The following is a 72,089-nucleotide window of genomic DNA, read 5'->3' on the forward strand; positions in this document are numbered from 1 at the left end:
AAGCTTCAGCCAACTCTCAATCCTCTCACCAGCTACCACAATGTCGGCAAAATTTGTCACTAGACAACCCACCATTCTCTCAGCAAAGGCCCCCTGCAGGGTACCCATGAACAAATTTGACATCTCTCTGTCCACTAGTGGAGGTTGCACTCTAGCAGCCAACTCCCTCCACCTTTGAGCGTATTCTTTAAACCCCTCACTTGTCTTCTGAGACATACCCTGCAGCTGGGTACGGCTAGGAGCCATGTCAGCGTTGAATTGGTATTGTTTAAAGAATGCGTCACCAAGATCCTGCCAGCTCTTGATGTCAGAAGATTTCAGTTTGGTGTACCATTCCAAAGAACCTCCAGACAAACTGTCTTGGAAGAAGTACATCCACAGCTTTTGGTCCATAGTGTATGCAGAGATCTTACGGACGAAAGCCTGAAGGTGAGTTTCCGGGCAGGAACTCCCATTGTATTTATCAAAAGCGGGCGCTTTGAACTTCTGTGGGATCACAATCCCCTCAACCAGCCCCATGTTTGACATATTCACGACCCCAGGAGTGGCATAACTCTCGAGAGCTCTGATCTTTTCTGCCAGCAATTGGATCTCCTTATTGGGTGGCTGGACACCGTATTGACCAAATGGCTCATTGTGCATAGAGAAATGATCAGCTTCCCTGTCTTCCTCTCTGTCATCATCAACCCCAAAGAATGGCGGGAATAGACTGTCTTTCATATTATTGCCCATCAGACCAGGTTGACCACCAGTGGCAGCACCAAACCCACCAGCATTGTTCACTACACCCACAGTTGTTCTTTTTCCACCCTCTCGAGAACCACCCAACCCCTGGTTGGAGACACCATCCAGGTTAACACCACTATTAGCAGCAGAAGCCCGCTCGAGCTTCTCAACTTTGTCAGCCAAAACTTTCTGACCAACTGCAAAACCCTGCATGATGTTGATCAGTTCGTTCATTTTTTCCTTCAGCTCGAGAATATCCGTGTTTGGGAGATCCATCAGTCTGGGAGTGTTGCGTCTGGTAAAATATCGGTGAGGGCGTGTTGAGTGCAAAGGTACAACTCTATGAGCACGAGCAATTATTCCTGAAACAATCAAGCACGTTAGAACTGATACCTGCAAAATAAAACACAAGTTATTATGATCATGCATGAATGCAGTGTTTATCCACATGAGGAACACTTTGTCTCTCGATCCTGGCTTCATCGAGACATATAATAATCCGGCAGCAATATTCTGACATTCATCATTCGATTTCGTCATACAGATCAGAGATATATGATTTAGCAAAATACCACCCAACCATGTGTGTGCTGTGTGAGTGCCTACAGTATAGCAAATAAAGCTTGAAAATTGATCACGGAATGAAAAATAACCATCGCATAGCAAAATGCACAATGAGTGCCATAGTCATACATCAAGGCTGATACAAATCAAATACAATTCCCCAGAATCAGAAAGGAAATACAAGCAAATGAATTCCGTCAACAAGTCTGACGGTAATCCACACAAATGAGACAAGTCTAGCCTGATGGGGGTCCCACAGAAGGCCCTATATCATCAACCATCTTCGCAAACTCTGCGGCGAACCTGAGCTCGGTGTTCTCTTGCTGTAATCTCCCCACCTCCTTCTGGTGAATCTTCATCTGCCTGAAGTAATGATCTCTCTCAGCAATGTAATGATCTCTCTCGGCGGTGATCTTTGCTTTCTCTGCTTCCCATTCTGCAGCAAGGACTCTGGCTCTGGCATCTCTCTGATCTCTCACGAGGATTTGCCTCCTCTTCTCATCTTCAATGACCTTTGACGCTCTAGATAGCTTCTCCTTAGTGAGGTCGTGCTCCTTTGTCGACGACGCTCGGGCTTAGCTGATCTTCCCATAGTAGGCAATGTCCATCTCAAAGCGCTTTGCTTCCATGGCATGTCGCTTATCCTGATCTTCCATCTTTACTCTGATCTCCTGATTAGACATCTGAATCCGAGCAACACTCATCTCCAATTCAGCTTTTTCCGCAAGCAATTGATCTCTGGCCCTCTTCATCTCGAGGAATCCTTCCATACTGACAGAAGAACGCGGACCCTCCATCAAAGGACACCAAGGATCACCTCCCGGAAATGGTAGATGTGTGATCTCTATCCTCTTCCGAAGCCAATCATCAAATAGAGGAAAATACCGGCTATTGACCTTGCCATAAGGAACTTTGCCCTTTCTCTGAATGTCTGATAACATGAAATTATATCATATTTTTGGACTCAATTTAATTAAATTATATTATTATTTATTTCAATTTATTTCATTTTATTAGATATTACGCGGTATTTTCTTTCTATTTATCTCAGGTGGTTTATTTGAAGCACAAGTAAAAAAGGAAGAAAAAGAGGTGCAAAAAGGAATGAAAAGAAGCAAATATCAAAAGCCAAAGCCCAGCCCAAAAAGCACAGGCGCTGCACCTGTGACGAGCGTCACAAAGGCTGTGACGAGCGTCACGCTTTACACACTTGTGTGACGAGCGTCACACATGGTGTGACGGACGTCACACCCCACTCCTATATTTTTGGCTTTGGCGCATCCACGAAGTACGCTTTGAAGCAGTAAGCCAAACGTGCCAAATTTTGCTCCAACAAACTTTTCTCCACGAATTCCTCAACCAAGACCAAGTCTCCCTTGATTTTCTCAACCACCAAAACCAAGTCTCCCTTGATTTTCTCAACCACCAAGACCAAATGGACACTATATAAAGGACCCAAATGAGAAAAATTGGGGACGGGCCTACTTTTACATTTTTTACGCTCTGCAATTTAGTTTTCAGCTTTCTAGCTTTTAGCATTTTTTTTCTTTTTCAGCAACCTTGTTTCTGTTGCCATTATTTTTACAACATTATATTTTTTTCGCATTCCATATTTTTCTTCAGCAATTTATTTCCTTTGTTAGTTTAATTTTTTAGGCATTCAATTAATTTTCTCACAATAGTTTCTACACCGGAAACTATTGTGTAACTTTAACTAGATTTAACCTTACGTTAGATCATAGTATTTTATTCCTTCGCCTTTATTTTACTGTCTGATCGAAGATTGTGAAGAACAAATCCAACCGGTCTGTGATGGAGTGTTCAAGCATCGAAGTTAGAGAACAATCAAGATTTCTATTAATTTTACAGGTTCTTTAATTTATTGTTTTAATTTATATATGCTTTGCACTGTTGTTTATCTATATTGTTTGCCTGATATGGCTTTAATTAAGCGTAATAATTGTTTAGATTTGTTTAGCATGTCTGGCTAATTTATTTAGGTATCGGTATGTAAAGTAAGCGGAATGAAGGAATCGAAACTAAGTTGGTTAAATTACGTTTAAAAATAAAGTCACTCTTTTTATGGTCTCAATTCACAGGTTTAATAACAAAGTTTTTGTACGAGAGTAAAAGACATAAAGAAGTTAAATTCAATAGAACGAGAGTTTGAGTTTTTAACTGGACATAGTAAATTGAGCATTAATTCTAAATCAGGGCGAAAGCAATTTTTAGAGTTAATTAAATTCTAATCTTTTTCAAAAAGTATTTTTAAAAGTTAAATGTGAGGACGAGAGTTAAGCATTTGAATTTAATTATATAATCTAAGTCAACAGAGCGAGAGTTTGAGACGAGGGTGTTTAAACGATTAGTGTTTTCTTAAAAAGAGTTTCTATAGATTCTGTTGTTTTCAAAAGGTGATTTTGGACTTAACCAATAAGTGACAGCTGCGTTAATATAAAGTCATAGTCTATTCAACAGAGCGAGAGTTTGAGAAAAGACTTTTAATCAATAGTATTTACTGAAAAGATTTATTTTAAAAAACCAAGAAACCAACGAAGATTTGATTCCCTAATTACGACGAACTACATACCGATATCCGCTTTATTAATATTTAATCTAGATCTAAGTTCAGTTTTTAGCTTTTCCCCCAAATAATCAACCATTATCCACCTTAGCTTTACGAAGTAACCTTAGATAACGGTATATCGATTCATAAGTCCCTGTGGGATCGATATCTTTTAAAACTATGCGATAGAACTGTGCACTTGCAGTTTGTACCCCAAATTCGACTCATAAAGTCGAGCGATCAAGTTTTTGGCGCCGTTGCCGGGGACTTTATTTAGTCGATATCGTAACTCTTCTGTTACGTTGTAGAGACTAAGGCAATTTTTTTTCTATTACTATGTATCACCCAAACTTTCTCTACGATTATCACTCCCAGTATTTTGAGGAATCGCAAGATTCCTATAAATCCAACCTGGAAATATTAATGGAGGATTTCATTGAGACGCAAACTCACTCAAGGATAGAATCTATGATGGAACGCTTTGTGGCTACACAAACTCTTCAGAATGAAGAATTTAGAAAACAAAGTCTCTATACCAATGAAACCCTTACGCAACTGAACATTGTGGTCGAGTCCCTCGTCACTCACAACGAGGCATTGGAGACTCAAATCTCCCTACTTGCGCAGACACCTCTAGGACCTTTCCCTGAGAAACATGCGGATATGGTAACAACCACCAGTGAAAGATTTACCGAAAATCCTAAGGATAGTGATAATGAGGAGAGTTCAGGTGAGAAAAAAATAGAGATTGAGAAAGTTCCACAAACACCACCCGAGAGGGAGGTTGTCAAAAAGGTAGAGAAGGAAGAGCTATGTGTTGTCCCTCCTCCTTATAAATCACCAATTCCTTTCCCGCAAAGGTCTGTGGAAGTTAAGGTAGACCCCAAATCCGAAAGAAATGAGGAGCTATCAGAAAATATCCACACCAATGCACCTTTATTTGCCACCCTGAACAAGAAGAGAGAATTTGAAGCCCATGAAATTAGGGAACTAATTAGTATAAAAAGGGGCAAACCAGACTTTGAGGTGGTGTTTTCAAAAATTGAACCTAAACCTGAAAAGCTAGCTCCCATAATAGAGCCAGAACCACCACCACAAGTTCAAGAGGATAAACTACCTCGCAGAAGAAAAAGAAGAAAAAGTGACGGATATGAGAGATGGATTGATAAGTGGCCATGGAAATCAAGGATAATTAAAAGTTTGACCGAGGATTCATCCTCGAAAGAACCACCATGAGTACTTACACTCCTGAGTCACCGCGCTATCGACGTAAAACATAGCGAATATTTCCAGTTCTATTAATGTCAATTTTTCTCTCTATCCATTTTTTTCTTCTTCCCTTTCATAAAGTCAATCCGTATTTTTCTTTAATAACCATTACTGACTTAATGCCAGTATCTACTTGAATTCATCGAGCTACTGACTTTCATCATGCAACCAGTAGATACCATTTTCAGAGGCAGTGTTCAGAGAAGGCGGTATAATTATCTAGCCTAGAAGGATATGGCACTGACCATATATTATGATGGACCGACCATGGATAAATTAGGCATCTGAGATATCACCCTATTTATGTTTAACCAGCTTGGGTGGGAAAACGCAGCCATTAAGAGACTGTTTGTCACGTACCGTGAGCTAACCTTAGAATTCCTGATTTCCCTTGTATACATCCCTGAACATGGTTACGGACTTAACAAAGGGTTAATATCCTTTAGGTTATTTAGCATGGACTTCACCTACACCCGTCGATACCTTGCTGACCCTCTTAGGATTCCCTAGCGGCCCTTTCGTCTTTAATACCCGCCAGGAGGACCTTATTGATGACATTGATCTCGATGACTTCTGGGGTTGCATATCCGGAGAACCCAACCCAAACCCGAATGAGATGCACTCACAAAAGATCCATAACCCTGCTATCCGATATTTTCATAAAATACTAGCCCACACCTTATTTGGTAAGGAAGAGAATAACACCTTAGTGGCCCGACTATTTACCTTGCCTAACCATGAGAGAACGAGTGTTCACAACCACAATAGCTGACTTTATGACTTAGATGAACACCCTATTGATCCACCTCCTCCCGACGTCGTCGCAGAAGGAGGCCAACAACTAATGAGGATATCATGGACGCCATTGATACCATGCAGGCGCAGAATGTCAAAGTGATGCAACTGATGCGCCAGATGCAACAACAACAGGAAGCAAGGAATGCAATAACCGACCAGCGGTTCACTGAGTTGCTTAGCAGGTTTGACGACTTAGGAGTACGTCAACGATCACCAGGTCCCAGAACACGAGGCGGAAGGCAACATTGACTTTTTCTTTCATTTTTCTATTCATTTTCTTTTGTTTTCTTTGAAACATTGGGGACAATGTTTCATTTAAGTGTGGGGGGGAAAACCTTGTTCTTTCAACCTTCCTTTTTCAAGTATGTTATTTTCCCTTTCATTGTTATTTCCCTTTCTTATTATGAAAAAAAAAATTATTATAATATATATTTATTTTAAGTCAAGTCCCTAGTGTGAAAAATTCTTATTATCTATTCCCCTCAATTTTCTTGAGCCATAACAAAAATTCAACACACTCAGTAAGTATAAAGGTCGCTTATTTTATAAAACTTGAGTGAAATCAAGACAAAAATTATTACCATAACAACGCTCTAAGAACCTCAACATGTTAGATCAGGATAAGTACCTATTATACCAATCCCTTGAACTTTTAGTTTTATAGTAACCCCGAGTAGTTTATACGAGAAGTCAGCACCATCTTAATAGCAAACTACGTGGAGAGCCGATGAATATAAGTGAATGACTCCCAAAGTAACATAAAAAAAATATATATATCAGGAAATGCACTAATTAAGTTAGGTGATCCTTACCAGATCATTTAATCTAAAGGTTGCAGATCATACAAAAGCATAATATGAAAGATCCATTATGAGTTGGTTCAGCAGGTATCTGGTGCTGAACTTGGTAGGGCGGACTACGGTCCGATCCCCCGCAATTTGCAATGGACTGAATAACGAAGTTATCCGACTTATGTACCAGAACTTGTAGCTAAAAGGGGATCAGAATCACTAACCGGTTACTCCACTATGTGCGCGAAAAGATAAAGGGCTTAATGTGATTTCGCTAGAATGAAAACGGGTGAAATAAGAGTAAAGGAACTAGGATAGCTATAATGGCATTACTCGAACTGATTTGCATAAGGTGGGGTTATCTGAGGTTGTGACGGTGGTTGTTGATGTCAAGATTAAACTCAAGTTGCTTCTAAACAAAATCCACTTGCAACCTATTACGAATTGATGTGTGTTTTGAAATTTCATCTGGCTAAATTTTTAAAACGATTTCTATACTGTATTTTGCTTGAGGACAAGCAAAGATCTATGTATGGGGGAGTTTGATAACATGAAATTATATCATATTTTTGGACTCAATTTAATTAAATTATATTATTATTTATTTCAATTTATTTCATTTTATTAGATATTACGCGGTATTTTCTTTCTATTTATCTCAGGTGGTTTATTTGAAGCACAAGTAAAAAAGGAAGAAAAAGAGGTGCAAAAAGGAATGAAAAGAAGCAAATATCAAAAGCCAAAGCCCAGCCCAAAAAGCACAGGCGCTGCACCTGTGACGAGCGTCACAAAGGCTGTGACGAGCGTCACGCTTTACACACTTGTGTGACGAGCGTCACACATGGTGTGACGGACGTCACACCCCACTCCTATATTTTTGGCTTTGGCGCATCCACGAAGTACGCTTTGAAGCAGTAAGCCAAACGTGCCAAATTTTGCTCCAACAAACTTTTCTCCACGAATTCCTCAACCAAGACCAAGTCTCCCTTGATTTTCTCAACCACCAAAACCAAGTCTCCCTTGATTTTCTCAACCACCAAGACCAAATGGACACTATATAAAGGACCCAAATGGGAAAAATTGGGGACGGGCCTACTTTTACATTTTTTACGCTCTGCAATTTAGTTTTCAGCTTTCTAGCTTTTAGCATTTTTTTTTTCTTTTTCAGCAACCTTGTTTCTGTTGCCATTATTTTTACAACATTATATTTTTTTCGCATTCCATATTTTTCTTCAGCAATTTATTTCCTTTGTTAGTTTAATTTTTTAGGCATTCAATTAATTTTCTCACAATAGTTTCTACACCGGAAACTATTGTGTAACTTTAACTAGATTTAACCTTACGTTAGATCATAGTATTTTATTCCTTCGCCTTTATTTTACTGTCTGATTGAAGATTGTGAAGAACAAATCAAACCGGTCTGTGATGGAGTGTTCAAGCATCGAAGTTAGAGAACAATCAAGATTTCTATTAATTTTACAGGTTCTTTAATTTATTGTTTTAATTTATATATGCTTTGCACTGTTGTTTATCTATATTGTTTGCCTGATATGGCTTTAATTAAGCGTAATAATTATTTAGATTTGTTTAGCATGTCTGGCTAATTTATTTAGGTATCGGTATGTAAAGTAAGCGGAATGAAGGAATCGAAACTAAGTTGGTTAAATTACGTTTAAAAATAAAGTCACTCTTTTTATGGTCTCAATTCACAGGTTTAATAACAAAGTTTTTGTACGAGAGTAAAAGACATAAAGAAGTTAAATTCAATAAAACGAGAGTTTGAGCTTTTAACTGGACATAGTAAATTGAGCATTAATTCTAAATCAGGGCGAAAGCAATTTTTAGAGTTAATTAAATTCTAATCTTTTTCAAAAAGTATTTTTAAAAGTTAAATGTGAGGACGAGAGTTAAGCATTTGAATTTAATTATATAATCTAAGTCAACAGAGCGAGAGTTTGAGACGAGGGTGTTTAAACGATTAGTGTTTTCTTAAAAAGAGTTTCTATAGATTCTGTTGTTTTCAAAAGGTGATTTTGGACTTAACCAATAAGTGACAGCTGCGTTAATATAAAGTCATAGTCTATTCAACAGAGCGAGAGTTTGAGAAAAGACTTTTAATCAATAGTATTTACTGAAAAGATTTATTTTAAAAAACCAAGAAACCAACGAAGATTTGATTCCCTAATTACGACGAACTACATACCGATATCCGCTTTATTAATATTTAATCTAGATCTAAGTTCAGTTTTTAGCTTTTCCCCCAAATAATCAACCATTATCCACCTTAGCTTTACGAAGTAACCTTAGATAACGGTATATCGATTCATAAGTCCCTGTGGGATCGATATCTTTTAAAACTACGCGATAGAACTGTGCACTTGCAGTTTGTACCCCAAATTCGACTCATAAAGTCGAGCGATCAATGTCACGCCACTCGTCCAACACTTGCCTCAGCTTGGCCTGATTGCCCTCAATCGGGAAGTAGAAGGACTCCTGAATCTCTCGCCCAAGAGGAGGACCCTCCACAGCAAACCCCATCTGTCTCCTAAGAAGCACCGGGTTGTAATTAATCCAACCTTGAACTCCTATAAGAGGCACATTGGGAAGACTCCCACAACTATATATGAAATCCCGTCCTTCCATACCATTATGAGTCCAAGCTATATCAGTGGCCCGCAAACCCATCAACCTGACTGACCACTTGACAGTAGGATCAAGAGAAGCAAAAGCACCTCGGGAAGGCAAATACCCCATAAACCACTTGTACAGCAGCTGAGCACAACATCTGATTAGTCCCCCACGCCGCTTCTCGTTCCGATTATGGACCGAGTAATAGACATCTCCAACAAGAGTAGGAATAGGGTTCCTCTGTATGAACAATCTGATGGCACTAATGTCCACGAAGTTCTTCTGATTAGGAAACAAAATGGTCCCATAAATGCTCATAGCAATCAAGGCACAAACGGTCCTCCAATTACCCACAGCAGCATGTTCCTTCGCTTTAGCCTCCAAGAAACTCAAATGAAAACCGGGTAATTTACCTTTCTCCTTCAAACCCCCCTTGATCACCTCTGGGCTCAAATAAAGAGCACGAGAAATCTCAAGGACGTCAGGCTCTCCTCTAATGGCACAGAAAGGAATCTGGTCTCGTATCTGAATACCCAAGATGCTAGCATAGTCCTCCATCAGAGGCCCCAACAAATAGTCTGGGAACACGAAACATCTCAAACCCGGGTCATAGAACTGGAGAAGAGTATAATTGGCTCTTCTGTCGCTGTCTGTGAGCCTGAAAACCATCTTCAGAATACCCCCGTATGACTCTCTGAACATCCCCACATGGTCGGGCGTAATCAATGCTATCATATCCTTTAGCATACTGATCTTTGGGTCAAAGAAGCTATAGACAACATCGTCCTTCAAACCGGTCCTCATATCTGAGCAAAGAAGTCTCTCAACCAGGATCTCAATCAAAAATGTCCCTGCATATGGATAAACATGTGTTAGATGCAGGTAAATGCAAAATGTGATGATGCTGATGAATGAATGCAATGAACTGTGCCATCCTCCAAGTCATCCGAACATCTGTTGCTCTGAAGCCTGATCTCTGAACTGATCACAACCATCTGAAGGAATATGTAACCACAAATCCAACTCAGGGAGTTCCGAAATAAACGGAACTGAAAGGTACATCACCATCATCATCCAACAATCTCTGAGCAGATAGCCACAAGAACCTCTGAATCGGCCCGGGGAATCCTGAAATAAACGGATCCCCACTGATAAATATCAAGGACAGCACTCCGGCGTCTCAGAAATAAATGCCCATAAATCCGACTTATAAATAGGGCTCTGATCAACGGAACCAATAGTCACCATCAAAGTCACCATCTGAACATGCATCTGTAAGAATCACCCTCCCCTCACAGGTAAATTCTAATCAGGTCATCCTAAGGCGGATAATAGTCTCGACAATCGGGCAGAGATACTCAATGGGTTTGCCCTTTCGGGTATGCCATTGTAGCTCTCCTGAAATCGTCTAAACCAAAGATCCGGGAAAGAACGGTCACCGAAGTCAATAGTTCAGATGAAATCACTCAACCAAAGTGGATACTCCACAAAGGAAAAGCTCCCCCAAAAGAACCTCGTCCGGCTTGTGGTACATCACGTTGCCAAACACATGTTGACCTAACATGAAGGAGGCAACATGAGACCACACTAATCCTAGGTGTATACTCGGGCCTGGGTTTTAGCCCCACTCAGAACACCCACCCCAAAACAGAGGAACCACCTGTACAGAGGACAGCAGCATGATAGTATGATGCATGCAAATATTTATGCAAATATATACACAACAGAATAATAATAAATGCAATAAATGGCAGCACAAGCAACCTAAACTATCCTAGAACGCTAGGAGAGACTCTCTTAGGGAAGATGGACCAGCAGGAGGTCAACTTCTGTCCCCAGCAGAGTCGCCAGCTGTCGCATCCGCGAAAAACAACCGGCGGGCTAAAACAAAACAACACAGAGCCGCCACCGTGCGTTATTTATCCCACAAGAGGGAAAGGAAACGCTCGAAGTAAACCTGGAAAAAGCATGGTCTCGCGACCAAAGAGAATGGGATCGGGAGTCGGTTATGTGAAGGGAAGGTATTAGCACCCCTACGCATCCGTCGTACTCGACGGGATCCACGCTCAAAAGATAGAACAAGGTTGCTAAAACAAACATCACACACACACACTGAAGACAACACAGGTGGGAGAAAAGGGGAGAGGGCTCGCTAGGACATCGCATCTTATGCCTACGTATCTCATCTGGAATGAGAATCAGAGCTACCGTAGTTCGGCTCACGCACGCCGAAACAAAACAAAACACAAAAAGGCAAACATGGAACCCGAACGCCAATCGCTGGACTTACATCAGCTTCCGAACCAAACAAACCCACACTGGAAACCAGACGCCACTTGATGGACTTATACCGGACTCCAAGCACACAACAAGAGGATACGGAATGCCAATCGTTGGGCTTACATCCATCTCCTACACACACAAGAAAGATAACAGACAACAAGTTACTAAGGAGTCGGGAACTCGAGCCCAACAACTGTCAAGCAAACACACACAAAAAGAAAAAAGGGTGCCCGGAGAGATCTCGTACGACCTCCTGCCTACGTACCTCATCTGGTATGAGGATCAGGGCAACGTAGTTCCCCTTAATAGGGGAGAAACTTTCTCCTAACCAGAGACTGGGAAATGACCAACTAGAAGGGAGACTGACTCGAGCCTAATAGTTATCATGTATTCCACAATGGTCCTAGGTTGAGTTTTCTTATCTACTTGCACAGGCTGCAAGCTAATCCTAAACAGGCAAAGCAAAGCATGCAAGCATAATCAAAACAAAGCAAACATTCACAATTAGCACACACTATATACAGACAAAGTGGGCTCAAACAAGGGTTAGGCTGCAAAAGCAAGCCAACTGTATCAGGGTGATGTTAGCTCTTAACCCTAACATTGAGAGTTAGGGTGAAGCAGATGAAATAGGAAGTGAGGGGTGTGCCTCGCAGCTCTTATCCCTGGCCAGGGAGAGCTTCAGACAAATGAAGTGTGGGTTCAGAAAGTGGGAACCCTTCTACACTTATGACACTGACTCAACTGTACAACTGTACAAGGATCTTGGGTTAATATCCACAATGCATCAACACCAGTTGTGCGAGCAAAGGGATGACTCAACTGAATAGCAGGAGATGGATTGCACATCTCTTGTATCTGCCAATTGCCTTATCAAAGGTCTTTTCCTGCTTGGGGACAAAGATAAACAAGCACAAGCATTGCCTCTTAAGGAGGACTTCAGACAGGTGCCTGGCCAAGTAACAGGCCAGGTCTTCCAGACTACATGGAGTTAGTGAGTTCTACCTCAATTGGTTAAGTAACCAAGCAACAGCAAAAGCAAGTTCACAATGAACTATAGCAACTAATGTACCTGAAAACAATCTAACATAATCAGTACACAGCTCAAACAGTCAAACAGACAAGCTAATGGTCAACAGTTAACTGTATAAAGTTAAACAACAATCAAGCAACAATGCACAAAGGTGCAATCCACAAGGCCTAAGTACAAGTCTCAAAGCCTACAAAACAAACTCAAGGTTATTCATAAACAAGCAATGGACCAACTCCAATTGAGTGCACATCATCAAGTATAAGCAATTGTGCTCTTTTAACCTGAAACAAAGCTCAAACATTAAGCACTAACCACTAGGACATGGCCTAGGGTCAAAATGGGAGCAATAAACCAAAACAGAACATGAAACTTTTCAAAAATCAAGATCAAGCAAATGAGAAACAAATCCAAGTGGTCTCACATTCATATCATCAACCAATATCATTTCATGAGGCAAAGAGTACAAAGCATGCAATTTCAAAGCTCATAGAACCAAATAGAAAGATCCAATTCAAATAACCTCACAAATATTTCAATAAATCACAAGAAAATTCATGGTCAAACAGCATTCATAACATGATCTACACACCAAATTTCAAGTCATTTGGACAAAGGGAAGCAATTCAATTAAATTCCATAAGTCAAAGCATGTTCAAACAAGCTCATACAAGGCACCAAATCATACATCAACTTCAAGCAAGCATAAAACAGAATCCAAACATGATATGGACATCAAACCAAAGCCATGGCACACTTCAACGTGTCTAGAATACATGTGCAAAATTTCAGGTCCATCCAATAAACAACAACAATTTCACAAATCAAATAAGATCATGACTCACAAATGGTCCACAAATGGCCAAACAGAAAAGAAATTCTCAAACAAATTGGAAATGCACTCAAAAAAATCCACAAAAATTCACACTCAAACTTAACATCCAGGAGAATCAACATGCAAAAATTCAGGTCATTTTGAGTTCATATGGCATGGTAAAGAAAATCCACAAGTTGGACAAGAAATGTTGTGACACACATTGTCACACCCATATTGATCAGATCATATCTCACAAACCAAAAATGCAAAAATCACAAACTCAATTCAAAAATGCTCCTAAAGGTGTCTAGTTTGTGCATGCAAAATTTCAATTCCATTGGATCAAGCATCATGATTTCATAAAAGAAATGGTAAGCAAGGTGCAACAAATGACATGTATGAACATCCCCTAGGCAAAATGAAAATCCAGGCGTGCACAATTTTTGCAAAAATCACCATAAAATAGTAGACATCTTGAGGAAAACAATGGAAAAAACCTCATGTGATTTGGACAAGTAATCAAGAAGTTATGAATTATTGAATGAGGAAAAAAAATAAAAAATGGCATGGGAACATAGCATGAGCATGGTGAGAATAATGAAGAAAAATGCTAAATGCCAAAATGAAATGTCCTGGAGCAGGATCGAAGCCAGTTGCTATTCAAATCCTGGAGCCCTACAGTGAAGCGCAACGTTTCACTAAATGAGGTGTCACAGTGTGGTTGGTTACATGGGACAAAAACAAGGAAAGCGCATGCAAACCACAGGGAACAAGATCAAAACACGATCTGAAATCAAAAATCCAGACATTCATCCATGTTCATCCACATCCATACGTCCAAGAACACTTCATCACCAAAATTCACAAACCATACACCATTGGAAAGATCTTCTAATGTACATCAACAATCTCACATCAATTAAGCCTAATCCTTCCTAGATTAAAAGTTTTGAAGGTAAACATTTATATGCATCAAACTTAAGATCCACATAACTTGCTCAATTCTTGATGGAAATTAATGAAACAAATTGCAAAATGACCTACTCTCAAAGATCTACCAGAAGCATTCATCAATTTTAAGAATTAGGCAAGTCAAAAACTGACCTTCTTGGAATTGCAGAAATGAATTAGGTGGTTTCAAGGCCTGACAATGCAAAACAGAAGTTCTTTAGAGCTTGTATGAGTGAATGGAGCAAGGCTTTGATGTTAATTGTGCATGATCTTGTTCAATTCCACATTTGCCATTGATGAAGCTCACTTTGACAGTTCCAAATTCAGCTTGAAAACCTTGTGATCTTGCTTCCAACAGCCTCAATAATGCACATGGATGAAGGATTGATGAAGATCTTGGCACGATTTGTGAAGAAAAATGAAGAAAAGTTGAGAGAAGAAGTTGAATAATTTTTGGATTTCTAGAACTAGATTTCAATTCTGTTATGATTAGCAATGAAACAGTTATGATTTAGCTTTTATATGTGTTATTAAGCATGTTGCTAATCATGTTTAGTGTTAATGCAAGTGTTTAAGTGAAATGCAAGTTTAGTGCACATTAGCAAATTGGCCAATTCACCCTCACATGAAAATCAATGTAACAGTGCCAATTTCTGCCTTGGATCACTTGGAAATGTTGTTTCTAAGCAAATGCAATTGGAATTGAATGAATACCATGCCTAATTTTCAAATTCACCTTTTTCCCTCCAATTTTCAAATTAGGTTCAAGTGAAAAATGCACCTTTTTTGTGATGAGTTTCAATGAAATGTGATGCATGATTATGATAGAAGAGATCAAAAGAAACTTGCTCCAAAAAGTCCCACTTCATTTGGCCTTTTGGTGTGAAAGTTATGCACTTTTGAAATTCAACTTTTCTTGACAATGATTTGATCATAACTTGCCAACCACACATGAGAAATTCATGTTCTTGGACTTTTTGGAAAGGTGAGAGAAAGATCTTCAACTTTCATGTTGGACAAAATTTCATTTGAAGCATTTTTAGACATGTAATTTTGAGGAGGAAACCTTTCCATTTTTGGCAATTTTGAATTACAAGTCACTTTCTATTTTTGGAAAGTTTTCATCTGACTTTATTTTCTTCAATGTTGATGTTTGAAATGTCAAATGAAACTTGTTTGGACATGAATGAAGTGTATCTAACCCTCTCCCACCTCCAAATCCGACAGTTGACCTTTGGTTGACTTTTGTTGACTGATAGATGAATTGGCTATGCACATATGAACTAGAGCCCCAATCTCCTGATGAAATGGCTCAAACATAAAACCCTAGCTTCCATAAGCTCAATGAAACCATATGATGATCTCTCATCTCCATGAAAGACCTCATCTCCTTAACAAGCCCTGATTGGCACAATGCAGATGATTAGGGTTGACCAGAGGTCAAAACCCTAATCTCAAGGAATCTGATCAAGCATAGGGAATCCTTTGGTGATGATAATACCATGATGATGATGATGTACCATTTCAATCAAGATAATGATCAACCTCCTTGAGGAACCAAGAAACCCTAATTTGAAGCACAAACCCTCAGATGGCTAGTGATCAATTCAATAGGACCCTCAGCTTGAATCTTCTAACCTCTTTATCTTCTGATCAAGACCTAGGAGGATGACTTGCTCAATGTAGCCATATGATATGCAATATGCAATGACTAATGACCTAAAAAATGATATGCAATATGCTCAAGCTAGTCCCAAGAGAGGAGGGCAAATTTTGAGGTGTTACACTTATGATTGCCTTCAGGTATTCAGCTAGATTACTCTATTTTAATACTTCTAATTCTTCTGGAGAAAATAGCAGCAGTATTACCAGTCGAAGGTGCCTTCAATTCTTTGGCAGCGTATGAATTTTGGACAACCTTAGGTACTTCACTTGAGTTTTCCTCATCATTTGCATCGTTCTATTCGTCATCTTCTTCCTGTTCATTTTGATCATCAACTGGAGGGATGTCAAACATAGAGAGATCTTCATCTTGTTCTTCCTCGTCATTTGAGACATCTTCAACTTGGTCAAGAATGTCTGGCGAAGCATCATTTGATTTCTCCTTGACATCTTCCTTCACCTCTTGCATATTCACATCTTCCTGGACTTCAATTATGGGATGTTCTTCTTCTTCATCTCGATCAGAGTCACTTGTTCGAGAATGTTGGGTGGTAGTTTTTGGTGGTGAAACTTCTCATTATTCTTCAACAGGTTTACTAACTTCCCCCGTAGATCTTTTTGTTGAATCTTTAGTGGATGTTGGATGATATGAAAGAGTGCTGGTGGGATGGTATGAGGGGTCACTGTTGCTTATAGGAATAGTTTGTTTGACACTTGATTGCCCAATACCTTCTGTTTCACCATACAAAGGAAATTAAGCCACAATGAGTAGTCGGAAGGAAAAGGAATAAAATAACTTAGAAAAATGAGGTGAGATTCTTTTACCTTAGGACCTTCAGCTCTGAGACTGGAGTTATCACTCTCGAGCCATTCATGAGTAGTCTTAGCAGCAGGCTCAGAATCAACCTCGAGCACCTCTGGAATAGCAGGTTTTTTGGGTTGAACCTTGGTGACAACAACTTTTGGTTGAGAAGTGGAATCAGAGGCCTTTGCCTGCCTCTTTTTCTTGTTGGCTTGTTTGGAGGTATCTGGCGAGATATTACCATAATCTAATTCGACTACTTGAACCTGGGGTTCCTTGAGTTTTCGTTTCTTTGGTGTTGGTGGTGGATTTCGACTTACCTGAAAATAAATATCTCAAATATTAAAATACGAAGATAATACATCAAGATAAGTAATAAAAATATACAAAGTATACCTTTGTTGTTGTTGTTATTTTTGTGGGTTCTTCTTCGACTGCATCTTTGGTCGTAGTGGCTTTCTTTGCAGGACCTTTTGGTGGTGGTTTCCTTTCTACAACTAAAAGGAAAAAATAGCCAAAACAATCATCACAAGTAAAAAAAGGGAGTCGAGAAATTGTTGGGAGAGCAAGTAAATTGAAAAACCTCTCATTCCACACCTTCATATTGAAGACTCTATGCGAACATCCTCTATGCCAATATGAAGATTTCCTTTGAAACTGTCCAGAGTATGCTTAGTCGGAACCACCTGTTTCGCAAGCTTTTGAGAGTCTTGTCGAAGATTTTTTACAAAACCCCCACAGGCGAACTAGTCTGGAAATGGAGGGCTGAAGGCCACACCGAAATCAACAGATGGTAGTCTAGGTAATTTTGGTTTGTGAAGATTGAAATCCAACTCATACCTATGTTTTAGTTTAACATACATAGGCAATTTTAAATCAGGGAGTTTCTTCATATATTTTTCTCTCAAAGTCACTACTACTTCGCGGATGGTTCGACTAAGATTATTAAGTTTGTAGGTAGTTTTAAAGTATTTTTGGAATGCATGGATTTCCTTAATATGAATCGAAGTACCTTTAAACGGTCTGAGTCTTGTGGTGATCAACTTGGGTATGAGGAACGCATCTCATATGGCCAGAGATTCTCCCTCTTGATCCTTCAAAGGAGGGGGAAATTTTCTAGTGAACCACTATGGACCATGAATCCTGTTGGTGAAGGGGGCCATATAAGAGGGGAAGTTGTAGCGCTTGGCATACATCATCACGTATTCATTGAAGGTTTTCTGCAAGTTTTCCCTTTGTCATTGGGAGTCAATTGGGTGAGGCGTGTTCCTTCGACCCTCTTGTTCTTAATTTCATCAACTTTTGTCGCTTCGAAAGTGGCATTGAGCCACAATTGAAGTAACCAAAATGGGCCAAAGAGTAGCAGATTCGACCCAGGTTGAAATCTCTTCAGGGTGTCGACACCTTCTCCCAATGATTCATAAACACAACCCAAGATCATCTGGCTAAGGCAAAGTTTGTGCCTACCATGCAACTGGTTCACGATGGGCATATATTTCTTTGCTACTTAAAGAGACTTCGAGCAGAAAACACATTGGGATAGCCAGAGTACAACGAATGTAATATGCTCTACGTCAGAGACTTCTTTAGTGTCCTTATTGTGGTATTTTGTGTTGTAGTTAGTGAAAGTGGCTCGATTGCCATCAAAGCTAATGGTGTCTTCAGCCATGAAGTTGGGCTCGTAGGTTTCTCCTATTGGTCGAAGACCAGTAATTGTAGCTATGTCAAAGAGGGTTGGGTCTTCATCCCACAAGGGAGGTGAAAGGTGTTGTGAGTACTTTCCCAAAAAATACATGGAATATATTAAAATAGCTTGGATAAATCCAGGCCCAACCTTGGACAGTTGAATCATGTCGAAGATTCTCATATCCTTCCAGACTTGGGTTTTCCTTTTCTCTACTTTGGCTAGCCAGACTAGGTAATCTTTGGGAACTTTGAACAAAAGGAAAGAGTGAAATACCCTAAAATTATTCATATAGTCTAAGTTTATGGGATTCTCTGTAGCATCAATCGAAGACTTGGCCTGGTTATCAACTGAGGAATTTGGCTTAGTAGTAGTAACCTCAATATTATCCCTAGGCTTCTTCCTACTTGTTATGGGTTTGTTGCAGTGATATGTTAGGACAAATTCTTGAAGTTTTGCAGGATTAACATTTACATATGGTAAAGGACCTAAAATTGCATGTTTTATACCAGAGATAGAGATGGGGATTAATACATTGGAGTGATAAATACTGTGTTTCTCCTCTTCAAGAGGAGGTTCTGGGATGTATTGTTGATTCCCACTATCGTTGGACCAAAAATTATGTGGACTGAAGTAAGGGTTGATTGTTTCTTGGAGTCTTTTAAGCTTTTTGTTATTGTTGACTTCATTTATGGGGTTTTGTTGAAGAAAATATGGGTTTGAAATGAGAGAAATGAAGAGTATTTCTTGTTTGAGAGTGTGAGAAATTCACAAGAGTGAAAAAGTGGAAAAAAGTTGAAAAAGGTTATTTATAGTGGAGTAAAAAAGGAACGTTTCACTTCAAGCATTAATGGTTAATAATGATCGTGGGACACGTGTTCGATTAGAGGATGATTGAGTGGGCGATGGCAGTTGGCGTGGGCCATGATCTCCTAGAAAATAGGAGTGTGATGATTAAAGTGGATTTTGAGCACGTCTTGATGAAACGTTTGAGAAAAGGTGGCCATGATGACCATGACGTTATAACAATAAACGATGTTGTTGTGTCGAAACGTTCTAAAAAATGCCTTTTTCTTCATTCAGTCGAAAACGACATTTATTAGGGGCAAATTGTTAGTTGGAATTTCTATGCTAAGGAATTGTTTGATATCAACTAGAAAAGCTAAAGGAAATATTCCGAGAAGAATACATGAATATGATTCTTTCAACAGAAAGAGTTTTTAGTCGAAAAAACCCCCTTACGTAGAGGGAAATGTTGGTGTGGGACTTAGAAATATTTTTAGGTTCAAACTGCAATTCGACAGAGGCATTTCGTCGGAGTTATGTTTGATGGAGCGTAAATTCAAATAAGGCTCATAATTGTTTTTTGGCCTTATCTGTTTCTTTGAAAGAACACATGGAAAGCTATGGATAACGAAGTGCATGCAAGCGAAAACATGTCATCTTTTGGAGAAGAGACCATTTGTTACAGTTATTTGGAATTAGTATAAATATGAGTCTTAGTGTTTACAATTAAGTGTGTTCCATCTTATAAAAAACTCATAAATTTACTCTAAGTATATGTGTATTGAGAAACAAGTTGCTGAGAGAATGTACGTGTGATCGCCATACTTTTACATTTTTATAAAATCATTTAGATTTTTGCCATTTATCTTCATTGCAATTTTACTTTGAATCCTTCTTTACATTATCTCTTTATATTTCTGCATTTACTCTTAAACTTTGAATGTTATTTTCAAACCAAGAGCATTGTCGAAATATTCATCATTTACAAAAACCTAAATTAACAAAATCACATGTCCTAGGATCAATCTAGTCGATCATGTGAGTAACCAAAGTATTTTTGAATTTGGAAGACTAGCGCTTGTTTACCAATTTTGACGGTAAACAGGGTCGCAAAAATGTTTTTATTAGGGTGTTTTACGAGATTGGGGATCTCACTCCTACATATCCTCGAGTACAATGAGGAACTCAAAGCTTTGTAGTTTGGCCTAAAAAACTACATTTTTGTGGGTTGGTTTGTTTTATGAGACAAGTGTTTTAGATCACGCTTTAACAGTTAAATGTTGACTTGTATGCTCACAGGGGAGGCTTAAGTGCTTGTCTGTATTCACAATAGAACGAACTGAACAATGTTCTTTCGTAAAAGGTTTTCGACCGCACGATGGCGAGAAAAAATATGTGTTTACTTGGTTAAATGTTTTGTTGGATGGTGATTATTCAAAGGGTTGTGTTAGGGAACTCGTATCCAAACAATCGATGAGACGAATAAAAGGCTCTAGACTATATCTCTTTTCATTCTTAATTGCAAAAATGATTGGATATTTTTAAGGTATCTTGGAGGGACGACAAACACTCGAATGATTGAGTTAAGCAACTGGTATCCAAGTACTCGGGGAGAGGAATAAAAGGCTCTAGACAACTTCCTTTTTCGTCCAAGTTATTACAAAAATGAGTTCGTTTAGGTTTCGATTATGAAAAGAGGTTTGAAACGCATTGTATTAGAAATTTTTAATGGATGACGATTGCTCGAATGGTCGAGTTAGACAACTCGTACCCAAACAGTCGATGAGAGGAATAGAAAGCTCTATACCATCTCCCTTTTCATCCTTTGAAATAAGGTTTATGAGTGATTAAGTGTTTTAATTTGAATTAGAGAAATGTGTTCGATGTTGATCGAGGTTTTAATCTGCGTTGAAGCTAATTGATCAAAACGAAGTGATTTGAGAAAAATCCACTTGGTGGTGGATCAAGGGTTTTGTTTATTTAAAAAGTTCATTTTAGGTCACTTTATCACTTAATAAACTAATTATAAAAATGATCAAGGATGCATGGTTCAAGTCATAATACACAATTGATATGAAAAAGATGCATGATTAATAAAATAAAAAAATGAGCAACCAAATGAATAATGGAAAATTAACTAATTAAGGTTTAATTAAAATAATTAATTAAGATAATTAAAAATGATTATCACGATTTATTGATCAAACAAATCGATTCGATCATCAATAATGTTAATCAAATGTAATTATTAAACTTTACTAATTATGATAAAACTAATTAATTAATTAAATATAGATAAAGGATGGTGGGTGCATTATTTAGCATGGATTTAGTAAATAGAAAAAGAAATAGTCCAAAAGCCCAACTGAACTAGCAAGACAATTAAAACACTATAAAGAAAAGCAATTGAGGGGGTGCTAAAAAATATTGGGCCCAAGAAGCAGCCCACTACGTCAGTCAATAACCCAAAAGAGAGTAAGAAATTGACTTTCATCCTGACCGCGTGATCAAAGGATAGAAAGATCAAAGGGATTCCACTGCCAACCCATGACGGAACGCCCTGGGGAAGCCATACAGGCTATGCGGTCAAAGGAAACAATTAACATATCTCACGGTGGTCAGATGGACCACGTGTCCTCATGCAATGGTAAGAGTGGGAGATTTAAAGGTGAGGACAACACATCTCTCCTCATAATCCTCACTCGTTTATCTCTCATATCTAGGGGTGTACGCGGGTTGAGTTGGATCGGATTTGGCCTAACCCGTTACCCAACCCGTTCAAACTTTCAATGGATTGGGTCCGTCGTCCAACCCGCAATTTCATTGTCAAAACATACCCGTTCATTAATGGGTTGGGTTGGGTTGGATTCGCGGGTTGTGTTTCAAATAAAAAATATATTTTTTATGATTCTTTTTGTCGGTTTTAAAAAAATGTAACACAACTCAAGACAATCACACTCATTTATAACACTCAAATTCAATGAAATATATCATATAATATCTAATAAAATTCATCAACACGACATAACACTTTATAATAGTATAAAATTAAACAAGACACATTATTTCCATAAAATACATAAGTTGGAAATGATACAAAAGAAAATAAGAAACAACACTTAATCTTAGAATTACGTAAACTCATTGGTCTAGTAGTATTATTGGTAGAAAATCATTTTTTTGGAAACATTATGGTTATTAGGGAGATATTAATTTTATATGTTTATTTAAAATAATAATAAAAATAATAAGAAATTACTGAAGTCACGTCAATGAGTTGGGTTAACGGGTCAGTGGGTTGCAAAACTCAAACCCGATACCCGGACCAAAACTATACGGGTTGCTATGGGTTGGGTTGGGTATACCCGTAAATGAATGGGTTCGGAAATTTATTGGTTGAGTTGGGTTGGGTCAGCGGGTTTGTGGGTCGACCTGCACCCATGAACACCCCTACTCATATCTACTCTCTCTCTCTCTCTCTCTCTCTCTCTCTCTCTAATTCTAATATCTACCGTCCTTAACACAAAATGATCTTTCTCTCTCCAATTAAATGAAACAAACATACCTTTTTGAAATAAAAAATGATGAACACGAACAGTGTTCATCACACCTCCCGCTCTTAGTTTTTCCCAGAACCAACTCAAAAACCAAAACCTTGATCCTAACCTTAGCCTAAAACAATAACCTAAACCTAATTCCAAGCTTGATTTAATAAAAAAAACAACGAAATCAAAGATCTCAAACCGATCCCAAAAATTTAAACCTAACTTCGCCAACCTTAAATCAGAGACTACAATAAAATGAATTAGAGTATTACAAGTATGGACTGGCAACGAACTATAAAGCAAATGTAAAAATAAGAGGAATCTGAGGCCTCGACAGAGTTTTAAGGCTCCGACGAGTTTTTCGGTGGCTACGAGTTTACCTCGGGTGAGCATTTCTACTCTTGTCTTTATCTTTTCTTTGTTTATGGCTTCCCTCCCCTCTTCTATATGCTTATGTTTATCATCTTTCCTTATGTATTTTGTATCTTTACTATATTAAAAAGAAATGGGGAATAACTCCATTGATTTAAACTTCGAGGAGAGTATCAAATAAGTGCTTTTTGAGAGCTCTAAGTCAAGGGTATTAAGGCAAAGGTTCTAGGTGAGATTTTTTCTCTGTTTATAAATGAACAAGATGTGGTTTATATAGGGTGAGATTGGGTGAAGGGAGTGAAGATTTGAGGGGGAAAAGTTTGTTTGCGGAGTGATTTTTTCGGGGAATTATCTGTGATCCGCGTGAAGTGATTTTTGGGAGTGGTTAGGATTGAATTGGATTGAGGATTTGTTGTGATTTTTGTTTTTTTAGTGTGTTTGTTTATGGATGTATGTATGTATTAATGATATATGGTTGGTATGATACTCATGCATTTCCTGCTCCTCTTTGCTGAATTGTTTTTGTGAAATTTGTTTAAATTGTGATGTAGGACATGTTGGGATGTCCTCATGTGCATTGCGTTTTCTTGTGGTGTTAATTGACCCTTTTGTATATGGGGATGGTGGAGCATGGAGCTTGAATATAATGAGGAAGAGGGCAACATGAATAACACGTGAAGGAAGCTGTGAATGCAAAGGCTCAATTTCCTTCTCCTTTTTTAATCATTGTTGTAATATCATTATTTGTAAAGATGCACAATTAGTAAAAATAACTTGTATTTCAATTTTTTTCTATTTTCTGTTTATTATAAAATATGATTAAATGTAAAAAAAAACTTTAATCTAGTTTTATTTTTGTTTTGTTTTGTAAAATGGTTTAAATTTGTTTGGTATTAAAATGGTATCTAAAAAGAAAATGAAAAAAAATATTTTGAATGTAATTAATTTCTTGATGACCAAAAGCTGCCCACTTTTTTTATTTTGAAATGTTAAAATTTATTTGATAAGATAACAAATGCATTAAAACAACAAAAGCTAACTTCAAATTAAACTAAAAGGAAAGGCTAAAAGCAAAAATGCAAATGCCACCTAGATGAACCAAAGTCAAAAGTCAATAATGACTTTGACTTTTCTTCAAATGCAAATTAAAGAATGATGCAGGATATAGATGAAAATTATCAAAACAATGATAAAAGGATGAAAGTATTAATCAAGATCTCAAGGTCAAACCTTTGAATTTTGACTTCATTTGATCATATGCAGATGCATTATTTTGACTGATGTAAAAAAGGCATGACCAAATGAAATGGTCATGTTGATGCAGATGAAAATACAATATAATTTTATGGTAGGACAAATTTGGGATATGACACCATCTAAGATGTTTTATTAGTTAAAGGACTTAAACACAATTTACTTAACATTAGTCAATTATATGACAATGAGTATTGTATTGTTTTTGATACCTTAAGTTTCCTAATTGATTATAAGGATATTAAATTTCTAGTGTTTAAGGGTTCTAGAGTTGATAAAATCTATTTGCTTGACTTAGATGATGTGTCACTATATGGTACTAAATATTTGATAACGAAGAATGAAGATTCTTGTCTACGGCACATGCGTTTAGGACATGCACATTTAAACTTAATAAATAAGGTAGCATCCAAAAATCTAGTAATTGATTTATAAAAAACTAAAGTTTTCTAAATGGGAAAGCAAACAAGAGTTTCTTTTAAATTGAAAAACATTATTTCAACTTCAAAACCTCTTGAGTTTCTCCATCTATATTTATTTGACCCTTCGAGGACAAGAACTCTATGTGGTACCTATTACGGGTTTGTCATAGTAGATAACTATTCTAGATTTACTTGGACACTCTTCTTGGCCGACAAGGAAAAAACTTTTAGAGCTTTTGTTAAGTTTGCTAAGCTTTTCCAAAATCTGTATAATTTGAAATTTTCCACTCACCGTAGTGATAATTGATGGGTCATCATGAAGCGGAAGCATGCACATTAGGTCAAACACTCACATAAAGGTAAAAAAACTCACCCAAACAAGTGAGAGAAATACCACATATTCACCCAAAACCTTAAGGTGATAAGTGTATGAGTTCTGTCACTTATAAAGTACTCAGCCTTCACTTTTCTAATCAATATGAGACTTATAACTCACACTTGTTTATCAATATAACTCACACTTGTTTCTTAATAATATCCTCCTCAAATGTGAGTCCATCCATTATACCTCTTCTCAAGTGGAAGTTATTTCCATATGCTTGAACCGCTGTTGAGAGACACTCTTATCTCGTTATGGACACTTTAACGGGACACACTGTCTAACCACCATGTTAGGAAGACTTTCGACATAAGGAGTCAGTCCCTTACTCGAACCATGCTCTGATACCACTGATGGGTCATCATAAGGAGGAAGCATATACAGTGGGTTAAACACTCACATAAAGGTCAAAGACTCAACGAAACAAGTGATATAGACACCATATATTCATCCAAAATCTTAAGGTGATAGGTGTATAAGTTCTCTCACTTATAAAGTGCTCCACCTTCAATTTTTAAAGAAATATGGGACTTAGAACTCTCACTTGTTTCTCAATAAAACTCACACTTCTTTCTCAATGATAATGGTGGTGATTTTGTGAATCATCAATTTGAAAACTTTTGTAACGAAAACGAGATTACTCATAATTTCTCATGTATGATAAATTCACAAAAAATGGTGTTTTTGAGCGTAAACATTGTGTTTCATAAGTATTGGCTCGGATAATGATAAATGAAATGAGTTTACATAAGTACTTTTAGAAGGATGCGATTAATACCACATGTCATGTCATGAACAAGGTGTTCATCTAAACCATCCTAGAGAAGACACCCTATGAGCTACTTAAAGGCAGTAAACCTAATATTTCATATTTTTACATTTTTGACTACAAATGCCTTATTTTAAATAACAAAAAGGAAAATCTTGGTAAATTTGATGCAAAGTCCAGTGAAGGTTTTTTTCTAGGGTACTCATCATCAAGTAAAGCATATAGAGTTTGAAACCATAGAAATTCATCTATTAAAGAGTTTTTACATGTAGCTTTTGATGAGACCAGACCCTAAAAGTCGGGAAAACATAGTTCTTTATGATTTTCCGGTGTGATAACAGAAATATTGGTCAACAATGGTACTCTCAAAGAGGATCCTCTAATAGAAGAAGACATTAATAAAGACAAAGAGGAAAGCGAACAAGATAAAGATAAACAAGAGACGGTAACTCAGCTACCTTCAGATGGGATTGTTATAAAGTATCACCCATTAGATCAAATACTTGGAAATATAAAAAAGATATAAGTACAAGATCCCAGGTTAACAGTTTATGTAAGTATTCTACTTTCATCTCCCAAATTGAACTTAAGATTATATCGGATACTTTACTTAACAATGGATGAATCCTTACTATGCAAGAATAACTTATTCAATTTAAACGTAATGACACTTGGGACCTTGTTCCACGTCCTAAAGATAAAATCGTCATTGGCACTAGATGAGTGTTTGGGAACAAATTGGATGAAAATGACATAATTACTAGAAATAAAGCTAGGTTGGTGGCAAAATGTTATAGTCAGACTGAAGGGATTGAATATGATGAGACTTATTAAAACTAAAATGAGCCTTCTATGGTCTCAAACAAGCTCCTAGAGCTTGCTATGAGCGCTTTATTTAATTTTTGATAAAATAAGGATTTAATCATGGTAAAGTAGATACTACTTTGTTTATAAGACGTAAAATAAATCATGTTTTATTAAATCAAACTTACGTTGATGATATTATTTTTGGATTCACTGATGAATCTCTTTGGAAGAAATTTGCGATTTTGATATAAAGGGAGTTCAAAATGTATATAATGAGAGGGCTTACCTACTTCTTAAGATTGCAGATAAAGCAATATGGACCGTTAGATCAAGGCCATGATACCAACATAACCAAAGAATAAGATCCATGAAGAAAAAGATAACGAGACCTCGGGAACACACAATGTTTTGTCCTAGATCATGGAACCTAAAAAACATAAAAAGTCATACCTTATTAAATCACAGAATAAATAGAACATTAAAACATGTCCCATCACACAAATATTCTACAATAGAAGGTTATAGGTCCCTAAAGCCCTAGAATTGAACTATAAAAGAAAGATAATAAAGAAAGACAAGGTACCTATTTTTTTCAACCTAAAATACCTCATTTTATCTCTAATAGTCACTAACTTGAATAACATATTTTATGGTACCTCCTCCCCCCAAACACTGAAATAAATATAAAATATATATAATCAATTGAAGCTTGCCATCGGGTCTAGGAAAACAAGTCCAATATCAACCACTTTAGGTCTGCACTAGATTACCTATAGCCTAACTTAGAGTTAAATGAAGAAGGAGAATGAAAATTTAAAAAAGCATCAAAACCTTATATCTTTGAGTAATAATGATAAGTTTAAAGGTATAAGAAATTGATGAGAACCTATATAAATGACTAATTCGAATCCAATACAAATACAAGTTTGAGGTTGAAGAAGAAGGTATGATTGGAAAGACAAGCCTTATCTAATTCTATAATTCTATTTTTAAAAAAAGAGTAAGTACAATTTTAGTGGCTAGGTGTTTTATTTTATTAAAGGATAAAAAATAAAAAAGTAATTGAAAGAAAGTATAAAACCAAAACATATCATTTAATCAAACATGATTATAAGTTATTTCAATAAGCTACAAGCTAGCTTATTTTATTGATACTATGAGTCTAAATAGTTCCAAATCTTGAATTAAAATATAAGAGTTTAAGTAATGTATGAGAAAACTTTGACGTGCGAATAGCATTGTTCTCTAGTTACTACTTAGAAAGCCCTAATCTGTTGGGCTTAAAGACCCACGAGAATCTTCGGCCTTTATTTTGCATACAAGATGAATGACTCTTCTCGTGGTTGTTTGTCTGTTTCCTGAACTCGTTCGACGATTTCGTCTTCTCCTGTGGCTCTGGTGAGTTCTCTCTTTCTTCTTCTTACGATCTACAAACCCTAGCTTCTCGACACCTTATTATATTGTTTATTACTATAATCTCTTTGATTTACATGAGAATTTGCGAAAAAAATTGATTTAGGGTTAGATTGAACTTTTAATTGCAAATCATTGGATAATTGACCCCATTCATTCTCTCTCGCTTGAATTATCTCATCAGATCTGAGTATCTACGATTATCATGATCAAATTGAAGTATTCTCTTGTTCTTCTGTTTATAGGAAAACAATTATTGTGTAATTGTGTTAGGTTTCAATTTAGGTTTGGATTGTACTTTGTATGGGCTTCACCTTATTGGATTTTCTGACAGAAACTTGATTTCATAGAAAATGAGTAAATAAGATACTCCCTCCATTTCATGTTAAATGCTGTTTAAGGTTATGTACAATTCTTATTCTTAAGTAAATTATTTAGTTTTTACCAATTTTTATTATTAAAATGAGCTTATAATGTCTGCTTTTTAGCTATGTAAAAAAAGGTTATGTCCAACACCACACCGACACTTGTGATTAGGTGCAGTGTCTGTGTCATGTTTCCGGTGTCGGTGCTTCATAGATTTTGAGAATGCGTAGCTTTAACTTATGTCTTCATTAAGAATGCAACATGTAGCGTGTTTGATTGTTTGGTTGGTTAAGTGAGTTCAGAGTAGCAATGGCTCCTTTGTTCCTTTGCTTCTTTTGTCTTCCTCTTTGCCTTATGTTTCCTTCATTTTCTTGTGTTCAAATGTACTATCAAATTGGTTTTTAACATTGGCCAGTTTGTTTTGAACTGTATTCAAGTTTTTTATATTTGTGATTTGCAGTGTTCACAACCTTTAAGTCAAAGAAGAAAATGTCTGGTCCTAGGATTGCTCATGCTACCTTGAAGGGTCCAAGTGTTGTAAAGGAGATAATAATTGGAATAACACTCGGTCTAGCTGCTGGGGGTCTCTGGAAGATGCATCACTGGAATGAACAGAAAAAGACCAGGACCTTCTACGATTTACTGGAAAAGGGTGAGATTAGTGTTATTGCAGAGGAAGAGTGAAAATGATGCGTGCCTATTTTTTCCATCTATAGGCTCTTTTGTTTTTTGCTATATTCAATTGGCTCTTTAAGTGTATCTGAGCCTAGCTTTTTACACATTGAAAAAATAAGTTCTTGCCCTGAATTGTAGACTTTGTTGGCTTGTAGAAATTTCATGAAGCAACTTTTCTTTTTGTGATTGTCTTATGTTCTTGTTGATGTTCATGCAGAAGTGTAATTTTTTTCATTTTTTTCCAGTTTAGTATTAGAATTAGCAGGTATTCGCCACTTGGCAAGTATTCAGTGTTTTGTTGGTAAAGTTGTTAACTTTTCCATCTAATCCCTAAATTTCAAACTATACAACCTTACATGCGCCTGCAAACTTCAAATATCCAAATGAGGCATATCCTGTAGGTTGAATTTAAACTGCAAATGTCTCTGTATATATAATATCAAGCTTTTCTTTTGTGCAAAAAGAAAAAGTAGTTGACTGATATAGATGTAGAATAGTAGCATAAGAAGGCTAAATTGTTATGATATTCGTCCAGCTGCTTTTGGGACAACATTTCGATGCTTTGTTTTGGTATAATAAAGTTGGACTTTTAGGAGAGTTGGGCATTGACATAGCATTAGATTTTCTTTGAATAAGTGGCCAAGAGTTCCTATTGTTTTAATAGTAGAAACTAAACTTAATTGTAGAGTGCAACCATCCTAACAGTGAAACAGGGTGACAGTTTAACAACCCTTCCTACTCACTTTCCTTTTTTTTTGGCTTCCCACATGTTTTCTCCATTTGAGGAAATCATCTATATCTGAGGTGTGTTGGCTGTGGGTACCATGTTATCGGAGTCTAGTCCCTTCTACTAGACCCAAACTGTGTCGGTTCTAGAGCCCTTCTTCACTCACATTTCTTGGAGGCTTTCGACTGTTATATTATGTTATGTCTACAACTAGCCATTTGTGCAAGTTATTTACGTTATTTTAGTAATACAATGAAGCACATAGAACCGCAATCTCTTAATTCATATTCTTTTTAAAATCTTTTTCAAGTGCGAGCCTGTGGATTAATTCTCATGTCGTAAGTAAGTAATAAATCCCTGCCGCATGCTTATCATTGACACGTCTCTCAGACCAGTTGCTTCTGCGTTCATGCCAAATCTTTAGTCATTGAAGTGAACGAACAAATACGCAACAAATTGAGACGACATATATTTTGTCTGTATAGTATTATTTTACGGCAAATATCAAAACACCCGGTTGGCCAAAATACGAGAACTACATGTTGATGGATGGCTGATATTTTCGCTTCCAAACAAACATTTTTTCTTTTAGAGTACCAAAATATCAAGATTTTTATTATGACTATAATCCAAAATGTTTATGATTCATGAATATTTGCATCACTAATTTAAAGTGAACTAGATAGGTTTCTCTTCAAATAAAAGAAACAATATCATAAAACAGGTCCAACGTGGAAAATAATAAGAGGTTGTCAAAAAGATAAGAATTATGCGTCCAGAAATATTGACCAGCATTGGTTATATATTTTGCCATAATGTACTCCATTAAATTAAACCTCATCTTTATTAACACCAAAAAAAAAAAAAACTCAATAGCTGCAACTATGGCAGCAACAATGGCTGGTATGAGTCTTTCAACTCCTAGAGTAGTTTTCAAGGCACCAGAATCGCTTCAAAAGTCTCAAACCATTAGGTTCGCACCAGTGTTTGTGCTCAACCAAAGGAGAACCGGCACAGTCAGTTCGGGCAGGATGGTAAGCATTCGACCCGTACGGGCATCACCGGATAGCATAACTGGAAAGGTGGAAGAGAGCATAAAGAACGCGGAGGAGGCATGTGCAGGAGACGCCGCTAGCGGCGAGTGTGTGGCGGCGTGGGATGAGGTGGAGGAACTGAGCGCGGCGGCAAGCGACGCCAGGGATAAGAAGAAGGTATCGGACCCACTGGAGGAATACTGCAAGGACAACCCGGAGACTGACGAGTGTCGCACCTATGATAACTGATTGAAGTCAAAACTCTATTATATTATCATTTCTGTTGTGTATTAATTTTTATTTAAGGTTGAATAATTCATATATACCATCTTTACAAAGTCATTATTCTAGCTTCATCATATTACTCTTGTTTATAATTCTAGCATAATGTCAAGTTTTACTTATTTTAAAGTAAGAAAATATTTAAGGTTAATTAGTTTTTTTGTGTGTGGATATTGTGATTCCCAACAACTTATATGAGTATCAGTATACTTTGTAATTTTTTAATGCTAGGCAAACAAAACAAATAAAAAACAATTTTATGGCAAAAGCTTTCCGGATTAAATCTAGTCCACATACTCTTATTATTTTAACCAATATATTTTATTTTTTTCCCAGAAAAAAATGTTTCCTAACAAGAAAACAATAAGAGAATCGGATGAAACCAAAATAGTGTTAGTGTTGTACATCTCGAAAATTTATGTTGATTGATCGACATGTAAGATCGGAAGAAGTCGATGATGAAGTAGGAATGGTTCAGATGAAAATCGAGTATTAGCTAGAACACATATTTGCTTAGGAGATCCGAGATATAACCCGGTCTAAGAAAGCATTAACTTGTCGGGTTGAGGGTCCTAAAGGACCAAGGTGTTGGGTTTCGTACCAGGGGGTATTGAACCTAGATAAGCCGTGATAATGATCGGAGGGTCATCCCTCTGGAAACAGTTTTGAAAGATGAAATGGCATAACATCCCAATAATGAAAGGGGCGAGTACATTACAAAATTCACTGAATCGAGTTTGTGAGAAGGTTGAGTATGAAGAGGCAAGTAGGTCGGATGATCATACTCATACATACAAGTCAAACCCGATGTTAATATTAGGATATCATGTGAAGAGTCAATAGAGACAGTTACTGAATGTTCCATAATGACATGAGAGTTACAAATATTGATGGAAAAGAGATTACCTAACAATTATAGGGACGACAAATATTATCTAAAGCTACCTTTATGAGGGATATGATGAGGCAAGCATTAGGGGATGATGGATGAGTCGAGCCATATAAATAGGAGATTCCCTAGACGAAAAAGGAGGAAGGAAGAATCACCTGGGAAAATATATAACATACACTTATAACCAATCATTTAGGGCTCTCCCCGACGGATAACGATCAACCTTTTAGTATTTTTATCAAGATCATTTGGCGTCCACCATGGAGTATCGGTAAAACTTGCCCAGGCCACACAAAAACCATCATCAAAATTGCTAATAGCCTAACAATGCGATGTACAGATCATCTCCCAACCGAAGTGATCCACCTCAGCCATCAGATATAACTTAATTGCTCATAGTGGTGGAGGTTCTCCATCAACAAAATGAAACCTTATAAGACAGTGTTCATGCTTCTCAAATACAAAGTCAACATGATGCAGATGCGGAGGACGAGCCTATAGATTCCCAACCTTTGTCCGAAGCTATCTGGATGATCAGGTCCTAGAGAACTTCAAACCTTCATCGTTGGCGTCGTTTGATGGTAAAATTGACCCGGATGAGCATATTATTGCGATCAATAGTCAAATGGCAATAGTAGGGGGTTCCGACTCCCTTAAATGTGAACTCATGACTGATCCCAAGAAGAAAGGCAAGCTAGCTCCGAATTGGAAAGGATATTTATGTATCCGTCAGAGGTTGAATAACGAGGCTTACAAGTTAGAAGGCTTAGAAGGTGTTGAAATACTTAGGACCTGGAATGTAATCAGTATTAAGTTTTATCTTAGTTATACTATGTAATAAGCATCATAAATAAAAATTATGGGAATGCATTCTTTTCCCTTGCAAGAGCAAGGGTTTTTAATGAGGCACCCATAAATAAAACAAATGTATTGTATAAAGTAGGTAAAGCGGTCCTAGGACTCGACCCAAGATGAAGTCCAAGCAACTTGAAGCCTCTGACATAATCGGTTTCAACCAAGTAACGTTTAATAAAACCTCTGGCCTAACTAAAGTCCAAGAAACTTGAAGCCTCTAGCATAATCGGTTGTGGCCTGGTAACATTTAATAAAACCTCTGGTCTAACTGAAGTTCAAGCAACTTGAAGCCTTTGGCATAATCGACTGCATGACTGGATAACGTTTAATAAAATCTCTTGCCTAACAGAAGTCCAAGCAACTTAAAGCCTCTGGCATAATCGGTTGCGACCGGGTAACGCTTATTAAAACCTCAGGCCTAACTGAAGTCCAAGCAACTTGAAGCCTCTGGCATAATCAGGTGCGACCGAGTAACGTTTAATAAAACATCTGGCCTAACTGAAGTCCAAGAAACTTGAAGTCTTTGGCATAATCGGTCGCGGACGGGTAACATTTAATAAAACCCTTGGCCTAACTAAAATCCAAGCAACTTGAAGTCTCTAGCATAATCAACTGCGGATGGGTAACATTTAATAAAATCTCTGGCCTAACTAAAGTCTAAGCAACTTGAAGCCTATGGCATAATCGATTGCGAGCGGGTAATGTTTATTAAAACCTCAGGCCTAACTGAAGTCCAAGCAACTTGAAGCCTCTGGCATAATCAGGTGCGACCGAGTAACGTTTAATAAAACATCTGGCCTAACTGAAGTCCAAGAAACTTGAAGCCTTTGGCATAATCGGTCGCGGACGGGTAACATTTAATAAAACCCTTGGCCTAACTAAAATCCAAGCAACTTGAAGTCTCTAGCATAATCGGCTGCGGCTGGGTAACATTTAATAAAATCTCTGGCCTAACTAAAGTCTAAGCAACTTGAAGCCTATGGCATAATCGATTGCGAGCGGGTAATGTTTAATAAAACCTCTGGCCTAAATAAAGTCCAAAAAACTTGAAGCCTATGGCATAATCGACTGCGGTCGGGTAACGTTTAATAAAACCTATGGACTAACTGAAGTTCAAGCAACTTGAAGCATTTGACATAATTAGTTGCGCCCGAGAAATGTTAATAAAATTGTTGGCCTAGCCGAAGTCTGGGTCAATAGAAACCCCTGGTGAAATTGGATCTGACTAAACTATAAAGAATAACCCTTGGTCGTAACATGCTTATCTTGACGGGGGTCTTAGATTTGTTAATTAAAAGTTCTATAAATTTTCAAAACTATATTATCAACGTAACCCTGCCTTGTAGAGGTACTCGAGCCAGTTGCATTAATTTTTTTTTAGCACTTGGGCTCATATAAGGAAACATTTTAGAAAACCAATTCTAAAGATAAAGTTATAAAAAGAAGACCACCAGTAGAATGGAACTTGACACAAGATTTTTATAGATATTACGGATCACAACAGGATCCAGGTACAAAACAGAAAGGAAAAACAGACAACATTCTGAGAAACATTACAAAATTCATCCTAAGGGATGACTAACGAAAACGGGGATAGAAGTAAGATTATTCTTCATTTTTATCCTTGCCAACAACTTTAAGGTTGGTATCTTCGACACAGTCATTCTGGGTCAAGTCATTAGCGGGAGAAGACTCGTGTTCGTCCATGTCCATGAGGCGACCGTCAACCATAACTTTAAAAAAATCTATCTCAGACAAATCAAGCCCAGGCTGGAGACACAAGACTTGATCCCTTTCCATGTCAAAAACATCATCACCAACATCAAGAACATCAATTTGATCTTTATGCAAGGATTTTTGTAGTTGGTCATTCGATTCCCGAGTTGATTTCATATCCTCGGACAACTTGGTGACAATGAACTGCAATTTCCAATTCCCAGTGTCTGATCTTTCCCTCTTTATCTTCTCCTCTAACAAATGTTTCTCCAGGTTGGAATTCTTATCTGCTAGTGCCTTCTGTTATTCTTTCAATTGACTGATCTCATGGTTGAGCTTGATCTTATTCAGCTCATAATCGCCAATGGATTCAAACAAACCTCTAATCAAGACAAGAAATCTCATCAGATAGGAACTGATGTTTTAGGTCATTTTTTTTGACCTATTATCTTTATCTTGTTCACGTCTTCCGTGGAATTCAGGTGGTCATATAGGAATTTCAATCCATCAAAGTTGTTACTCCATAATTTGAACTCATTGGATGGTTTGGCTTGGTCGATTCCACCAGCCTCGTGTATCAAAGAGGAAATTTCCCAGTCGGCTCTGCGAATCTCATCACTCATCAATGTTTTTATCTTCTCCAGGGAGTTGGGGCAAGAGTCCACTGGAGACGAGATGGTTGAGACTTGGGGCTCAGAAACGCTTGGGGCTGTTTTATTTGGTGCTACCTATCTCTTCTTTAATGACCAGGTTTCTAAATCGAACAAATCTTATTTAGACGCAACTCCTCTTCTCGCCGCCCAGGCTTCCAACATCAGCCTTTTATACTATTTCACAGACATGTCAGTCATTTTTTTCTGCAAAAAGGATAAGAAAAAAGTTAGAAAAATAAAAAGAAATGCAACAAATATTTCAAAACAAAAATAGATGAATATTACCCAAGAAAGGAATGACTTGTTCCTCGGATAAAGGCAATAGATCTCAGACCTTCATCATAAGAAAGGAATCTAATATGGCTAAATACTTGATTTATAGAGCACTTAGCTTATCAAAATCAAAGCCAAATACCGGAAGTGGGTTTCCAGTCCAATAAATAGGAACACGGTGGGGATTCTCTAATGCATATAATACTTGAGGACATCTTAGTCCACATTTAACCCGGAGAAACCGGTCTTGAAAGCCTTTATAATTGGTAGTGTAAACTTGAAGAAAACTCTTGTTGGGAAGACCACTAATTGTGACCCAACCACCCTTCTCAACACCCTTGATTTCAAAAATAGAGAAAAACAAGCATATGGTGGGCTCTATGTTTATGGCTTCACATAATATTTCGAAAACCTTGATAAACCCCCAGCTGTTGGGGAGGAGTTAGGAAGGGGAAATGTTTAGGGTTCTTAATAGGTCGGATTCAAAATCGGTAAAAGGTAAATGGATTTTAAAATTATCTAGTACACCATCATAGAAATGGAAATACTCATCTTTGACTCCTTTAGGATGGACTATACACACACGTTCCCTTGGGATGCATGGTTCCAATACAACATCATCCTCATTTCTGGTAGAGGATATGTTCTTCAAAGATCGAAGTCTAGAAATATCTACTTCTTCAATGAAACTATGATCATAACTCATCACCTTTGAGTAAAAGGAGTCGGCAATCTCCATTAACACTTCTACTGATGAACCTGATGAAGAAGATTCATAATCAGTATCGCTTAAAGAAACATCATTATTGTTGTAAAACTCCTTTACAATACGATCAAATTCAGCTTGGCTAAGGCATCCTTACACTCTCTCATGCGTAAGTCCCATATATTTTTCTTTTCTGGGATACTTAGGGTTTTAAACTCATTTTCATTATCATCACATTCATGTACAAAGGCCATGTCTTGAGAGAATGAAAAATGGATAAAGAGATAAAAGCAAAAGTACCTGAGATTGAAGAATGGTTGGAAGTTGAAAAATCGTCTTGAAAGAGTAATAAATTACTTCGTGGAAGATTAGCAAGAAGAGGAAGAGGTAAATTTAAGGAATTCCTTTTTATTACTTTTTGAGATTTTTTGAAGAAAATCGATTCCCCATTAAAATCATCATTATAGAAGAAAGAGAAAATATAGCAAACATACGTTCCTGCGTCTGCCATAATTACCCACATCACTAGGCCAGACAAGTAGACCTCACTAAACCTCTGTTGGCTATGTTTGGTATTAAGAGCATACATTTTAAAGTAGAATATGAAGGTTTGCATATGCTTTGCCTACAATGTGGAAAGTATGGCAATTAAGCTGAAGGTTGTGCAGTTCAAATGGTGACACGAGTCAATAAAGATGGTGGAAACAAGGTAACCTCAAATGAAAGAAATAACACTTAGGCTCAAGATGGAGATCAAGGGGTTCAAAAAGGTCCATGAACTATTATTCAAAAGGCCAAACATTGAAGAAGAGGTAAACAAGATAGTACTAAGGATGATATAGTTGAAAAGAGAAGCAAGGAGTTACCTAATACTAGAGGCTCTAGATTCAAAGCTCTTCTTAAGGATAACCTAAATGATGCTCTGTTAATCTCAATGATGATCCTAAAAACCCTCAGCATGTTAATATTAAGGTTACAAGGAATGATGAGGAAGGCTCTAACTTAAGAAGTAACTCAACTCAGCTTAAGGATTATTTGGAATCTCCTAAGAACCCCGAAGGAAACATCAATTTGGTTCATAGGAGAAACACGACAGGGAAAAATAAAAATAAAGAATTTTTTTATAAGCAGCAGGTGGTAGCTTCTCGAGGCATTAACAAGACCAAGGAGAACCTTGAACAACTTTTGGAGGAAGATACAATGTAAGAGATTATCAAAGTGGCTCAAGTGGATACAACCCAAGTTGTTATTACAATCACCATAATGAGAATTTTCATGGTGGAACAACTTGGTCCAAGAGGGATAAAGGCCCGAGGTGCTAAAAGTGAAAAGAACCAGTAATCTCTGTCTTCTCCTACTATACTAACTCCCAAACCTGCAGTTAGTTTACTTCATACAGAATCTAGTCATGAGAAGAATGATTCCATTGAAAAGGTTCATGAGGAAATAGAGGTAGAAACACAGAGTAGCATCTAAGGTTTTTTTTTCCTTCTCCTGTCTTATTTTTATGATTAGTCAACATCTATCTTGTCTGTTTTGGAACTACCGTAGAGCTAACACCAAGGCTTTTTTTCGTGTTTGTAATTCCTACATTCAAGAAAAAAGGTTGGACATCTTTGTTGTCATGGAAACCCAATCAGACCCATGTATCAATCCTTCTCTCGTCTAGGATTTCCTGGTTTTGCTTTTTCTGAATCTAAAGGCTTTGCGGGTGGCATAGCCATGGGGTGGAAAGCTAACAAATTGCAAGTTCATATTTTGAAGAGCCACTTCCAATTTCTCCATTCTAGAATTATCATCGAGGAAGGTAAAATAGTGTCACCAGACTATTAAAATCTGATTGATAAGATACTGAGATCAAGCAAGTGCTCTTTGATATGGCAGCTTGGAAGTCCCCTAGGCTTGATGGTTTTTCTGTGGGTTTCTATCAAAACACAAGGAACCTCACTGGTGAGAACATCTTTTCTCTTACCCAACAACTTTGGCATAAGGATGCTTCTCTAGGAAATTCTGCATATTACGCACAGATCCAGGAGTAAAGTGGGTTCCTTCGCTATCAAGGTCGACCTTGACAAGGCCTATGATAATATAAGTTAGAACTTCATTAACAATGCTATGTCTGAAGTTAAGGTTCTTGATAACCTGAAGGATCTCATCATGCTTGTTGTAACCTCGGTCAGGATGGGAGTTTTACGGAAAGGTGAAAAATGTGAGTTTTTCGAGGCCTATTAAGATAAGGTGACCCCTATCTTCTTACTTGTTCATCATTTGTATGGAAAAACTCTCTCACTTAATTCATGATGTTGTGGAGTCTAACATTTGGCAGTGTTTGAGGATTGAAAAAGAGGATCCTAAAGTGTCTCATCTAATGTTCGTGGATAATCTTATCCTCTTTGAAATAGACACAGAATCATAAATTAAAGTGGTTATGGACACCTTATCCAAATTATGCAACTCCTCAAGTCAAAAATTCAATATCGACAAGTCTAGTATTATATTCTTTGGTAATGTAACACTCTGTTTTTCTAGAAATTATTTATATTAATTAACTATAATTTTATGTGTGTGCCTAATTATTATTTGTGTAATAATTGAGAGGTGTTAGTGCAACATGGGTGGGTGGGTTAGGAAGAAAGTCTGAAGAGTAATTAGAGGTTGGTAGATATATTTAGAATTATTTAATTGATTAAATAATGTTATAGTGTTATTATTTAAATAAAATAAGTTTGAGGTAGAAAGTGCGAATTATGGAGAATTAAAATAAATAATGTAAGTTAGTAATAAGTTGGGCATTAGTAGAATATTAGAAAGATAGAAATTAAGTTTTTGATTTATGAGGAGAGAAGTAAGGTGAAACTTTTGGAATTGGAGAAAAGAGACAAGAGAAGAGACAAGCAAGGAAAACCTAATGAGTGCTCTAAGGAAGAGAAGTCATAGTCAAAAACTTTTCTGGAATTACAAGGTAAGGGTCGGAATTTGGTTCAATATCAGGGATATGAATGGAAAGGTAGATGAATGTTTAATTCTTTTTGGATTGATGATGAATAATGACATTTGTTGAATGAAATTTTTGTTTTAAAGTGTCCCCGTATGTTCACAATTGATGATGTTTTAAGGTTTTAGGGATTGGTATAGTATATAGATTCATGATTATATGAATATAAATAGTGATTAGTATATTTATATTTATAATTGAGTTTAAAACCATGAAATATTTTTGTTGATGATTTCATGGACAATTTTGGGATTGGAGAAAATGAAAATCATGCTGGAAATTTCAGAAAAATAACAACTTTTTGGTAACGCCTTCGTGAACGGTTTTGATAATAACTTCCAACTGGTACATCATTTTGGGACTGGGTTTGAAGAATTTGGTAGCTGAAACTAAGGGCTATAAATTTGTTTCAAGGATAAAATATTTTTGACGATTTTATTAGAGGATGGTAGTAGGTGAGAAAAAAATGTATGATGTGACGAATATAAACGAGATATGTATTGACAAATTATTTGATGTGTTGTGAATGATTGGGAGGGCGTGTTTGATTATATTGGTGGTAGTCCGGAAGGATGAATTACGTTATGCATCGTTGTAGTCATGTGATCGATTCACTACGCCAAAACAGGTTTTTGGCAGCGCCCCTTAGACAGCGCTTTTCTCCAAAAGCGCTGCTACACGTTAAAAAAAAATAAAAATAAGGAAACTGAATACGTAGATGGCTTAAAGCGCTGCTAAATGGATGGTCTTAGACAGCGCTTTTTAAAAGCGCTGCTAAATGGCCTACCTTAGACAGCGCTTTTGAGAAGGTCCACCTTATACAGCGCTTCTCCCAAAAGCGCTGTCTAAGGCCTTAAAATTATTTAAATTAATCACAACAAAAGCGCTGTCTAAGGCCTACCTTATACAGCGCTTTTTAGAAGGTCACCTTAGACAGCGCTTTTGGGAGAAGCGCTGTATAAGGCCTTTTAAATTTTTAAAAAAAGCGCTGTATAAGGCCTACCTTATACAGCGCTTTTAGAAGCGCTGCTATTGACCCCTCCTGTGCCAGCGCTTTCCTTCAAAGCGCTGTCTAAGGCCATTTTAATTTGTGAGCTTAGCCAGCGCTTTTCATAAAAGCGCTGTCTAAGGCCTTATTTACCAAATTTTTTTTTTAGTAAATTATAATATATGAATTCATTCAGTACGTTAAGACCCATTTTGTTTCCCTCGCTCCCACAACCTTCTTCTCACTGCGTTCATACTCGTTGCGTTCATCATCACTGCTTCTCCCAAAACCTCCATTCTTGATTCTTGCGTTCATCACTCACTTCGTTCATCACCGTTTACATTTTTGTAAGTGCATTTTCTGTTCGTTTCATCTTTCTTTATTTAGGGCAGTTTATTAGTGATAAAGGTTTGCTTCTGGGTTGATTCTTTTGTGGTTCATGTGTTAGGGCAGTTGATTCTCTTGTGTTAGGGCAGTTGATTCTTTTGTGTGTTAGGGCAGTTGATTCTTTTGTGGTATGTTAACAAATGTATATATTTTTGATATTAATCACCATGTCAAAGGGAGATGGTTTGTGTTTGCTTCCATTAGGTTTCTATTATACTGATGATGAATTGTAGCAAGTGTTAAATGTGATTGTTAGCATTGGCGTGTAAGTTGGATAGGATTAGATAGAACTGTTAAAGGGAGATGGTGTTAGTGTTAATGAAATAGTTAATTAGTGTGGTTAGTGTTAGAATGAAAAACTGAAATGCAAGTTTAGAAAATGCAGGTCAGCTGTTAGACAGTTAAAGAAAGGCTAGCTTGTTAGAATGGGAATGATGTGAGTCAAAGTTAATTGAATGGAACTGCATTGACTTGGCTTGTGATTTTACCTTGTTGAATTGTTTTTTTTCTGATGCCATGAAACTGAACTGATTAAACTTGAATTATGTTGGACTGCTGAACTATATTGCACATTTGAACTACACTTGTTATTTGCTTGAATGTGTTGGACTGGTTTGGAAAATATTTTGCTAAGTTGGATTGGTATTAAATTGGTTTTTGACAATGCTGAACTAGTTTTGGATTGACATATTACCCTACTTGAATTGCTTGTACTTTAGTTGATTACTTTACTGACTGATTGATACATTGCTTGATCTGTTTAATGTCTAATAAGCTGTTGTTTATTTTATAGGGTGTTCATTTCCTTAGGACTCAATTGAGGACTATTGCTAACAAGCTTTGTTGACATCCACAATTAAAAGGTAGTAACTTATTGCCTCTTCTTCTTTTTTTCATAGAAATGACTTATAATATAAGCAATTATATGATAAACGCGGAAATAAGTTGTTTATTCATATAGGGTGTTAGTCCTCTAAATTATTTCCAATCATTTGACATTCAATCATAATAAATATCCAAATTGTCATGATTTTAATAGCATAACTACAACATAGTTATAGTTACTTCACTTCATAGTTAGTAGAAGAATATATATATATATATATATATATATATATATATTATATATATATATATATATATATATATATATATATATATATAATATATATATATTATATATTTATTAGTTTGTAATAATCTTCTTTTTGTGACGCGAAAGTGTTTATCTTAGGAAATTCTTCTTTTATGTTGTTTTGAAATAGTTGCGTGAATAATTTAGGAAAACCATGGATAAAAAATGGATGTCTGCCGATCGATTGTCGAAAGAGTACGAGAATGGGGTATTGGAATTCGTTAAGTTTGCTGTTGAACATGTCAAAGACCCCAGTCGAATGAAATGTCCTTGCTTGGGTTGTTGTTATATGGGTCGGGTTGACGCAGATGGATTGAAATCGCATTTACTGATGCGTGGAATTGATCGAAGTTATACGTGTTGGATATTTCATGGTGAGAAAATTAACGAGAATGTTGAACAGAGGGAGAAAAGTAATACGACCTATGCTTCATACGACAAAGACACGGAAACATACGATTGTGATCGAGTTGAAGAGATTGTAGAAGCACTGGATGAAGATCTTCATGATTGTCCTGAAATGTTTGAGAGGATGGTAAGCGATGCAGAGAAACCGTTGTACAAAGGTTGCACTAAATTCTCAAGACTTTCTGCGGTATTAAAGTTGTACAACTTAAAGGCGGGCAATGGATGGTCGGATAAAAGTTTCACAGAGTTGTTGGCCCTTATGAGAGAAATGCTACCGGATGATAATGTTCTTCCTAATCGAACCTATGAGGCAAAAAAAATGTTGTGCTCTATTGGCATGAGCTATGATAAGATACATGCTTGTCTTAGACAGCGCTTTTAGGCAAAAAGCGCTGGTAAAGGCATTTTAATTTTGACCTTAGACAGCGCTTTTATCAAAAAAGCGCTGGCATAGGTGGTTAATTCAACAAAATATAGTGTAAAAAAGCGCTGGCATAGGGGGGGTTTAGACAACGCTTTTTCAGTAAAAGCGCTGTCTAAACCCCCCCTATGCCAGCGCTTTTTTAGTTAATTTCAACATGAAATTAACTAAAAAAGCGCTGGCATAGGGGGGTTTTAGACAGCGCTTTTACTGAAAAAGCGCTGTCTAAACCCCCCCTATGCCAGCGCTTTTTTAGTAAATTAAGCGCTGTCTAAGACCTATACCAGCGCCAGTATAGCCAGCGCTTTTAAGCGCTGTCTAATGTCAAAAAAAGCGCTGTCTAATCCCTTGTTTGGCATAGTGATTCTAGATTACTAATTATTATTATAATTATAGTATTAATTGCATTATTATATATTAGTCGTAGTCCAGAAGGGTGGATTACGTTCTGCATGGTTGCAATTGTGTGGTCGAATGTGGATCACTAAGTATTATTATAATCATTGTGTTAATTACATTATTACCATGCCATACATTCATTGTGGATAGGTTGAACGAGATAAGTCATAGGTCCGAAGGGGGACAAAAGACTTATCCGGAACTCAGAAGGGGGAGTTCGGAATTTCGAATGGGGAATTAGGTTTGTAAGAAGAACCAAATGTTGAATTTTTGCCACATGCATATGAGTCGTTGTTGTTGTCGTGAGTTGCATAACATGAATGGAATATATGCGTGAAATATGACTATGTGTGATGATGGTGTTGTTGTATGCGATGCTGATGATAATTTGGGCGTGAGAATGTGATATGTTATTGTGTATGATTGTGTAGATGGTGTACTCTATTTTACATTCTATGTTGTTGTTATTGAAATGAATTCTCACCCCTTCTATTTGAATGTTACCTTTACATGGGCATCGTGCATATACTCAAGGCTATAAAAGCTTATGTGAGTGGGAGTTAGCTCCTGGAGTTATTTCTTTTAGTTTATTCGTGTTAGCTTTGGTTATGCTCTGATATGTAACACTGAGAAGCGAATTATTTGTTTTGTGTTGAAATTTCCTGAGAGACAATGTGTGCTCTTGTATTTGTTTTATGTTTTGGCGCGATAACTCTTAGAGAAAACTCACGAGTCAGTGCTTTTAATTTTTTTATGAAAACTATTATGAGATTTTAAATTGATATGTTTTTTTACTATGATTCCGCTGCAAAGATATTCAAATTAGTTGGATGTCATGTAAACATCCTAAGTGAAAATGTATGTGGTAAAATATTTTGTTATAACGCGTATTACAGAGCAGATATGATTGTTGTGAGTGACACCCTATGTGATTGTATTTTGTTAATAAAATCTTTGATAATTACACAAGGTTTTTAGGATGTTACATAGTGGTATGAGAGAAGGTCGGTTCGTTTGTCTAGGTTGTTTAATTATGTTTGTCCCCTAATATGCGAGATGTGTTTGAAAACACTATCGAAGCTTGTTTTGTTTTCCATTTGCAGGTTGGGAATGAAACAAGTGGGGGAGAAATGTTTGTTTCTCTTGGATTTTCCAACTATAGAGAGATTGGACATCATGTTGCTGCATGCGAGAGTGTTATGGTGGCTAGTTCAACTATTTTGAGAATATTGTAATTTTCCTGAACCTGAAGAGAGATCAGATTCGAGGATGGTGTCGATTAGCAAAATGGTGTGATCCTTGAGGGAAGACGGTCAGGTGTTCTCGTTGTTCGCTTCATTGTAAGGGGGGAGGCGATGTTTTGGCTAGAGATAAGCCAATGGTGTGTTGAGTATCCTGACGTGTTTCCTAAGGATATGTACAATTTATCATTCTTTGGAACAATTTTAATGCTATTCTTGGAATGAATTTTAGTTAAACCAAGTGTTTACCAATTGTTTTGATAAGTCAATCCAGTTTCTTGAATCCAAAGAGGATGTGGATTCGATATTCCTGTCTGCTGATCCAATTGAGATGTCTTTGAGGGAGAACGATAAGGTATTGATGAGTTTTGCTTCTCAGAGAGTGAGGAGAAATGTGATGGCTAGTGATATGCAAGTGGTGTGTGATTTCTGATGTTTTCCTAAAGATATATGCGACTTGACTCTAGAGCGTGAATATGAGTTCGATGGAGGTGAAATTTTGATATTTGTATCTATAAGCAAGTGAAGGAGTCTGTGAAGGATGGGGCACAACCATTTGTGATGTTAGCTTCGTTGGAAGGCAAAGTCAAGAGAGTAGTTTTTGATCTTCCTGCAGTGTGTGAATTTTTGGAAGTGTTTCCTGAAGACATCAGTTATTTACCACCAGAGCGAGAGATTAGGTTTACTATTGACTTGGTACCCGAAACTAGTCCTGTTTCTATGGCTTCGTGCGAAATATTTGCTTATGAGTTTAGCGAGCTGAGGAAAAATAGTTGGAAGAGTTACTTGAAAAATTTGTTCGTCCAAATGTTTCTCCTTGGAGTGCGCCAATATTGTTAGTAAAGAAGAAGGATGGTAGCATGAGGTTGCGTGTTGACTATTGGCAACTGAATAAGGTGGAAATTAAGGATAACTATCCTCTTCCAAGAATCGATGATTTGATGGATCAATTAGTCAGTGCTCATATTTTCAGTATAATTGATTTTCGACCGGGTTACCATCAGATGCAAGTGAAACCATAAGATATTCCGAAGACTGCATTCAAAATAATATATGGTCACCACGAGTATTTTGTGATGCCGTTTGGTGTGACCAATGTACCAGGTGTGTTTATGGAATATACGAATAAGACTTTTCATCAATATTTGGATAGGTTCGTGGTGGTATTGATTGACGATATTCTAATTTATTAGAAGACTGATGAAGAACATGTTAAGCATCTGAGAATTGTGCTGGAGTTGTTTGGAAGAGAAGCAATTATATGCTAAGTTATCTAAGTGTGTGTTTTGGTTAAGAGAAGTGATTTTTCTTGGCCATGTAATTTTTAGTGGTCGTATTGTGGTGGATCCTTCAAAGGTTGATGATGTGTTGCAGTTGAAGACTCTGAAGTATGTTATGGAGATTATAAGTTTATTTGGATTAGCTGGTTATTATCGCAGATTCATAGAATATTTTCCGAAGTTGGTAATGCCTTTGACTCGGTTGACTCAAAAGGGTCAAGCGTATGTATGGGATGTTGCTTGTGAAGAGATTTTTGTAGAACTCAACAAAAACTTGACGACTACTCTAGTTTTGGTTCTGCCGAGTACAACCAAACCTTTTTTTCCGTGTATTATGATGCTTCCAAGATGGGTGTGGGTGGCGTGTTGATGCAAAATAGATAAGTTATGGCTTATGCATTGAGACAACTTATAGCTCATGAGAAGAATTATCCTACGCATGACTTAGAGTTGGCCTCCGTTGTATTCGCACTTAAGATTTGGAGACATTATTTGTTTGGCCCTAGATTTGAAGTGTTCAGTGATCATGAGAGATTGAAGTACCAATTCAATTAGAATTAGTTAAATATGAGACAGAAAAGGTGGCTTGAATTATTAAAGGATTATGATTTTGGTTTAAATTACCATTTCGGTAAAGCCAATGTAGTGACTGACTCACGGAGTCGGAAGATGTTGCATATGTCGACATTGATGGCTAAAGAGTTAGATCTCATCGAAGAATTCAGATATTTGAGTCTGGTTTATGAAGTCATGCCGCAGAGTGTGAATCTAAGTATGTTAAAGAATGCTAATGTTATTTTGGAAGAGATTAGAGAAAGTTAGAGGACTGATTTGGAATTGGTAGATCAGGTGGTGATTTCAAGATTGATGATAATGGTGTCATAAAATTCCGTGACAGAATATGTGTTCCTGATGTGCCTAAACTTAAGAAGAGTATTCTTGAAGAAGGACACCGAAGTGGTCTTAGTATTCATCCGGGTGCAATAAAGATGTATCAAGATTTTAGAAATATATTTTGGTGGTCGGAGATGAAGAAAGAGATTGAAAAGTTTGTGTATGTGTGTCTGACTTGCCAGAAGTTAAAGATTGAGTATCAAAAGTCGGTTTGATGCAACAACTTTCTATTCCTGAGTGGAAACGGGATATCATTTAGTGTGTCTGAATTGTCGAGGATTGTGAAGAATTTTGATACTACCTGGGTAATTGTGGATAGGTTGACGAAGTCTGCTCATTTTATTCCGATGAGACTGGATTATCCGTTGGAGAGGTTGGTGAAGTTGAATATCAAGAGGATTATCAGTTTGCACGGTATTCTGTCCAGTATTGTATCTGATAGAGATTCAAGGTTTACGTCGAGGTTCTCGAAGAGTTTGTAGATGGCTTTGGGTACGAAGTTACATATGAGTTATGCTTATCATCCGCAGATAGATGGTCAGACTGATAGGACTATTTAGTCGCTAGAGGAGTTATGGAGGACTTGTGTACTTAAACAAGGAGGTGCTTGGGATAAATTTTCACCGTTGATTGAGTTTACATACAACAACAGTTTCTATTCCAGTATTAGAATGACACCGTTTAAGGCATTGTATCGTAGAAGGTGTAAAACGCCTTTGCGTTGGTATGAGTCAGAAAAGGGTTCTATGATTGGACCTGAGATTGTCCAACAGACCACAGAGAAGATCAAAGTGATTTAGGAGAAGATGGAAGCTTCTCAGAGTCGCCAAAAGAGTTATCATGACAGAGAAGGAAAACACTTTAGTTCCAAGAGGGAGATTATGTGTTTTTGAGGGTTACTCTGGTAATTGGTGTTGGTCGAGCTTTGAAGTATCGAAAGTTCACTCGGTGTTTCATTGGTCCTTACTAGATTTTGAAAAGAGTAGGAAAAGTGGTCTATCGGATTGCTTTGCCACCGTCGCTTGCTAATCTTCATGATGTGTTTCATGTGTCTCAGTTGAGGAGGTATATTTCAGATCCGTTCCATGTGATCCAAGTGGATGATGTGCAGGTGAGAGATAACCTGACTGTTGAGGCATCACCCATGTGGATAGAGGATCGAGAAGTGAAATTGTTGCATGGTAAAGAGATTACCTTGGTGAAGGTAGCTTGGGGAGGATCAGCTGGTGGCAACGTAACTTAGGATTTTATAAGCCAGATGAGGGATTCGTATCTGAATCTATTCACTTGAGGTAATTTTCGAGGGCAAAAACTATTTAAGTGGGGAGAGTTGTAGTACTCTGTTTTTCTAGAAATTATTTATATTAATTAATTATAATTTCATGTGTGTACCTAATTACTATTTGTGTGATAATTTAGAGGTGTTAGGGCAACAAGGGAGGGTGACTCATAGGTAGAGAGTGTGGAGAGTAATTAGAGGTTAGTAGATTTATTTAGAATTATTTAGTTGATTAAATAATATTTTAGTGTTATTATTTTAATGAAATAATGAAATAAAAGGAAATAATGAGTTTTGGATGGAAAATGAGAATTATGGAGAATTAAAATAAATAATTTAAGTTATTAATAAGTTGGATCTTAATAAAATATTAGAAAGATATAAATTAGATTTTTGATTTATGAGAAGAGAAGAGAGGTGAAACTTTTGGAATTGGAGAAAAAGAGGCAAGAGAAGAGAAAAGTAAGGAAAATCTAAGGATAACTCTAGGGAAGAGAAGTCATAGCTAAAAGCTTGAAATTTTTCTAGAATTATAAGTTAAGGGTGGGAATTTGGTTCAATAATAGGGATATGAATGAAAATGTAGAGGAATGTTTAATTCTTTTTAGATTGATGGATATTGATGATGGAGATTGATGATGGGAATTTGGTTCAACAATTGATGATGTTTGAAGGTTTTAGGAATTGATATAGTATATAGATCCATGATTATATAAATATAAGTAGTGATTGATATATGTATGTTTATAACTGAGTTTAGAACCATGAAATATTTTTGGTGATGATTTCATGGACGTTTTTGGGGTTGGAGAAGATGAAAACCGTGTTGGAATTTTCAGAAAAACAATAACTTTTTGGTAACGCCTTCGTGCATGGATTTGAGAATAACTTTCAACTCGTAAATTGTTTTGGGACGGGGTTCAAAGTATTGGGTAGTTGAAACAGAGGGATATAACTTTGTTTCAGGGATAACATATTTTTAACGATTTTATCAGAGGTTGGTAGTAGGTGGGAAAGAAGTGTATGATGTGAAGAATATGGATGAGGTCCATATTGACAAATTATTTGATGCGTTGCGAATGATTTTAGAGTGTGTTTAATTATATTGGTGGTAGTCCAGAAGGGTGGATTACGTTATGCATGGTTATAATTGTGTGATCGGTTGTAGATCACTAAATATTATTATAATTGTTGTGTTAATTGCATTATTATATATTAGTGGTAGTCCATAAAGGTGGATTACGCTATGCATGATTGCAATTGTGTGATCGATTATGGATCACTAAATATTATTATAATTGTCGTGTTAATTGCATTATTACCATGACATTCATTCATTATGGATATGTTAAAGAAGATAAGTCATAGATCTGACGGGGGACGAAAGACTTATTCGGAACTCAGAAAGGGGAGTTCGGGATTCCGAAGGGGGAATCAGGTTTGTAAGAAGAACTAAATGTTGAATTGGTACCACATGCATACGAGTTGTTGTCGTTGTCGTGAGTCGCATAACATAAATAAAATATATGCGTGAAATATGACTATGTGTGATGATTGTGGTGTTGTAGGGGATACTGATGATAATTTGAGTGTGAGAATGTGATATGTTATTGTGTATGACTATGTAGATGTTGTACTCTATTTTACATTATATGATGTTAATTGAAATGAATTCTCACCCCTTATGTTTGAATGTTGCCTTTACATGTGCATCATACAAATACTGAAGGGTATCGATGCTGATGTGAATGGAAGTTATCTCCTGGAGCTATTTCTTTTAGTTTATTCGTGTTAGCTTTGGTTATGCTCTGATATGTACACTGAGGAGCGAATTATTTGTTTTGTGTTGAAATTTCCTGAGAGATAATGCATTCTCTCATATTTGTTTTATGTTTTGGTGTGATAGAGCTTGGAGAAGACTCACGAGACGGTGATTTTAATTTTGTTATGAAAACTATTATGAGATTTTAAATTGGTATGTTTTTTTTATTATGACTCCGCTGCGAAGATATTCATATGAGTTGGATATCGTGTAAATATCCTAAGTGCAAATGTATGTAGTAAAATGTTTTGTTGTAACCCATGTTATAGAGCAGGGTATGATTGTTGTGAGTGACACCCTATATGATTATATTTTATTAATTACATTCTTTTATAATTACGTGCGGGTTTTGGGGTGTTACAAGTAACACTCTGTTTCTACCAGGAACCTTATTCTTGTTAAATTGGGATTTAAGGAGACTTCCTCTCTTGGTACCTATTTAAAGGTGCCTGTTACGGGAAAAAGTCCTAGAATCAAATATTTATGTTATCTTATTGAGAAGGTTCATTCTAAACTGGCCAATTGGAAGAGTAACCCTTTGCTAGCAAAGTTACTTTGGCTAAGGTTGTAATTAAGCCTTTCCAACCTACACCATGATGACAATGATTATCCATCAAGACTGCATTTAGAAGATCCATCAGTGTCAGTGTGCCTTCATTTAGGGAGACAGTAATGAGAGAAAGCGCTTTCATTCGATTAAATGGAGCATCATTAGTAAAGAGAAGCACCAAGGTGGAGTTGGTCTTAGAAATCTAGGTCATGAATAAAGTGTGTCTTGCCAAGCTGAGTTGGAATTTGAAAACTAAAGGTAATTCGATTTGGGCCAATATTATGAAGAGCAAATATCTTTCTAGGAGACTTGGTTCTGGTAGCTTTACTACTAAGCCTTATGATTCCTAGATCTGGGAATCGATAGTGGACCTTCGTCCTAAGTTGGACAACATTTCTTACTGGGAAGTGGAAATGGTTATCCATTAGTGTGGGAGGATGCTTAGGTTGCTCCTGGGTTGCATCTTAAAGATCAAGTTTTGTAGCAGACTGGCATTAGGAACACTATTAATTATGTGGTTGACCTCATTAATCCAGTTGGTTGCTGGAACTGGAACTTGATTCACAAGTTATTTCCTAAGTTTGTTATGGATATACTTTGTGCCATTCCTCCTCCTTCTTTATCTAATGATTTTAATGATAATTTCTTATATGGAGGGACTGATTCTAGAATTTTCTCCATCTCGAGTATGAATGCTTTTTTTAGCCTCAATTCTGAAGATATTTCTAATTTTCATTGGGATTCCATCTGGAAGCTTCAGGTCCCCGAGCGAATTAGGAATTTTGTTTGAAACTTTTTTCACAATGGAATCATTATCAATGTTTATCTTAACCATCTTCAGTTGCGAAACCATTTATGTGACGTCTGTGAGGATCAATCTGAATCTATTCTTCATGCCTTACGGGATTTCATTATAAGAATTTGAAGTCATTTGGTCAGCCATGACAACAAGGCTCATTTTTGCTTCCAACCTTTCCTGAATGATTAGTGTTAAATATTTCTCAACAATTGCATCACTTTGTTTCCGATTGGGCTGCTTTGTGGGCTTTTGGGTGCAATCTTATTTGGGGCTAGAGGAATAAAAAGCTTTATGACCCTCTTTTTCTATGCCTTAAAACTTGGAGAATGAGATTCATAAGAGTGTGTCTCTTTATCGTGTCAGCAGGAGCCTTCGTCTTAGAGTGCAACCCTTGCATAAAAGTCCAATTATTGTGCAGTGGAGCCTTCCTCATATGGGTTGGATTAGTCTCAAATCTTTAAGGGGCTATTAATGGCAGGTTATTTGCTAATTGTAGGGGCTTCTTCAGAGATAGCCAAGGGTTCTGGCTATGTGGTTTCCATAAGAACATTGGCAATTGTAACAGCATATCTACTGAATTTTGGGGAGTGCTGACTAGTTTGGAGTTTGTTTGGAAGAAAAACATCAAGAGAATTATTGTTCAAGTGCATAACAAGGTAGTTGTTGACTCTCTTGTTGGGTTGGGGTTGGTTCTTAGGCAAAGTTTGTCTTTAACTAAGTGTATTCTTCTTCTCACTAAGAATTTTGAGGTTGTGCATTTTAAGCACATTTATAGAGAGTCTAACAAGTGTGTTGATTTTTTGGTCAAGCTTGATTTGCCTAGTTTAGATGACTACATCTGATTTGATGTATGTCCATTAAAGTTAAGTAAATGATTGTAATGGTTCTTCTGTAAGGTTTGTTGCCTATTGTTTCTCTGTTTTGGGCCTTTGACCCTCCTTTTCTACTATTATAATAATAATAATGATAATAATTTCTTTTTCCTCCAATTTTAAAAAATAAAACAATCAATAGTTATACATATATAAAGTAAAGTTATCGTAAGTCACATATCACTCATACCTTAATTCTCAACATCTTTTTAATTTTTTATTTACTATTTACTTATTTAAAAGAAATATGATTTTAATTTAAGATAAATATCTCAATAAACTACTTATAATCTACATTTATTCTATCTTCCAAACATGTTGTTTTTTAATTAAATTATAATTATATTTTAACATAACTTTAGTCAGTATAATTTTTTTATTTTCTTATTCAACCTTTTTCAATATATTAAGTTTTTCTTATTTTAAAATTAAAATTAAAATTAAAAAAAAAAGTCTCCTCATACATCCCCTTAAAATAACTTAATTTATAACATTTTAAAATTTCATTTTGGTCAAAAATATATTTTTTAAAATTTCATTTTGGTCAAAAATATTTATTATAAAATTTAATTTATTAATAAATATATAGTAGATATATATTGTAATTATATCTACATCTAAAATATCCTATAATTATTTATTATTTATTTTGAATTCAAAAAGTATATCTAAATATTTCAACTTTATGCAAAAATACCTTAACAAAATTTTATCCCCTAAATATTTCTTTTGTATTTTTTTGTTATTAATTTAAAATTTTATTTAAACATAATATTTTACAAGATGATTCTTTTTAAATTTTTAAATTAAAAATGAAATTTGAATTTACAAATCTATCTTTTTAATTGAAAATCTTTTTTTTACTTAATTTGAATCTATTTTTAATTATCAACATTCAAAGATATTTTAAACCACATCCATTTATTAACTATACTTCTTTTTTCATTTATAAGTAGGAGGAGTGCCCGTGATTCAACACGTCATTACGTATATGAAAAAGGAAAAAACAAAAACAAAGATGAGGGCGTGAACCAAACTCATAATACAAAGTATCTAACCCAAATAGAAATTAACTAACCATATCTATCTCTAATGAAGCCATCCCTAGTACAAATAGGTAACATGTTCCACCATATATGATCAAATATGTAGTAACACACATTACCATGCATATCAACGCAACTAAATCCTCACGAAAGATATGAGAGACTTTAAACCCGAAGTTTCAAGAGAATAAAAGTGATTGCTGCAGTGAGAACATGTTTGATTTGTAGACACCAACCACAACCAGGTTGCAAGTATTGTAAAGACTCTCTAAACTAGAGGTATACATGTGCATGCCAATAGTGGAAGCAAGCAGGTTTCAAAATTTAGTAACATTAATTGTACTAAAGGAAGAGATGATGAGGTGCCTCGTAAGCACTCCTGCGGCAAGATACAATAGCGAAGCCTCTCTTACGAAGATTGTTATTTCACCAGAAAATCAATGATTTAACCATGGAAATAAAGCATGCGGAGGGTTTACCATCATTTGATCTACATCAATTGAGGATAGTCTAACACGAGTATAGCCAGGGATGATGGTTGTTTAACTTGTTTTTTTATTATCAACTTAGCCTTGTTTGTATTTCAAAGTTTTCTAATTAGTTGTGTTCGACGAGAAGTCGAGTTGTGTTTCGACGAGAAGTTGAGTTGTATTTTGACATGGAGTCAAGGTGGGACTTTCTATGTGAAGTCCCGAATTCAAAAAATATGTTGAGTCGGCGGGAAACTCAAGAGAGTGAAGCTGCATACCTTGAAAAAATAATTTGAGATAACTCAAATGAAAGATGAAGAATCAATTTCAAAATTCTTTTTGCGCATGGTGTTGCTAACAAACCAGATAAAAGTGTGTGGTGAATCAATCGATGATCGACAGAAGATTGAGAAAGTATTAAGATCTCTAACTATAAGTTTTGATTATATTGTCATGTTTATTGAAGAGTCCAAGAACGTAACTAAGATGAAGTTGGAAGAACTTCAAGATTCATTAGAAGCTCGCAACTCATAAAGGGAAAAGGTGGTTGAACAGTCATTGCAGGCAAGATTCATCAAGAAGTCTGGAAAAGAAAAGGCGAAGCAAAGAAAGAATCTTGCTAATGATGAGAATTCGGGCAAGAATTCAAAGAATCACACTGATTCAATCAAGAAAGACATGCCCACCAGGAATTTGATGAAGAAAGTTGATATGAAGGAGGTGTAATGATATAATTGTCAAAGACTTTGTCATTATACAATAGATTGTAAATTGCCCAAGGACTCGTGGACAAAAGGAAAGGAAGAGGTAGAATTTGCTCATGCATGAGGAAGTGGTTCTAATGATGTGTTACTAATGGTCAATACTCAAACTAGTGATGATATAGATAAAGTGTGGTATTTGGATTCAGGATGCATCAATCACATGACTGACAACAAAATTTGGTTCACCATGTTGGATGAATCATTTATGAGGGAAATTAGATTTGCAAACAGAATGCATGTTACATCATAAGGAAAGGGAAACATTGAATTAGTGAGAAAAGATTATCAGAAGGCAGTCATCATTGATGTCTTGTATGCTCCCTCTATGGCAAGTAACCTGATCAACATTGGTTAGTTACTTGCAAAAGGGTACAATATGAAGATGATGGAAAATCAAATAAATGTGTTTGATGGTGAAGGAAGATTGATCATGAGAGCATCATTAGCGGACAACAAAACCTTTAAGATTGAGATCAACATGGTTGATCATCAATGTCTTGCTTCGACCGCAGTAGAATACAAGAACTAGCTATGGCACCACATGTATGGACACTTGAACTTTAGAAGTTTATGTATGTTCAACAAGAAGCAGGTGATGTATGGTCTACCTCAGAAAAAGGAGCAAAGTCGGATGTGTGAAGAATGTTTCAGAGCAAAGTAAGCAAGGAAACCATTCAAGCATGATCTGCCCATGAAGGCCAAGAAAAGGTTGGAACTTATGCATTTTGATGTGTGTAGACCTTTTGAAGTTAGGTCGGATGGAGGTAATTGTTACTTTCTAACCTTCATAGCTGGGTTTACAAGACATATGTAGATTTATATAATCGAAAGAAAGAGTGAAGTTCTCACACTATTCAAGAGGTTTAAGTTGCATGTAGAAAAACAAAGTGAGTGCAACATTAAGAAATTGAGAATCGATGATGGAGGTAAGTATACTTCAATGAAATTTGCAAGATTCTTCAATAATAAATGTATAAAGCATGAGGTCATTGCACCTTATACGCCTCAGCATAATGTAATAGCTTAGAGAAAAAATAAAAGTATACTGAACATGGCAATGAGTATATTGAAAGCCAAAGAAATCCCAAAGAAATTTTAGGGAGAAGCAGTTTCGACAGCAGTGTATATACTTAATAGATGTTCAACCAAGAAAATAAGGCACAAGACACCTTATGAGGCTTGGACATGGATGAAGCCAAATATTAATCATCTTAGAGTATTTGGATCAATATGCTTCATGCATATACCTGAGCAATTGATAAGGAAGTGCAAGGTTGAGCTGATGCTGGAATTCGAAATGTATAACCTAGGAAACTTGTCGTATTTTTCTATGGATGGAGTTCAAAGACACAAACTATGGATTGTTCATGCACCAATAGAAGTATGCTCAAGATATCTTGAAAAGATTCAAGATGAGCAATTGTAATGCAGTCGTCACATCACTGGAAACAAGAGCAAAGTTGAAAAGAGAAACAAATGATGAGTTTGTAAATGCAACATTATACAAACAAATCATTAGGTCTCTAAGACACTTGTGCAATACCATACCTGACATTTGTCAAACTATTGAGCTTTTGAGCAGGTTTATTGATAAGACGTAAAAATGTCATCGCACTATAGTCAAAAGGGTGTTGAGATACATAAAGTGAACAATGGATCATGGAGTGTTAATGGAAAAACAGAAGATCTACAACAAAACTGCAAAAGTGTATGACTATACAGATTCCGATTTCAGTAGATACCAAGATGAAAGAAAAACACCAATCTCTTGGAGCTTAAGGAAGGAAGGTATAATGGCCTTATCATCTTGTGAAGCTGAGTATGTAGCAGCATCATATGTTGTTTGACAAGCCTTATGGATAGAAATGTTGTTAAGTGAACTTAAAATCATGGAGTCGAAGAAGATGAAGTTGTTTGTAGATAACAAGTAAACTATAGATCTAACAAATCATCTGATGTGTCATGGAAGGAGTAAGCATATAGAAAGAGATGTCACTTTCTTAGAGATCAAGTAAAGAATCGAGCTTGAGTATTGCAAGTCAGATGGCAGATTTGCTTACAAAAGTTTGAATGGGGGGTTGTATTTCAAAGCTTTCTAATTAGTTGTGTCAGGCGAAAAGTCAAATTGTGTTTTAACATGGATTCGCGGATGAAATTTCTAAGTGAAGTCCCAAGCTCGCTCGACAAATATGTGAATTCGACAGAAAACACATGTTTCACAAATTAATTAATGTATAAATACTATTATAATGCCCTATTATGGAATAACCACCTTCTTCATTCATTTTCTTATGTCTTCACTTATTTTCTTCTTTCTTAACGCAATATAAACATCAGCTTTTCAGGCCAAAATACTTTTGCATTGTTTTAATAATATTTTCCCTCAATTTTTTTCAATTCATCCTTCATTTTTAGAAAAAAATCTCCTTCCTCCCTTCCCTTTTAAACTCCAAAGCTTAGAGACTTTTAACTTCTTTCTTTATTTTTGTCTTTCGTTTAGGGATTGCTCTTAGTTATTCACGGAGAAAAATAAAAGATTATATAATGTTCCATTGTAACATTAATGTCATCAACCAAGAAAAATTCGCTTATAAATGAACTGAAAAACATTACAGCCAAACGTATACTGTACATGGCAGTAAATATTACTTTGTCATGTGATTTTATGACCGACACGTGATTTGATAACTCATTTTTTACAAAACTCGCATGGATCAAAATCTAAAAACATATGATTTGGTCTTCCATTAATCTAAAAGCACAACCACATGTGAGCACCAAGTTTTACAAACACAACCCCATGTGAGCACCAAGTTTTACCAAACAATTCATAATTATGAAAAGCACGTTAAACTTGTAACAACAGAAACCAAATCCATGCCAATAAAAAATAACATTCACATTAATGATAACTTAGATATTACATAACAATTGCCTCTAAAACAAACCAAAAGAAGTAACTTTTATTCGATGATACAAAATAGAACACAGACTGAATAAAAACACACACACTAATTAAACACAAGTAAATAAACAACAAGATTCAAGTTCAATGCATCAACATATCATTGGAAGCAATGAGAGCATAATTCGAATGAGGCATGAACCAAGGCTTGAGAAGAGGATCAGAAAACAGAGACATATCATTAGAGCGACCATTAGCATCTTCAGCATTTTTCACCACCGAGTTGAGGAAGCGTAACCGATCTTTCAGCTCCATTGTTTGTGCCCTAACAACATTGTTTGCCGCTTCCATTTCAGTATATGCATCCTCCGTCGCCTTAATCTTCTGCTTAAGGAAATCGTTCTCACTTTGCAACCTGCCAGCTTCTTCGGCCAGATCTTCAATCTGTTTCTGCTTCCTCATCCTCGAACGCCTCGCGGATTCGCGGTTCGACAGCATTCGCTTTCTCTTCTTCTCGTCGAGGAGTAGATCTCCGCCGTCTGAGCCGGAACTTACGTGACGGTGACCAGAAGCCATTGATTTTTCGAGCTTTGAATCGGTAATTTTGTCAAAATTGGGGGAAATTATAGAATTGTGCGGATCTAATCAGAAAGTTTTCAGAAAAAGGGGAAAAGATTAGAGAGATTACAGAGATAAAATGAAATTCATGAGAACACGTAGAACCAGTAGAGGAATGCGACGGAGAATGAATGTTGGAGACGGATACGTCGTATAGGGTTCACCAGCGTCATAGAAATTCCATAAACATTGAAGTTTTTTTTGGAATCAAATCAGAAACCCTAGATCGAGAATTTGTGGAGGGAAAATTGAGATTAGAGAAACCCTAGATCGATAAATCGGTGATGAGATAAGGGGTAGGTGAAGAAGGTTTTGAAGAGATATGAATGGTGGATTTTATAGATGAAAAAAAATCTGGTGGAAATTAAAAACGTGCTAAGGGGTATGAATTTTGTTATTTTTTATGGATATTCTTTTTTGTTTGTTTGAAAAGGCATATACTGGTACTAGTACTTATCTGAAAATTTTATTTAAAGCATGGTATTAATTAAATATTTTAATTAAAAAAAGGTTTTGAGAGTTGGAAAATCAATTTTCGAGGGCTTGATTTGGTTCATAACGCGTCATAGCTGGCGGCAGAGTGACGACTAAAGATTGACAGCTTTGAAAAGAAATAAAATTATCTATCAGAGAATTTTGATTCTATCTAATGAATCATATTTCCTATTGAGTAATTTTATTATCATAATTCATAAATATAAAATAGAGGATATAACAGAAAGACGTGATGTATTGTCCGTATATTTTGATAAGTTAGATTAAAATTTTGTATATTATATGATAGAATGTATATTTATATCATATGATAATGTGAAACTATGCATCATTATTAAACTTTAAATAAAATTTATTTTGCAATTTTTTTCTCAATTGAGTTTAACCTACTCTTTAAAACGTCAATATTAGATGCATCCAGTCATTTTCATTTTAATTATTAGGGTTGGATAATTAATTGGTTTGTTTGATATCAAGTTTAAAATTTAAATCTCATATATACTGCGGTTTTATTTTAAAATTTCAATTTGATTGATAAAATATTGATTTTTTTTGACAAATTTGATTGAATTAGTTTGAACAAAATTTTATCGGTTTAACATTTGTTGAGCTTAACTCATAAAAATGATTCATTTTTATAAAATATATATATTAATTTTTTTAATTAAGAAAATATTAAAATTTTGGAATAGCCAAATAATTTTTTTTTTTATTATTGAAAAATATTATTATTACATGATAAATTTTCAATATTTGATATCTTTGTGAATACACAATGTCACTATTGGATTAATAAAAATAATTTTACATTATTATGACCCTTACTTTTATAATGGAAAAGTGTTATAGTAATAAAAACAAACAAAATAAATATTAGTTTAGTTCATCGAGTTCGATTTTTGACGGTCCAAAATAATCTTTTGAGACCGACCGAAACAATCCAATATTATCCAAATTAAGTTACTCGGTCAACTCGACATCCCGTGACTCGATCCATTTGCCTACTAATTATAATTGGCGACTGCTCTCTAATTTTAAAAGGTGGCATTTATGTGTAAGTTGTAAGTGCAATCGCCAATTAGACTGGAGTCAGTGTGTGTTGTGTTATTTTTAGTATAAATAAAAGTGTTGTATGATTCAATTTTCTACATCTCTTATCATTATATTGCAAAAATGGTTCCTCTTCGTTGCCGTAAAGGCCAAGTGATTTATTCGAGACACAAGCCTCTGATGGAGATATTCTTCTAAAACATTTGTAGTTTTGAGCAACTACCGAGGGACTTGATTCGTTGGTTAGACTAAGACATACTAAAGGCGAAAATATTAGAAGTATTGAGAGACACGATGTCGTGCGTGAGTGGGTGTGAGTTAAAAATGATAAGGATGCAAGAGAAATGATGTTTGGACCAAATGATATCAGTTTGATTGTTGTAATCAGTTATAAATGTTGTGTTTAAATGTTGCAGTTAAGTATTTTTATTTGTTTTGCTATCTGTTGTATGTATTGTTTATTTAGACCTCTCGTTGTTCGTTTTATAATATCTTATTTTTTGTTAAAAATTGTTATTGTTTTTAAGTGTATTTAAGTTGGGGTGATCCTTGTTGTTAACATTGTTGTAACAAAAAGTTATTAATATATCAAAATCTAAGGTTACAAAAATTTAAAGGAGAAACTAAATTATGATGCAGAGGATGCTCTGACATTGGGACAATTTTTCCAATTGTGTCCGGACTGACGACATATACTACATAATCTTATCATTTTATCATCTGTATCCATTTTCGTTATAGTATGCATGTTGTTTGAGCGTCCTTTTTTCTTTCTTCGCATCCCATCGTTGTGCCAAACTATGTCCCCTTGATATAGAGACAAATATTCCTCAACTACTAGCACTACGAAGCTTTCATTGTAGACATTCATAACGTTAATGGCCTTGTAAACATCATATAGATAGTTGTAAGTGTCCTTGTGAGTATGTGTGCATGTCGCAATGACATGGGAGCAAGGTATACGGTGAACTGACTTTATGTTTTTTGCTTTGGAAAGCAAATGTCGCGGTTAGCAGAGTCGCCAGTTCTGTCATACGGTGAACTGACTTTATGTTTTTTGCTTTGGAAAGCAAATGTCGCGGTTAGCAAGAGTCGCCACCGACTTTTCTTTTATCCAATAAGGAAAGGTGGAAAAGAACAGGAAAGACCTTAATTTAGATTCTTAGGTTCGGGAGGTACATTATACAAAGGGAAGGTGTTAGCACCCTTTGTATCCATGGTTATCCATGGGCTCTTAATTGCTCAATCATTTATGTTTTTCTAGCTTGAAAAAGTGTTTGAGAAATGTGTAGGAAATGTTTTGAAAAGGAGAATTTAACTTTGTAATGATTCTTGTATGAATGTATACAAAGTGGTTATCTCGTTTAGTTTTGAAAGTCGTTTAGAAAAATATAACTCAGCAATGATCCTAGTACGAATGTATGCCAAGTGGTGATTTTCTAAAAGGATGCTTTGAAATGTGTGAGGTGTGAAAAGTATTTTAGGTTATGAATAAGCAATTAAGAGTTATACCTATCCAAGGTCTTTACGGGCATTTCCTATCCTTATGAGGGTAAAACTGTCCTTACTATTGAGAAGTAAGTAGTTTTATCCTTTGGATGTAAAAGGGTCATCGTAGGGTCATCGATTGGTCATTGAAGGCAACAGTTGTGAGGATACCTTAGCATTCGAAGGGACTATCATCATTTAACCGTAGGCTGCACCGAAGGGTCATCGAGGGACAAAGGCAACATTCGAGGGACTATGATGATTTAACCGAAGGGTCTTTGCTAAGTGTATCCCGACATTCGCGGGACATGACCATAATACCGTAATATCGTAGGGTAACAAAGAGAGGTCCAAGATCACTTATTTAAAGGCAAAGTTTTACAATTAATTAGATAGCCGTAATCAATTAGGTAATTAGGTCCACATTACAATTGATGAAATCAATACATTAAAATCAGCTAGGTAATTTAGGATGAATCTCCACGTTAAAATTAAGTAATTCAGAATCCATCTCCATAAGGGTATCCCACACATAAGGTGGAATACCTAGCCGGCCGTTTCCTCGGGAATATGTAAGCCTTTACACAATTCAGCACACGGGTTAGAGCATCGAGATAAAGTACAATTGAAAATTGCACCACAACACAACAGTCATAAAGTCAGGCCAAATAATGCAGAATTATAATGAATCTTGATTAGATAAACATAAGGCAGAACAGCAAAGAAACAAAACAGCCACTGTCCCGTTCGCTCCTGCTTCGCTTAGCGAAGGCTTAGCGAGGGCTCGCTCCAGGCTCGCTTAGCGATGTGCTAGCGAGCGGCGACGGGTTTTGAGTTTGACAGCAGCATGATCTCCGGAACCCTGAACTTTATGGCATTTAATTACAGGAATAGCATGGACAAACATTCAGGATATTCAAGTATACTTAAATTTAATGTGAAATCATATTACATATCCGAAAATTTAATCATGATGCCTTATGTAGAGATTACCGATTAACAGCATAAAACAGTAGTGATGCGCAAACCTGTTTGCAATTGAGCTGCGATGTTGAAGGTCCTGACCGCTTTTGGTATCGGATGGAGTTGGGCGGCGGTAGCTTCGGAGTGGATGAGCGGCCTTCAGGGTTTCTTTACTCGGAATCCTTCAAGTTGATCTCCAGGGTTTCTACGCCAGGGTTTCCGTCCGTCTTCGTCTGTCCTCCTCCCCCTTTTCGTGACTGAAGCTTGGCTATTTATAATGCTCTTGTTGTGACCTAATGGGCTCAGAATGAAGCCCGAAAATTCTGATGCTCGTAGGCTTCGCTAGGCGAGCGTTGTAGCGAAGGGTTCGCTAGGCGAAGGATTGGCTCGCCTAGCGAGCATGTCAGCTTGGGCCATTTTCTGGATTGGGCCACTTGTGAGCTGGGCTTTTATTCCTTTGAGATCAGTGTCTTGAACAATGAGTTGGAGTGCCTTGAAGATTGCCTTGGAAGATTAACGGGCCAATTTTGGGGTATGACAGCTGCCCCTGTTCAATATTCTTGAACCGAGAGAGTTAGAATGGTGTGTACGCCATTCGTGGTCTGGAGGTGGAAGATTATTGAACACTAGAATGCCCCAAAAATTTGCTCTTGTTAATCAAAGGTTAGTCTTGATGAAGATGGGCTTAAAGATACCATCCAGGAAGTTTGATGATGAGAGCTTCAGATTGTGTCGTACGTTAGGCGATATCTAAAGACATGGGTGTCATACCGGGTCGTACGTTAGACCGTATAGTGAGTCGCCCATTAGGCTGTCGACTTCGCTGGGGAGTCGGAGTGTGTTATATACCGCTGGGGATAAGGGATCAGAATGGATCATGCGCTAGATCATATCTGAATTACAGGATGAGCCGTCTGTTAGGCGGGTGACTTCACTGGGGATGAGAGATCAGAATGGATCGTACGCTAGATCGTATCTGAGTTGCAGAATGAGCCGTCCATTAGGCTGTGTCTGAGAGATAAAGGTCAGAATGGATCGTACGCTAGATCGTATCTGAGTTGCAGAATAAGCCGTCCGTTAGGCTGTTTCTGATGACGAAAGGTCAGAATGGATCGTACGCTAGATCGTATCTGAGTTGCAGGATGAGCCGTCCGTTAGGCTGAATCTGATGATAAAAGGGGTAGTCGTATGCTAGACTACACTTCAGAAATGTACCGTACGCTAGGTAGCATCTGAGGACTTGAAGGTCTAACTGGGTCGTACATTAGACCGTATTTGAGCAGAATGAGCCGTCCGTTAGGCTGAATCTGATGATGAAAGGGGGTAGTCGTACGCTAGACTACACTTCAGAAATGTACTGTATGCTAGGTAGCATCTGAGGGAATGAACATCCAAATGGGTCGTATGCTAGACCGTCTCTGAGCAGAATGAGCCGTCCGTTAGGCTGAATCTGATGATAAAAGGGGTAGTCGTATGCTAGACTACACTTCAGAAATGTACCGTACGCTAGGTAGCATCTGAGCAGCAGAATGAGCCGTCCGTTAGGCTGCATCTGATTATGAAGGGAGGTAGTCATACGCTAGACTACACTTCAGAAATGTACCGTACGCTAGGTAGCATCTGAGCAGCAGAATGAGCCGTCCGTTAGGCTGCATCTGATTATGAAGGGGGGTAGTCATACGCTAGACTACACTTCAGAAATGTACCGTACACTAGGTAGCATCTGAGCAGCAGAATGAGCCGTCCGTTAGGCTGCATCTGATTATGAAGGGGGGTAGTCATACGCTAGACTACACTTCAGAAATGTACCGTACGCTAGGTAGCATCTGAGGAATAAAGATCCCAATGGGTCGTACGTTAGACCGTGTCGGAGCTGTTGAAGGTCAGAATGGATCATACGTTAGATCGTATCTGAGTTGAAGGAGTCATATGTTGAGCTGAATCAGAATGAACCGTACGCTAGGCTATATCTGATAGTATTTGTATATGTTGTATTCGCAATAAATGTCTGGGATGGGCTTAGAGACGCCATCATTAGGAGGATGTCAGAATGAATGTTAACATGGAGCATATCTGAAAGATGTATCTGAAGAAGAAAGTAGTCGTATGCTAGACTACACCTCGGAACGTGCCGTACGCTAGGTAGTATCAGAGGATTTGAAGGTCAGAATGGATCGTACGTTAGATCACATCTGAGTTGAAGGAGTCACATGTTGAGCTGAATCAGAATGAACCGTACGTTAGGCTGTATCTGATAACATTTGTTGTTGTATTTGCAATGAATATTTGGGGTGGGCTTAGAGATGCCACCATTAGGAGGATGTCAGAACGTTTGTCAGAATGGATATTCATCTGGATTCTATCTGAAAAATGTGTCTGAATCGTGGATGTGATCAGGAGGATAATTAACCTGAAAGATCAAGTTAGTTTCATGCAATGTCATGATGCATGGGATGTTTTATGCTTCTGAAACTAAATGCGAACAATGTATGCATGTATATGTTATGGAATGATGTAATGAATGCACTATGCGTCTGAAACGTTCTTCCAAGGGACTCCACAGGGGAAATAAATCTCAGTCTTCTGGTCGGAGATATTTGTATTGATGACCCTGTCTCAGCTGGGGGTATTTGATTTTTATCTGATGGCAGAAACATTCGGCACCGGGGATGGAAGAGATGACCAGTCTGTCTGGCGATGCCAACCTCTTCTGGGAAATAGCTGGTTCTTGTTGGGGAATGGATTCATTGGAAAGCATGGTTAGACCTTCTCCTCGATCCTGAAGTCTTGTAGTAATCGCTATTTCTATTTTATGCATGTATTTTTGATAAACACCGATCATATCCAAGTGCATGTATCAATTCAAATTAAATCAATGGACGTTTATGCAAGCAAAACAGAGGAAGTAAAACAAAAGCATCTTTTTGGAAATAAACTTGTATTGATTTTGAAAGAGAGCCTATAAACAGGCCAGTTGAGTACAAGGAGACAGAAATCCTAGTAAGAGGAAATTGTCAGGAAAACAAAGAGAAAGCTATGCAGAAAAAGTCCTATTGATTTTAATTCCACTACTGTCATTATGTCTTCAAGCATCTCATCCCTTGCTGTCGGATGGAAGTGATAAGCTTGTTCAGTCCTCTGAACCTGGGTGAAGCTGACTGAGAACGGGACATAGTCATACGCTTTAATCCCTAATTTTTGTCTGGACCGCCTTTTAGGTTTTCAGTCCACCGGGATACCCTTTTTTGCCCAAGCCACCTTTTCAGGTTTTCGACTTGTCGGGTGTACGTTTTTATATGTTTATCCCTAATTTTTGCCCGAACCCTTTTGGTTCGCCGGGATGCCCTTACTTTTGCCTAGGTACGTCGACCTAGCGGGTCTCTTTTATGCGTAGTATTTTTTAACTATGTCTGCGTTCACCGGATGCGGGAAATCTTCGCCATCCATTGTAGCAAGCATCATGGCTCCACCAGAGAATACCTTCTTAACTACAAATGGCCCTTCGTAGGTGGGAGTCCATTTGCCTCTGGAATCACCTTGTGGTAGAATGATACGCTTGATCCCCAAGTCGCCAATTTGATACACTCGTCTCTTGACTCTTTTGTTAAATGCCTGGGTCCTGCGCTTCTGATATATCTGCCCATGACAAACAGCCGCGAGTCTCTTCTCATCAATCAAATTTATCTGATCGAGTCGAGTCTGAATCCATTCATCTTCATCTAAGCCCGCCTCTTTCATAATTCTTAGAGAGGGAATCTGAATTTCCACTGGTAAAACGGCTTCCATTCCGTAGACTAAAGAGAACGGAGTTGCCCCTGTCGAAGTGCATATTGAGGTGCGATAACCATGGAGAGCAAAAGGTAACGTCTCATGCCAGTCTTTGTACGTTACTGTCATCTTTTGTATGATCTTCTTGATATTGTTAGCAGCCTCCATGGCATCATTCATCTTTGGTCGGTACGGGGAAGAGTTGTGGTGTTTTATTTTGAACTGCGTGCAGAGTTCAGTAATCATCTTGTTGTTCAAATTAGCACCATTATCAGTGATAACTCTTTCAGGAGACAACAGGTTTCTCAGATGTATATTTGATAGAATCCATCTTAGAAGTCAATAAAGTGGTATGATTCAACATATACTGTCTTAGTCGGCGAGCAGCCCAAGCCAAAGCACAGCAAGCTTTCTCGAGCTGTGAGTATCTTGTTTCACAGTCGGTACCTTTTGCTAAGGCAGTGTATGGCATGCTCTTTTCGACCAGACTCGTCATGTTGCCCCAACACATCCTATTGAATTTTCTAACACGGTCAAATACATGATTAGAGGTCTTCCTTCAACTGGTAGCATCAGAATTGGAGGTTCTTGGAGATATTTCTTGATTTTGTTATTCATCATTCCATACCATCTTTTGATTTTTCTTTTTTTTAGTATTTTGAAGATGGGTTTGCAGGTAGCAGTCAAGTGTGGGATGAATCGGGCAATGTAATTCAAGTGTCCCAAGAAACCTCTGACTTCTTTCTTGTCTATTTCAGTACCCAGATTTACAATTTCAATTGATTCCTCATGCGGCTGTATGGTCTTTTCTTCTTGTAGTACCAGTCTGGCAAGTTCTCCAGGGACTTCACAATCTTCCTCACTTCCATCCTCGACTTGGTAGATCGGATTTTCAAAGTCATAATGAACAGTAGCAGAACTATTATCAACCGGATCCAGAGTGGATATGGATATGCAATTTGCTACGTGAGTGTGTGCAAGAAAACATAGCTTGTTTGAAAAAATGACAGGAAAGATAAAGAGCGCAATATTTGAATGCAAAAAGTCCATTGATTTATTGAATATGAATATGCTTATGAAATGACAAACCCTTAAAATTAGCTATTATGCCTCGGGTATAGACACAATGCTTTGAAACACAGAAATAGCAATAACAATTACTCCTGACTAAAGGAAATCGGGATAGTGTCTTCAGCCTTCCAATTATTGAGTCAGTCACCAATTGTTGGGAAAATCCAGCTATCCAAGTCACAATCGTTATCAACGTCTTCTACAGCATTAAGAGTTTTGTCATGATTAGGCAGAGGAGCAGTGATGACATTGGGAGTCTCCGGAGGATCAAATTCAAATTCCCCAGCGTCGATCATATCCTGAATCTTGTTCTTCAACAACCAACAATCGTTTGTATCGTGCCCGGGGCTATCGGAGTGATATGCACACCTGGCGTTGGGATTATAACTAGGAGAAGTAGTGTTGGGATTTGTAGGAGGAACTCTGAGGGTAATCAAATTTGCCTTTAGCATACCCTGCAGCGCTTGTGCTAAAGTCATATTGATCTTCGTAAACTGCCTTCTTCCCGGGTTAATGTAACTCCCAAATTTCTTGTCTTTCTTCTTCTCGAGCAAGAGTGCCTTCAACTCCTCCTGCCCCTTGGATAAGTTCAAGATCATCTCCTGGAGTTGAGCATTCTGAGCCTGGAGATCTTTGACAATTTGTTCGAGGGCCATTTTTCTGTTTGGAGGAAAACCGTGAGAACATTGATCCCTTTAGAACACCTGTTATGCAATGTTATGCTATGCAATGTATGAAATGTTTTCAAGGACTTTTGGAATTTAACTTTGCATAAACTACCAAAAAAGGAAACTTTTTTTTTTTTTTTACAAAATAGAGCAAAGTTAAATCCCTAAGTCCTCGAAATGGTTAGTACAATGCCATGATGTTATGATGTCATGATGTTAAGTAAATAACAAGCACAAGCAAGTCACACAACCATCATTCCTAAGTTTTAAGGCTTGCATGAGTTCCATAGGTAAGTACCCTCCCCACTGAAGTTTGGTTGGTTCAACCTGTCCTAGAATAGTAACCGGGTTCTAGAAGGATCTCAAATCATTGACCTTTCTCTAAGTCCACTTCAGTGCAACACCAAGTGGTTGACCAAAGCTTCCCTAAAGTCCAATCTCAAAGAGTGTAGTATCGAGTCTCAACCAACCCCAGTCGGAACCGAAGCCAGTTATCTCACTACTTTCTAATGGCTAGGATGAGTCAATTAGGGTTCTAAAGGTCTGGTTAATGCTTTGATGACACCACGCAGACGCCAAATTTTTCCTCAAGTAAACATGAGGAACATCAGGACATCCAAAGCGTCACATTAACCGTAGCCATCATTTTAACCATTCCAGTATACGCCGGATAGTCGCGATGATCTATTGCTACTTACCTAAGGTACACTAGATCCGGGTGTAGGATCTTTCACTCAAAATACCCTTAAAAGAAGGAACAATTTGAAAACATAAATGATTTTTTTAAGGTGACCTCTCTTTGTAGTCCCCAGCAGAGTCGCCAGTTCTGTCATACGGTGAACTGACTTTATGTTTTTTGCTTTGGAAAGCAAATGTCGCGGTTAGCAAGAGTCGCCACCGACTTTTCTTTTATCCAATAAGGAAAGGTGGAAAAGAACAAGAAAGACCTTAATTTAGATTCTTAGGTTCGGGAGGTACATTATACAAAGGGAAGGTGTTAGCACCCTTTGTATCCATGGTTATCCATGGGCTCTTAATTGCTCAATCATTTATGTTTTTCTAGCTTGAAAAAGTGTTTGAGAAATGTGTAGGAAATGTTTTGAAAAGGAGAATTTAACTTTGTAATGATTCTTGTATGAATGTATACAAAGTGGTTATCTCGTTTAGTTTTGAAAGTCGTTTAGAAAAATATAACTCAGCAATGATCCTAGTACGAATGTATGCCAAGTGGTGATTTTCTAAAAGGATGCTTTGAAATGTGTGAGGTGTGAAAAGTATTTTAGGTTATGAATAAGCAATTAAGAGTTATACCTATCCAAGGTCTTTACGGGCATTTCCTATCCTTATGAGGGTAAAACTGTCCTTACTATTGAGAAGTAAGTAGTTTTATCCTTTGGATGTAAAAGGGTCATCGATTGGTCATTGAAGGCAACAGTTGTGAGGATACCTTAGCATTCGAAGGGACTATCATCATTTAACCGTAGGCTGCACCGAAGGGTCATCGAGGGACAAAGGCAACATTCGAGGGACTATGATGATTTAACCGAAGGGTCTTTGCTAAGTGTATCCCGACATTTGCGGGACATGACCATAATACCGTAATATCGTAGGGTAACAAAGAGAGGTCCAAGATCACTTATTTAAAGGCAAAGTTTTACAATTAATTAGATAGCCGTAATCAATTAGGTAATTAGGTCCACATTACAATTGATGAAATCAATACATTAAAATCAGCTAGGTAATTTAGGATGAATCTCCACGTTAAAATTAAGTAATTCAGAATCCATCTCCATAAGGGTATCCCACACATAAGGTGGAATACCTAGCCGGCCGTTTCCTCGGGAATATGTAAGCCTTTACACAATTCAGCACACGGGTTAGAGCATCGAGATAAAGTACAATTGAAAATTGCACCACAACACAACAGTCATAAAGTCAGGCCAAATAATGCAGAATTATAATGAATCTTGATTAGATAAACATAAGGCAGAACAGCAAAGAAACAAAACAGCCACTGTCCCGTTCGCTCCTGCTTCGCTTAGCGAAGGCTTAGCGAGGGCTCGCTCCAGGCTCGCTTAGCGATGTGCTAGCGAGCGGCGACGGGTTTTGCGTTTGACAGCAGCATGATCTCCGGAACCCTGAACTTTATGGCATTTAATTACAGGAATAGCATGGACAAACATTCAGGATATTCAAGTATACTTAAATTTAATGTGAAATCATATTACATATCCGAAAATTTAATCATGATGCCTTATGTAGAGATTACCGATTAACAGCATAAAACAGTAGTGATGCGCAAACCTGTTTGCAATTGAGCTGCGATGTTGAAGGGCCTGACCGCTTTTGGTATCGGATGGAGTTGGGCGGCGGTAGCTTCGGAGCGGATGAGCGGCCTTCAGGGTTTCTTTACTCAGAATCCTTCAAGTTGATCTCCAGGGTTTCTACGCCAGGGTTTCCGTCCGTCTTCGTCTGTCCTCCTCCCCCTTTTCGTGACTGAAGCTTGGCTATTTATAATGCTCTTGTTGTGACCTAATGGGCTCAGAATGAAGCCCGAAAATTCTGATGTTCGCAGGCTTCGCTAGGCGAGCGTTGTAGCGAAGGGTTCGCTAGGCGAAGGATTGGCTCGCCTAGCGAGCATGTCAGCTTGGGCCATTTTCTGGATTGGGCCACTTGTGAGCTGGGCTTTTATTCCTTTGAGATCAGTGTCTTGAACAATGAGTTGGAGTGCCTTGAAGAATGCCTTGGAAGATTAACGGGCAAATTTTGGGGTATGACAGATACCAACCGAAGAAAAACCAACTCGTAATTATATGGTTTGGTACAAATTTGTTGGGTTTGAGTTCCTCGACGAGGATATGTACCTATACGATCCACGCCAAGTCACTTACACACAAGAAGGTTCAATATCTAACCTCCTACAAAATTACCAGACCAGTTACTCACAACCCCCTACCTAACAAATTATCGGTCCACAAACAGAAAAACCTACGACCTTAACATGTCAAACACCCAACCACAATACCAAGAGCATACCCCGTACCATCGCCAACAAGATGATCATCATCAAGAGACCCAACATCGATATGCCATCAACACATCACCCTACCATAGTCGTCATATCCAAAACACTCAACGATCATTTAACACCAATTGTTCATCCTACTATATCCAAGAAGCCCAAACATAACAAAACCAAAACATCCAACAACCAGATGGCTACCAAACACCACAACAACCATTTCAACATTTCCTTGACGCATCATTCACATCAATGTCTCCATTCAATCGTCCCGGTCACACTCCAATAACCCAAACACACCCCAACTACTATGGCATGGGTCACGAACTCAGCTATGGTGGTAACGTTTCATTGCATATACAAGACTTCATGGATTTGTTTGTATATCTTAGGGAATCTGCTGCAGGTGGCGGTGCTGATCTTGGATCCTCAAATTCTCAAACACCTGGGGTGAATCATCAACGTGAGCTAGGGTCACGCGTTCGGGTAGCTAGGGGATGTGGAATAGGAGGTCGGTTGAGTCATCACAATCAATGGCACTGGTTTTCTTGGTTTTTGTATGTAAACGCAACCTAATATTAATATTAATATTTTCGATTTCGACTTTTATACAAAATGTCAATTATTTTTTATAAAAAAAATAACACAACACACACTGACTCCAATTCAATTGGCGGCTGCACTTAAAACTTCCACATAGGCGTCAATTAGATTGGCAGCACTAGGTGCAGAAACCAATCCAATTAGTGTCACCTCTTCAAATTAAAGAGCAGTCGCAAATTGGTCTGACACTAGTGCTTCAAAGTGAGTTATTTTGGGAAATTATCTGAAAATAAGTATCACAAATTTTGGATATCAAATTATTTTTTGACTTTTTTTTACTTAATATATTTTTTTATACATACATTGAATTAAAAAAAATTATTATATTTTTAATATTAGTTTTTATAGTTTAATTGATATGCATTTACATGTAAAGAAATTTTACATTATTTTATTTTAAATACCTTTAAAATAAAATTTAAAATCTATTATATGTTGACATTATAAATTTTTTTATATTAAACTTTAACTTTTAAATATTTTTACAAATATCTATTTAATATGGTTTAATTAGATTCACATAAACAAAATAACATCGTCATACATATTAATTTATGTAAAAAATTTAATAATAAAAAAAATCAATCTGGGTTTATAATAAAATTGAATAAATGGATAAAAATACTATTCTTTATTTTTTTTCATGTATCATTTGTTTAATTTGTGTAAATTACTAATTGCGGCAATTAGTTAGGAACAAAGAGAATAATTAGAGATGTATTAGATTGAGATTTAAAAAAACTATTTTGATGAAAAAATGTTTTGAAGTTTGAAAAAATGTGTAGAATTATATTAATTTATCTATACTTTTAAAAAAATTGTTTATAATATAAAATTTTCAGTTTGGATTTCTAAAGATTTATAATACAGAGTTTTAAAATTTCAAAGAATTTTATGAATTTTAAAGATTTAAAAGGACTTTATGATTTTTAATAAAAAAATAAAGAATAAATAAAAAAACTAATAAATAAATTATAAAACCAACACAAATGTTTTTTTTTTTTTGCAAAGAGAGGATCGAAACCCAAACAATAACACTAACCAATTTCAGCAACATCTCGCTGGATAAATCCAAGCAAGAAGGCTGGACAAAAGTTAAAAGTATAATAAAAAAATTTAGAATTAAGGTTAGCCTTAGCTAGCTGACCCGCACATGAATTGACTTCGCGGAGAATAATCTTAAAGCGCTAA

At 36.9% G+C, this 72,089-nt stretch overlaps 3 protein-coding genes, 2 long non-coding RNA genes and 1 pseudogene across 6 annotated transcripts; 3 read left to right on the forward strand and 3 right to left on the reverse strand.

The window, feature by feature from the left end:
- Nucleotides 1–16,383: 16,383 nt before the first annotated feature.
- On the reverse strand, nt 16,384–17,780 carry LOC127095619 (uncharacterized). The gene is made up of 4 exons (XM_051034287.1): nt 17,666–17,780; nt 17,284–17,384; nt 16,919–17,207; nt 16,384–16,655 (listed from the first exon to the last, which is right to left on the reverse strand). The coding sequence occupies exons 1-4, from the start codon at nt 17,778–17,780 to the stop codon at nt 16,384–16,386; spliced, it is 777 nt and encodes a 258-aa protein (XP_050890244.1).
- A 10,433-nt stretch (nt 17,781–28,213) lies between these two features.
- Nucleotides 28,214–29,540, forward strand: LOC127097818 (cytochrome c oxidase subunit 5C-2-like; annotated as a pseudogene).
- A 1,247-nt stretch (nt 29,541–30,787) lies between these two features.
- LOC127097817 (calvin cycle protein CP12-2, chloroplastic) lies at nt 30,788–31,479 on the forward strand. Its single transcript, XM_051036299.1, has one exon. It carries the CDS (start codon nt 30,902–30,904, stop codon nt 31,367–31,369), a length of 468 nt encoding a protein of 155 aa, XP_050892256.1. The 5' UTR covers nt 30,788–30,901; the 3' UTR covers nt 31,370–31,479.
- A 3,124-nt stretch (nt 31,480–34,603) lies between these two features.
- Nucleotides 34,604–36,913, reverse strand: LOC127097819 (uncharacterized). Of its 2 annotated transcripts, XR_007793204.1 has the most exons (3): nt 36,798–36,913; nt 35,804–36,550; nt 34,604–35,722 (listed from the first exon to the last, which is right to left on the reverse strand). It is a non-coding gene; the product is annotated as an uncharacterized LOC127097819 (long non-coding RNA). The 2 variants fall into 2 exon arrangements; XR_007793203.1 differs by having other exon boundaries at nt 35,804–36,896.
- A 941-nt stretch (nt 36,914–37,854) lies between these two features.
- On the forward strand, nt 37,855–38,813 carry LOC127097820 (uncharacterized). Its single transcript, XR_007793205.1, has 2 exons — nt 37,855–37,974; nt 38,096–38,813. It is a non-coding gene; the product is annotated as an uncharacterized LOC127097820 (long non-coding RNA).
- Nucleotides 38,814–57,125: 18,312 nt separating this feature from the next.
- Nucleotides 57,126–58,208, reverse strand: LOC127097821 (bZIP transcription factor 53). The gene has a single exon (XM_051036300.1). The coding sequence runs from the start codon at nt 57,726–57,728 to the stop codon at nt 57,297–57,299; it is 432 nt and encodes a 143-aa protein (XP_050892257.1). The 5' UTR covers nt 57,729–58,208; the 3' UTR covers nt 57,126–57,296.
- Nucleotides 58,209–72,089: the final 13,881 nt, after the last annotated feature.

This window comes from Lathyrus oleraceus, chromosome 6, assembly GCF_024323335.1.
Source record: "Lathyrus oleraceus cultivar Zhongwan6 chromosome 6, CAAS_Psat_ZW6_1.0, whole genome shotgun sequence".
Taxonomy (NCBI): Eukaryota; Viridiplantae; Streptophyta; class Magnoliopsida; order Fabales; family Fabaceae; genus Lathyrus; species Lathyrus oleraceus.

Bases quoted from the DNA above. Each gene is read 5' to 3' on its own strand.
- LOC127097821 (XM_051036300.1), bottom strand. From the start codon at position 57,728: ATGGCTTCTGGTCACCGTCACGTAAGTTCCGGCTCAGACGGCGGAGAT.
- LOC127097817 (XM_051036299.1), top strand. From the start codon at position 30,902: ATGTACTCCATTAAATTAAACCTCATCTTTATTAACACCAAAAAAAAA.
- LOC127095619 (XM_051034287.1), bottom strand. From the start codon at position 17,780: ATGAAGAAACTCCCTGATTTAAAATTGCCTATGTATGTTAAACTAAAA. The intron at 17,385-17,665 runs GTGTGGCCTTCA...TTTTCCTTTTAG, and splicing joins ACTACCATCTGTTGATTTCG to TTGTAGAAAGGAAACCACCA. The intron at 16,656-16,918 runs GTCCTAAGGTAA...AATAATGAGAAG, and splicing joins CTCCAGTCTCAGAGCTGAAG to TTTCACCACCAAAAACTACC.